Here is a 72,089-nt window from a genome sequence, read left to right as displayed (position 1 = left end):
GTTGAATTCTCCATGGAAATAATAGATGGTTCCTGATTAATAAGTAGAGAAATAGGTTCTGTAGGAAATAAGTTATTTCCTATCCAGCGGAAAGCCGAGTGTCTTTTATTTACTTGTGAAACTAGAGTCTAGCGTGTGAAGTTAATAATGATTCCCTTTCCGTCTTTTATTTCCTTTCCTTGTAATGTCTTTCCTGTCAAGAAATGCTCCCACTTTCGTTGATAAAATATTCAAAGGATACTTTTTTTCTTGAATAACTTCTTGATTTCGCTTTTGTGGAAAGTTAAAAACAAAAAATGATTTTTACTAAATGTGATTTTTTTAAACTACTCTACTAGGTTTTACTCTATTTTACTTATTTAATTTGTTATTTTTTGCACGTATATACAGCACTTTATATTTCAAGGAAAGCCGACCGGTCATGGTCAGGGAGCTGATCTCACTTCAGAAAGTTCTTGGGATCGAAACTTGGACAAAGCATGGAGGATCGTTCATTCCCTGTACTGTCTGTCCTGAAAGGTGTCCCTGAAAGAGTTGCCAACAACTCTGTCCTACTAATACCTGAATGACTGGTGTCAATCGGGTGGGCATTGGAAAGAAATGTTTTAACCCTCCTGGTGGTGCTAACTTGTAATAGTTTTACTCTTAAAAGGGCAGGCAAATTTACCAGAGATGTACCTCAAACGGCGAGAGTCAGACAAAGGGAATGCCTGCCGCCTTCTTTTTCCGTTTGTTGTTAATGAATTTCCAATATCTTCAAAAAAAATTTTAAATTTTCGAAAAATGTTTGTTATTGATTTTAATTTCAGTTTTGATAATTATCATATTCTAAAATTTATTTCAATGATATTTTATTAAAACTTTCATGATTTATATTTAGTTTAAATAAAGTATTTTAAGATTACACTAAATCTATTGGATGAATATCTAGATTCTTAGTAGAATCTAAGAGAACATAATGTAACCTGTCGTGCACTGAGAAACATGCAGTGTAAAAAAATCCAATTTTGACGTTGAAATAATACAAGAATTATATGAGAGAGAAGTTTTTTTTAAATTAAAACCCAATTGACTGATCATTGGGAACTTAATTGATGCATTTAATTGATTGGTACGCATATACACCATTTATGAGTTATTTTCCAGTCTGAAACCATCCATTTCGGTTTACTTTTTTAAACCGTCAGGTGGCACCTACAGATTCTTTAAACTGTAGAGCACAGAACTTTGTAAGTTTATTGTCATTCGATTTGCACAGTCCTAAGAATCCACATAACCGTAATAAGTTCACATCATGTTATTGCTGTATTTTTACGTTCATGTATATTGCTTGTTTTCAAATAAACCCATCAATTTTAAACCATCTCTATTCACAAAAATTATACAGAAAGAATTAAGTTAATTTTGAATGCCCTCACTTCTGCATATAAGTATAAGAAGTTTGTAGAAAATCATGTAAAAACGTAATGATTGAAATTTATTTTAAATAATAATTGGGACTTTTAGTGAGCATTCAGGTATTAGTTGTAGATATATTAATCTCATACTTGAAAAAAGCTCCACAAAAAAGCTTTTAAAAGAAAGACTCTTGATAATTATGCAAAAATGAAAATCATGTAAAACGATTCCTAAAAAAAGAAATCTATTAAATTTATTTTTAATAAACAAAAATCATAGTGAAGGACTAAAAAAAAAACAATGATATCTATTAATGCTAACCTCAGATTTAAGTTTCAGGCCAAAGGGATATCTCAAAGCAATTGCTTTTAGTGGTCACCTGCTTAAAATATATGGTATAATTATAATATGCTCCCATAATAATTTCGTTGTCTGAGATTGGTGCCAGTTTTAATTCCTTTCAAAGGAAATAGCGATTTTAAATACCCAGCAACTTTAATATTTATATTAATTTTACTCTAAATTACCAAACGAAAAAAATCCTTTATTAAAAATTATCAGAAGAAAAACCTTATCACAAAAAAAGAGTTTCCAGCTAGCCAAATACTTTTTGTGAAATAGTCCTTCGTTAAGTAGAATTTTTATAATAACTTAGTAAAGTTAATATTACAAAAACTCTAATTTAAGATAAATTTACCTACATTATTAACTATCATTAAATTGGCAAAAATTTCTGACCAAATTAATCTTATCGGCCTTTCCTCCAAAAATTTTAAAAAGAGTTGTGAATTAATTGAAACCTATAATCTAAAATCTGTGCAAGTTCTTACTCGGGCATCAACCTCAAAAAGCGAAATTATTATAGGAGTGAAGCTTGAATTTAACATAAAAACCGAAGTAGCATACGTTTTAAGCGGATGATCCGCCGGAAACATTTACCCTTGGACTGCAACTTAAATCTGAGGTTGGCATTCCTAGATATCATCGCGTTTTATTCCTTCTTCTTAACTTTTGTTCATTAAGAAAGATATTTGATCACTTTTTTTGATCGATTATACGGCAATAAACTGATTACTATGAATCTGTCGCAGTGGAGTCCCAATTCAAATATTTTCAGTTAAGGGGCAGTACGTAAAATACTTGAAAATATTTAGAGCTATTTTAGTGACATTGCGACTAATTAACTTATGCTCTAATAATAAAATTGCATGTGTTTGTCATTCCGATTAACCTAACTCGCATACTATATATATATATATATATATATATATATATATATATATATATATATATATATATATATATATATATATATATATATATATATATATATATATATATATATATATATATATATATTGAAAAAAGGTGTATAACATGATTTTAAAATGTTTAAATTACATTTCCATATAGTTGGAACATTGAATTAGACACTTTAATCCACATTAACGCATTTATATATTTTAAACGTGCAGAAAAACAATGTAAAGTTTCAAAAATTTTGTCAAAATTTTATTGAATTTTAAGGCAAACAAACATTTTAATATTTTTCTTTTAGTGAAAGCTAAATTTTGAAAGTATTATAAATAAAACTTAGTTTTGTTTTGCTTCAATACATAATTCGAAATTATGAGTATCAGTGATATTGATATTTAAATAATTAGCTAAAGAATAAAAGTGTACTTGTAATGACAATATAAAGCCTCTTAAAACTTGGATTTTATCTTATACACTGAATTCTATTATTAATTAAAACTTTTGTTACCCCCAGGATATCCTTATAAAGATCTTGACTTTTTTTAATTAAAACTTAATTATAATTGCCTCATTAAATGAAATTTCTACTTTTCTGCACAATGCTCTTAAGATTATTATACACTTTATTTTTAGTTTTGTTTAGGTAATTAATCTTTTAAATGTAAAAGTATAAAAAGAGATTGTCGAGGATTAAATAATTATGCATACGCTTGATTTTCTTGTGTTTCAATTTTTATTAAACTTTTTTAAAAAAAATTGATAAATAAAGCCCTTAAAAATTAAATCTGATAGTAAGGAATCAACTTTGAACTTTCTGAAATTTTTAATTGATAGACAGTAAAATAATTTAACATAATTCCATGATTTCAATAACTGGTATTCTTCATTTTTATTAATTATAATTAAAAATATAAAGGTAGGGGTAAGTAACTAATTCATTTTATTATAATTACTAATTGTTCATTTAATTTACTTCTAATGAAATATATAATAAGATATTTCATTTTGATTAATAAAATTGTTAATTTTTTATAGTGTTATCCAAAAGCTAGATTTTATTCCTGTTTATACTTATGTATACATTATATGTGCCTGCACACATAATTATGTTATACATTATTTTATTCTTAAAAAATTATTTTATTTCGAAATGGTCAAATCTTCTTGAACGTGTAGATTAAGGGTAATTGAGTTCAAATTTGAAAAAACAGGAAAATTGAGCATATGCTGTTTTCAAAATTAACACAACTGTGTCAAACTGTTTTGTCAATCCATACGTCGCAAAATGTTTCCAAAAAGTCTTTCAATTCGTTTTCTTATCTTGAAAAATTGTTTTTAAATGGAAAATTTTCTTTTTTAATTTACAGAGCTTTTCCTTTGTGCTATAAATTGTAAAATCTTGTTGTTTAGTTCGTTTATACAAACTTTTTCAACGATAAGATTCATAGAACTTATCTGAAACAATGCACTGACGTTTCAAATGTTTAGGATTATAAAAAATAATGTATTGTAGCGAGCTTCTTTATTTAACTAATGTTTAACATGTAGGATATGAAGCTGATTACGAATTTAAAATTTGACGTGACTGTTACATGAATATCTTAGAAATACACCAAAGAGCCATTACATTATGACCACCCTTGATCTATAACAATGGGCTTGCTCAGGTTTTCATGGTTTCTCGCCCAGGAACAATGGTTTCATGGGGCACATTAGGACCCATAATCCTCATAGAACAATCCCTGACGTCTGTAATCTACTTGAACATAGTTGCAAACCAGGTTCACCCACTCATGGCAGCAGTTTTTTCCTGCGGGGGATGTTTACCAACAGGACAATGCACCATGTCATAAGGGTCGAATCGTCATGGATTGGTTCCAGGAACTTTCCAGTGACTTTCAAGTCATGTCTTGGCCCCCAAATTCACCTGACCATAATCCAATCGAGCATTTGTGGTCCTACTTGGAAAACCAAATTCGTGCTGCAACGCTACCCCCTCGCAATGTGAGGGAATTGCAGGACCAGTTGGTGAGCGCTTGGTACCAGATACCTCAGACTAATATCAGCACCTTGTGGAATCAATGCCATGGCGGGTGCTAGCAGTTTTGAGGGCTAAAGGTGGTCCTACATGTTATTAGCAGGGTGGTCATAATGTAATGACTCTTCGGTGTATTATTGCAAAGATACAAGATGTGAAGTCTTTCAGAAATGTAAACGCACTGTTAAATCATTGAAGAAATTATATTTTATTGATTTGAAAACCAAATAAAACCCACTTTATGTTTTTAGAGAATGTTTTGGTAAAATAATAAAAAATCCTCAAAAGTATTTTAAAAATTTTATCTTTGAATTTAAGTACAGCAATGAATTCACTGTAGAAAAAAAATTTAGGATCTATTTACAGTAAAAAGTACTGACACTGTTCAGACGCTGCCTGTACTTCTCACCGTGAAATTCATTTTTTGAAAACATGTTATGGGGCAAAAAATATGATATACCGTAATTTTTTCAGTAATAATTACTCTATTAATCACTCTAAATAAATATTACCGTAAATACTGTGGTATAATATTTTACGGAATAAATTTATTTTACGATAAAATGGACTTCACTGATGACGCATCCAAATTGCCGGTATCACTATATACCGTAATTACATCCAGAATTCTTACAATATTCTAAGTAAGTTTTCAACTTTGTGTTTCTCGCAAATACCTTTTCTAAACATCCATTTTAAGCACATGAAACAGTCTTTTTAGCACTGTTTAAAGAAAAATCAGGTATAAAAATTCACTTGAAAATATATTGGTTTATTTGAACCGTAATTAAATTCTAGTTTAAACTAGAATTTATAAAGAATTATTCTAATATATTACTTTGATATAATAATAAATGCTACGAAAGTATTTTTAAATCATTATATCCAATTTGATGTTCAACAAATATGTGCTCTAAATTTGTTTCAATATTATGGGCTGTTAGTAAAAAATATACTTTTAAAGATAATAGCATAACTGAAAAAAAAATAAAGTTCACAATAGTTTCCTTTAATAGTTATATGATATATAATATAATGATAAACCTTTAAGAATTTTTGAATAGTTGTGTGTTCTTTCGTTTCTAAAATTCTTATAGCTTTACTTGGTAAGCTTATGAGTGCATTGAATAAATATTTTCTAAGAATATTCATTTTTGAATAGAAATTTAATCATACTTTCTGTTTACTCTTTAATATTAAGTTTCTTTGATGTATCGACCATTTCTCTTATCATATATCCTTCTTGTAAAGGCCGAAGCATTGAACGTGATGTAAAGTATGCTTCTTCAAACTTATGTTTCCAATATCTGATAACAAAATGAATCAAAATTTCTTAAAAGGAAATGTCTACAAATAAACGACGTCTTCTTTTCATCGGATAGAGTTTTGTTAAAATGTTTAAAGCTATCATAAATTCGAAGGTTTGACTGCATCTGTTTGATTACTTTTGACTAGTTTTGTGCTCTCCTGTGAATAAAACTTTCATATAGTTCAGAAATAGCACTGATAGTATTTAAAAAAAAAACATTTTAGTCACTAAAAATATAATATATTTTCTAAAATACTCTGAAAATATCATAGAAATGTTGAAATTTTTTAACTATTTTAGTTCTCTTACAATTTTTTACTAAAAAAATCACGAAAAAATGATTAACCTGATCAAATGTTAAATAACAGTAATTATTAAATAATATTTTAAGTTGGATTGCTAACTTTCATGCCATCAGGTGTATGTTTTTATGAGGTTTTGTGCTCCATATTTTAATACTTTCTCGGTTTAAACTTTAAGTTTATAAAATTTTACATTAATTTAGGATGAAATATAGAAAAAAGTCTATACTTATCATAGTTTTAATTATAAATCTCGTATTTGTAAGATGAATTCCATGAATACTTTTGCATTTAACCATAAACAGTACTTTTAAAGCTGGTTTGCTTCATTTTTAACAATACTTAGTTGGTTACTTACTATATTTACTTTTTAATTATTTTTTTTTTAAATTCTGAAGTAGTAATAATATAGTCCTTCATTTACGTAACACTAAACTGCACAGTGGCCTATTGACGAATTTTAGAAAACATTCCTGAGGATAATCCGAAGACGCATGATATCAAAATTGTGCAGCCCGTGAGCGAAGTAAATAAAAGTACCGTACCCAGTACCATGTGCTTATTACAAAATACGGCATATAAGCATTTGCCAACTTTTTTCAGAGGGGCATCGCACGTTGTGGTTGTAGTTTATTTACGTCGCACAAGAGTTGCACAGTGAGCTATCGGTGAGCCCTAGAATTTTTTTGAGGAAACTACGAAGACATGCCATCAAGCTTTTCACATTACATAACTAATTGCACATTGTGCGACGTAAAGGAAAGTACCGTACTCAGTTTCATGTGCTTATTACAAAATATGGCTTATAAGCATTTGCCCACTTGTAGAACAAATTAAAAATTTTAAGCAGGGTATCGTATGTTGTGGTTTTAATTTATTTACGCCACACAAGAATTGCACACTGAGCTATTGGTGATGTCTAGAAAAATTCTTGAGGAAAATACGAAGACATGCCATCAAAATTCTGATCATTTGCAGGTCCCGTAGTGGACTGATCGTTAAGACACGGTTCCCAGCAGATCACTGAAGTCAAGCATCACTGGCTGTGGTCAGTGTGCGGGTGGGTGAAAACTTGGATCAGTCTGCGTAGGGACCGAGGGTGTGCGGTATTGGTCCTCGTTAAACTGTGCTACCGTAAAGTGCTCGACTTCGCGCGCAGGTTGTCGGGCTACCGGAGCGGGGGTGCCATCCCCTCCACAGAGGATAAAAATTGTGATGGCATGTCTTCGGATCATCCTCCGGGGGGTTTCCCAGACCGTCGCCAATAGCCCATTGTGCAGCTCTAGTGCGACGTAAATTAACAACAACAACTGATCATTTGCAGAAAAAATGCCTTCACAGCTTTGGTAGCTAGAAGGCTTGCGTAACGAAGTCGAACACTTTACTACTTTAGAACAGTTTAACGAGGAAAGGACTAATCAAAATGGTCAGCCAATCGCTGACTGACAGCTATCAGTGATGCTTAACTTCTATGAACAACTGGGTAAAGTGTCTTTCGATCATTTTCCTGTGGAACATTCTAAATACATGCTAATTTATACGCAAGGTTATAAAATTCATCAAAATTATTATATTTTCTGCTGTCCCCAGAGTCAGATGAAAAGCATGAGGCTCAGAGGCACAGTTAAATTCTGAGAATATTGTTTGCTCTTTTAAAGAATAAATTGTTAAAATTATCTTGTTGAATTTGCTAATCTGTATCTTGATTAACAATATTTTTATAAAATTATAAGCACTATTTAAAAAGTTGTTTTCATTTTAATTTTTAAATAATATTTCGCTTATTGATCTAGAAAATACTTTCATCTAGAAAAATCTGAGTTTATTTTTTAACAAATCATAGAGATACTTTCGTTAATCTGAAAATTCTTAATGGCAACAAGTTTATACTGTCTGTAATTTTTTTTCTCTATTTTTGTTTGAAACTTTAACTGTCGAAACAGTTTTTAATCGTTGCAAGAACATAAATGCAAAGGTTATTACTTTCAAATTTTACATTATCTTAATATTTTATTCATACATTAGTGTATGATATAAAATCATAGCAAATCACACAAATTACAAAATTTAAAAGTCATAAGGTGTTTGACATTAACGCAGATAGCGAAATTTTAAAACTGCGCAATAACATTACAAACAACGTTAAAGTAACATTACATACAGAATTCAAACGATAGTTGTTTTTGTGCAACATGCTATTGGTGATGGTATTTATTTAATAAAAACACCTTTTTTTTAAGATAATTTTTCTTTCTTTCTTTCACTGTTTAGTTCATGATTTAGTCAATAAGCTTTTATTTTAGAAAAAAATAATAAATTTTTTTACTTATCATGTTGTCGTATATTAAGAATTTAAAGCATTGTTGTTTATACGAATTAAAAAAATTTTTATGTTGAACTGGGTATTTCTTTAAGAAAAGTTTTTAATGATTGGTATTTTTTTCTTTCAAACTATTTCAATGTTCAGAAACAATTAATATTTATATTTTCTAAAATGCGATTTTGCATTCATATTTTTATTTTTTATAAGCAAAAATAACGCATTAAATAAAATCTAATATTCCTACTGTGAGAAAGAACGTGAAAATTGATGTAGGATTAAGAGCCTTTATTTTCTTTTACAAAAATTAAATAAAATAAAAATAGGAAAATGAAAAAAATGCAACAAAAATTAAACAAAGGACTAAAAAAAACTATTCAATAAAATATCCATAGAATTTTTTTTTTAAATTTCCTGTCTTTGTTTTAAATAATTCAAACAAAATTAAAATTTTAAATTTTTTATGTATACAAACACAGCAGGAAGGAGTAGCCATACCTTTCACAACTGTTAATTTATCTCCAAGGTATCTTGGCAAATGTTGTAAATTCAGAAATGCATCATAGAAGTGTATTGTTGTAGGAATATGGACCATCACGAATTCCCATCATAGCATCTTAGAAATAAAATGTTAAAACAATCATGAACAACCATCCTCCCAATGTAGGGATTCGAACTGATTTATGATGGTCCATCAGAAAAAAGACCAAATTGATATAATCCCGAAAACTAACTAGAATTCCTATTAAACCTTCATGGAAATGTATAGTTGGAACCATCATGGACCATAACGGATCCTCATAAATTAATGGTCCATGAGAATCAAACTTCTCTTGACGGTTAACCATAATAGAATTAAAGTAGCATTTTCCATCATGGAATGATCGAAGCTTGTTGGCATATCAAAAACCATGTACGCATAATGGAAAATATTGGGTGATGGTGACCAGCACAAGATTTTGAACCATCATAAGTCACACTGAAACCAACATGAACCATCAAAAAGTTTTGATGGAGCCATCAAGAATTTTGACTTGGTTAGCAATACCAACATAAATCATCAACATTTTTTGAAGGTTCCACCAAGAATTTTGACTTGGGTGGCTTAAATTGCCACATACGTTGAAATTTTTTTTCTGTGCATGTATTCTTGGAAAGTTAAAATAGTTTATAATAAAAAAATATTAAAATATCTGTTTCAGAATATCTGGAATAATTATCCATTTTTATGAACAAAAATTTTCATTTTTGATTAAATAAATAATCCTAAAAAAACTAAAGTGCTTAGATGTTATTTTATTAAAACTTCATTTGATTCAAAAATATACAGGTTGGAAATAACATATTTAAATGGATCAAAAATGAGCGCCTATTTTCTAGACTTCCCCGACTTAAATGAGAAGAAATATATGTCTTGAAAAAAGGTACAGTGTTTGAATGTCAACTGTTATTTCTAACTTGTATATTTTTGAAGTAAATGGAATTTTATTTGTTTTTTTGCTTAACTTATTTTTTTAATAAGAGATCTTTTATACTTTTTTTTAAAATAAAGTCTATATTAATCAATTAACTTTTCTAGTGGTAAAAGTGATTTTCTAAACGTTGGAATTTTTTAAACATCAGTTATGCAAAAGGGAAATAATGGAATTGGAAGGCCAAAGAAATGATGAAACTTGTAGTTACCAAATGATTTATGTTTTTTTATTCTTCATAGATATTATTTAAAGCTTTTTTTTTTAAAGAAAAAAATTACCAAAATGAATATAAATATGCTCAAATATGCATAAAACTCAAATATTCCAAAGAAGCTCTAAGTTAAATTCAATAAAACAATTTAATTTTTCAATGGTAATAGGAAAATCATAGTTTAATAAATTTTTATATGAGTAAACAGTAAATATCTTACTTCACCTTAAAATTTCTAAAATATTTTTCAGCGCCCCGTTTAATTGAAAATAGAAGCATGGCCCTAAAAAATGTTTCTTTAATTATCATTTGAGGAGGAATAAAAAAGAATTTAAAAACAATAAAAGAAATTTTTAATCATAGAAGCATTTTATGCTTAATAAAAAAATTTATATACGTATAATTGTACTTATAGCGTATAATTGTATGCATAATTGTATTTATTTCACTTTAAATACTATTTCTTTTAAAATTTCAAAAGTGCACTTTATTACGTGAACTTTTAGTGCACTTAATTTTCATTAAAATATGCTATAAAGCTTTCCAATAATTTAAATTTACGATTATTTTTTAAAATGTAAAATAAAAAATACTAAGCAAATTATTTTTACGGCGTTGAAATATTCAATGATTATTTTTTCTCATTTTTTGTAGCAATCTTTTTTTATGAATTAATGAAATACAATCTTGATTAGACATGCATTTTAATAAATATTCATGTATATATTTTAGATGCGTATGAACATTTATACATAGCCCTTTATTATTATCTAAAAGATTAATGTATATGAATATTTAGAAAAAAAGATTTAATGAAAAACAAAATTTATCTCAAGTAGAGAAGAAATAGAATAATTTGCTTAAGCTGATTTACGACAATACTAGCTATATCTATCTTATCAAATTAGCCAACTTTAGTTAGATAGATAATTGAATTTTGAAAAGAGATTTCTTTCGTCATTTATATTTCTGAGAACTTTATCTCAATACATTCAAAAAATAAAATAATCTAATTAAGGAACATTAGAATATTTTTGATCGTTTCTATCATTGAATACAAGTTATTAACCAATATATTGATAGATAATTGTAAGTTTTTTTTATCATTTGGGAGAACTCGATTTAGGTTTAATTGCTTTTCAATTAAATGTATACATTGGTTATTCAGAAAATCATGAACAAGGAAGATAGAAACTAAAATAATTGAAAGAATTAATTTGCTTTATTTGTTTGAGCAACAAGTAAATATTAATAATTTATTTGTTTGAGTATATTTTGAAACATAATTTGTTTCCCTTTGCTATTTATGTTAGAAATTTTTACTGCTAGAATGCTCTCAGAAAGCAACAAAATTTCCAGTCACTGCTTGTAAAAATGAATGAACGCCCAAGAAGAGAGAGCTAACGTAATCATAGAAAAGATTCTACCAGCCAATGTAGAGGTAGGGCTAGACACGTGTCCTTTGTCATTGAGTGGAATCGAACATCTATGGAATTTAGGTCCGTAGCCTGAGGCTCTGACTACGATTAAAAATGATGCACAGTGCGTAAAAAATGATTAGACTACTCTAAATGATCGGATCTTCACGCTCTTGGTCTCGAAATTAATGGTTCCAGGAGGTGATCTCAAACATGCTAATTAATCTTATTCAAATATGCTAATTAATTGATCTCAAATATGCCTAAATTAAGTTAAGAAGCTTTATGTAATAATTGTATAAACGTCGGTGAACCCAACTAATTTTAATGAAAATGTTAAAATTACGGGATACTGAACTTTCTTCCTCAAAGAAGGGAGCTGACCGTACAGATAACAAACTCTCTGAACTTCACGAATTTTTTTTAGAGTATATGAGTTAAAGTTATTTATTTTTTTAGATAATAATATTATACATGTTCCGAAAACGATGTTAGCCTTGACATATGCTACGGAATTTAAACGAAATAAAAAACGTTTTATTAATATATCAACTGTATGATGTACTATATACGCTGTAAAAAATTCCGGATCAAATTATGATGCTAAGTACCAACACTTAGGGTCCGCCACCGTAAAATCCACTTTTACCATAAAATTTCATAGCGTAATTTTGACTGTGTAGATTAATTCATTGATTTTACGGTAATTATTATTTTAAAAAATACGGTACATCAGAATTTTTGTTCAGTAACACGGCACTAAAAAAAATTATTGTATGGTAAACTGAATGACGTTATTTTTTACCGTAATTTGATCCGGAATTTTTACCTTAATTTTACCGTAATTTTATCAATATATTTTTACCGTAATTTGATCCAGAATTTTTACCGTATTTTTATAAGCATTTTTTTTACCGTAATTTGATCCAGAATTTTTTAGAGTGCATTGATTTCACTACATGCAAACTATATGCATTTTCTACCATGTGTGCCTTACTGTATTAATACATTTTTAATATCAATGTTCTGTTATTTTTAGATAACTTTGAAAAATATTTTCCTTTCAACACGGGAGCTTTCATGACAAGATAATGGAACGTTTTCGAAGCTTTTTCGGTACTTCATGATAATAAGCAGACGTAATTATTCAGCTATTTGTCGTTCATATATTCTTTCGAGTTTGAGAAATATTTTCTCGGGGGCTTTTGTTCGTATCAAATTTTCACGTCTTTGCATCTAGCGTGAATGATGAATAATTTCTTACGCATTAAGTGTCTGTTTTCGTCAAACATTCAGAGAGATGCGAGAAATATCACGGTATTTCATCGCATATAATTCATCACATTTTCCTACTTCTCAAGATGAATCAACAGCTGGGACAACTTGTTGTAAGGCTTATTTTGGATAGGAACTAATTTTCGTCATATAAATTGGAAACATCGCAGAAATAAAATATGCGAGTATATTAACAAATATGGATAATATATAGCATTCGGAAAAATAAATTTAATTATATTTGATAGTATTTAGCATGCTTTGTATTACGTTTGCATAAGCAAAACAAGACTATTGTTCCAGTTAATAGTTGTATAGTTTAAAATCTAATCTACTTGTGTGTAAAAATAAGTAAAACTTAAAGACTTTATAAATAAGTTAAGCATTAGTAGTAAGTAGTAATAAATAAATTAGTAACAATTTCAAAAAGTCTGTCATCTTCATATTACATTCACATAAACAAAATAAGAAACATGCGTCTTTAAATATTTATACATTTTAAAAAATAAACTAATTTAATAATAAATAATAAGTAAAAATTATAAAATAATTCATAAATATGTAAATATTTGGAAGTAAATACATGGAGAAAATTTCTGGTAAAATTAGCGTGATCTACGATAACGACATTTCTGATTAAAAAAAAACAACATAATTCTGGTAAATAAAACCGGAATATGTATTCACACCATTCATTTGGATCTTTTTCTTTCACATGGTAACAGTTTGTCGAAAATTATATATTTTTTAAAATTATAGTTTTTATAGGCAGACATCTGGTAAAAATACAAAACTAAAAAGTAATTTTTTCCGAATAAAATGTTTTTATGCCAAGCTTTATGGTATCTTGATAAAGTTATCAAATAGTATCACAATTAAAAAAATTCATAACTTTTTATGAAACTAAATTAATTCTTAATTTTACAAAACCATTACCAAAGAGCTTGAGTATGGATAGCGAGCTTTTCGGTTTCCCATAGAGCTAGAAATACGGTAAATTTTACCAATGATAAAAGTCAGCATGCTTCGTATTATTTCCCTATGAACGAATTACGACGCCAATAATATTAATAGCAGTACATTCTCAAATCGTAATTAGTTCAGTTTTATAATAAATGAAAAGTACAACTTTTAATATGCTAAAAAAAATATATTTTGAAGTATGACTTTCGGATAACGTGATATCTTAATAATTAGTGTAAATCTTTATGTTCTATAACATATTTACTTAAACAAACTAGGACACTGATATTCTGAAAATAGCAGTACATTAATGCCGATATAGTATTCATAATTTTGATACTTCATATCAGCACGGATAACTATATTTCTTTTCAACACCTTCCAAACAGTTGTAGGTCTGTACGCAACAGAGTTACAGGATAAAAAATGATCAGCAGACATTTTTTAGAACACTAATTTTTTTATTATTATTTTTTGATCTGTTGCCATTCGCAACTCTCATAAAAGTAATATGAATAGTCATGTGACATATGATGTTCCTACAATACTCCCTCACCAGTAACTAAGTTACGATACTTGGCAAGTATGTCAAATTTGTCATATAATGATAATATAACAGCATATATACAGTTCAAAAATTATACTACATAGTGACTCATCATAATACGAAAACATATATACAAGATATTAATATAACATATATACAAATTATACCATTCTAGTTTCAATGCAATAAAAAATATATATATAAAATAAATGTATATGTATCTAATTAATACAGTTTTGTTCTAAAAAGCGAACAGGCTTTTTTATTTTTCTGCCAAATCTAGACATTTTAACATTTTGCTCGGAATTGGCTGCATTTTCTTGTAATTTATTTGATGTTAAACATTCGTTAGGTTTTGCAGCTTTTAGGTTTTCATCGTAATCTGGATTCTCATTTTCAGAATTCAGTAGATAAGCTGGTTTAAGCCTGTCTATTGAAATGCTTACGTTTTTTCCTTTATAACTAATTACAAAATACTTTTCTGACTTATCCATAACTTTATAGGGTCCTTGATAAGGAGACTCTAATGGCTTCCTAACTCTATCAATCCGCATAAAAACATGTGAACATGAACTTAAATCTTTGTGCACAAATACTTTGTTCCTTTTGAAATATTTTGACTCTAAAGGTTTTAATGTTTCCATTTGATTTTGAAGATTGCTAATAAAGTTTTCCGTGGATGTTGTCACTTTTGAGTTATCAAAAAATTCACCAGGAAGTTTAATGCATTTACCATAAACCATCTGAGATATTGAATAGTTGGTGTCATCGCGTAGAGCAGCTCTGAGACCAAGTAAGACAGTAGGAAGAGTTTCAGACCATTTAATAGAGTTGTGTGCCTTTATTGCAGTTTTCAATGTACGATGTTGACGCTCAATTTTGCCATTGCACTGAGGATGATATGCAGTTGTTCTGTTGATTTTTACTCCACATAAGTTGGTAAGAGATTTAAACGTTTCAGAATCAAACTGTGATCCTCTATCGGTAATTACTCTGTATGGCACTCCAAATCTAACTATCCAATTTTCATAGAAACATCTGGCGACTGTTTCAGCTTTGATATCAGGTATAGGAACTACTTCTATCCAGCTTGTAAAACGGTCAATACAAGTCAAACAGTATCTGTTTCCATTGGATGGGGGTAACGGTCCAATTAGGTCAATATGTATCTCGTTAAATCTTTCATCGGGTTGTCGATATTCTCCAAACTGGGATTTAGTATGTTTTGAAATTTTGTTTTTTTGGCAATCAATACAGGATTGTGCCCAAATTCGAACATCTTTTCGAATTCCAGGCCAAATAAATCTTGACGCTATCTGTTTGATAGTTGATCTGATTCCTGGATGAGATAAACCATGTATCAGTTTGAAAATAATCATTCTTGAATTTTTAGGTATATATGGTCTAATTTTATTAGCAGAGATATCACACCATAGAAATTTACCAGACTGTAGTGGTTGTTGTTTAAATTTTAAGGTTGTGTCTGATTGCATTAGTTGTTTTAATTCTTCATCACTACTTTGATCATCAGCAATTTTCTCATAATCTACACTAGTTACTTCTTGAATTCGGGATAACGCGTCTGCGACGATATTATTTTTGCCAATAATGTGTTGAAGGTTAGTCGAAAACTGGGATATGTACTGGAGATGTCTATTTTGTCTTGGAGATGCTTTTTCATTTTTTTGTTTGAAGGCAAAAACCAGTGGCTTATGGTCTGTAAATATAGTAAATTCTCGACCTTCTAATAGATGTTTGAAATGCTTTACAGAAAGATATATCCCTTATAATTCTCTGTCGTAGGTACTATATGATTTCTGTGCATCATTTAATTTTTTTCAATAGAAAGCTATCGGTTTCCAAGCACCGTTTTCGTATTGTTCCAATACAGATCCGATTGCGAAATCTGAAGCATCTGAGCAAAGGCATAGAGGTAATTCAAACTTCGGATATGTTAGCAAGGCTACATTGGATAAGTCTTGTTTGCATTTTTCAAACATGTTAATTGCTTGTTCAGTCCACATTATTTTTCTTTTGTCATTTTTATGAGCTCCTTTCAAATATTCGTGGAGAATTGCTTGTGTTTTAGCAGCGTCTTTGATGTATCGTCTATAATAGTTTATTAGACCAAGAAAGGTTCTCAGTTCACGTATGGTTTCTGGCAACTTGTAATTATGGATTGCTTCTACTTTTTGGGAAAGGGGCTTGGATCCTTCCGAACTGATTTCATATCCCAAAAACTCCAATTTCTCCACAGCAATGACTGACTTGGAGATATTGATTCTGAGGCCATATTTATCTAATTTATCAAAAAGTTGTTTTAAATGAGATTGATGCTCTTCTTTGTTTCGAGATGCCACTAATATATCGTCTAGATAAGGAAAAACGAAATCAAGTCCACACAGAACTTCATTTATGAAGCGTTGAAACGTTGAAGGTGCATTTCTGAGGCCGAAACTCATAACGTTGAATTCAAAGAGTCCGAAAGGGGTAATTATTGTGGTTTTTTGTTTGTCCTCTTCATTTATATGAAGTTGATAATAAGCTTTAAATAAATCGAATTTAGAAAATACTTTGGTGTCTTTTAAAATATGATGGAAATCTTCGATTCTTGGTATTGGATATCGGTCTGGTATTGTTTGGTCGTTTAGTCTTCTATAATCACCACATGGTCTGTAAGACCCATCCTTCTTTTTAACCATATGTAAGGGACTTGCCCAGGGCGATTTTGAAGGTCTAATAATCCCGTTGTCTAGCATGAATTGAAATTCTTCTTTGGCTATTTTCAATTTTTTTGGATCTAATTGTCGTGCCTTAGAAAACACAGGTTTTCCCGTTGTGGCGATAAAATGTCGAATTTCATGTTTAGCATCACTTAATCTTTTTTCTTTAATGTCAATTAATAAATTAAACTTATTAAGGAAATCGGCCCCTATTATTCCTTTATTAATTTTGGCGATAATAAATGGGAAATTAAATGAGCGGCGAAGTCCTAAATCAACAGTTAATATTTTGATTCCATAGGTTGTAATCTCGGATCCATTTGCTGCATATAGTTTAAAATCTTCTACTGTTTTATTTCGATGAGTTGCAGGTATTAGACTAACATCAGCTCCTGAATCAACTAAAAATCGTAATCCTGAATTTTTATCCTTTACAAATAATCTGAACTTGCGGCTTTCATTAACATCAGCAACAGTTGTAGCCGCTAATCCTGTTGCATCATGGAGTTTTCCGACTTTTCTCGCCAAGCACATGGTGAATAACATTTCTCAGGTCGGCAACGATTACCAAATTTAAAATGATAGTAACAATATTTACCTTTCCTATTGAATGCTTTTATTGAATGACTGCGACTTCGAGATGTATTTCGGTAATTATTTCTAAATTTAGATCTACTACGGTCATTTATTTGCAGTGAATCAATTTTCTGTTCTAATGCTGCTATTCGTGCAATTAAAGCATCATTGTTGGTAACATTTGGTGAAACCCCAGCTAAAAATAAACTGCAGTTTTTCTGCAGAACTACTGAAGTAATTTTGTAGTTTTTCTGGAGTTAACTGCAGATTTTCTGTAGTACAATCTTAATTGCAAAAGCACTCCAGTCATTTTGCAGCTAATGTGAAGTAATTTCTCAGTAATTTATTTCAAAAAAACTTTGAGCTATAGTCTACAAAATTACTGCAGTTTAAGTGAGGTCACTTTAAAATCATAAATTTCGAAAAAATTGAAACTTTAAATCCGTGGTTATTCTGCAGTAAATTTGAAGTAATAATGCAGTCCTTGTTTCAGAAGTATACTTTTTGATGAATCTGCAGAAAAACTGCAGTTACTTTGTATTGTTGTAAAATAGAAAGAGTTTGATGTTTTCAATTTTGTTTTCTTGGTTGGTATATCAACTTTTTATAATGTTTATGTCTTTTTTTTTCATTATAAATTAATTTCTCATAATTAGATAAATATTCTAAACATATATGTTGATAACGGAAATAACGTACACTATCTATGTTCATAAAAGGTAAAATTCATAAAATATATACTTGATTATTTATAATTCAGAAGCGTCAAAAACTTTTAAGTAAGATTTTGACACAATTTAATTGATTTAAAATAAGCCTAAAGTAATTAAATATAAAGGTATTTAAATATTTCTGTATTTTAGTAAATTTAATACTAATTTTATTTTTATTAATTTTTATTATATATTTCTTTTTGACTTAAGAAAACTATGTTTGCGCAAAGTTTATGGTAAAAGTAATATTAAAGTGAAGGCAAGCAGTTAATGTTAATTAGTTAATTTTTTTATTCGAATTCATACTAAGCTAGGATTGTTGCGGAACAAAAATTATACTTATTTTTTCTAATCGAAACAAATATTTAGTTTGGATTTTAAACAATTTGATATCAAAAGAGTTTACAAAATTGAATTTGAAAAGGGATAATTAATCCAGATTTTTTAGCTTCAAACATTTATTAGTTTCACTCTGTTTCAGAAATTTGTCTTAAATAAATTTAGGCAATTTAAAACAATATACTTTTTTTTATTGCTTGGAAATAAAGTTTTACAAATTAAAAAAAATAATTTTGTTTGAAAAAAAAATAACTCACAGTATTTTCAATTAAACCTAAATGAGCATAATACTTATAAAACTGATTACTTTAAAAATTCGTTTAGAGCTCCTTACTTTTAAAAATTAAACTTAAAAGAAAAATAACAAAACTTTAGGGGGGAAAAAAACTTAAATCTACATTGCTAGGAATTTTTCATAAAAAACACTCCTAACTAATCATTTAATTGTTATTTTACCGTATACAATAAAAACAATTAAATGACCATAAAATGATGATATTCAAACAGTTAACCATGAAAAAATTTATTAACTGTGTTTTCCCCTTATTTGATTTAACAAATAAAAACTTTTTCCTTGCCAACAAGACCCAGCTCATGAAACTATTTAATTTTTTGGTACCTCCTTGACACAGGGGTATAGCCGAGAGGGCTAATCGGTTAATCTCACACCTGACAGGAAGCGAGTTCGATTCCCAAGATACCTTGTGTCGACAGATTCACAACGGAAACTTTCATGAGTATTATACTACATGTATAGATTATTAAATTTAGAATAGTCCAATAATAAAAAAAAAATTCAATCGAAAATATTTTTTTTCAAAATGAATTTTTTTTTTAACAAAAACTATAGTATTTTCTATCACTCACGATAGATTGCACCACCATTTGTATATTAAAAGTAAAAATTTTGAAGTTGGTACAACTGCAAAATTACTGCAGTTTACAAACTGCAGTAATTTTGCAGTGTTTTGACTTCAAAAAGTCTGCAGTGCTATGGGCCAAATCACCACAGTCTTCAAACTGCAGTTTTTCTGTAGATTAACTGCAGTTTATTTTTAGCTGGGACAGCACATATTTCTTCCCCAGTTTTCATTTCGTGAATTTTATCCGCCATCGTAGACAGTTTATCTAAACTTTCTTCACTGACAAGCAGAATATTTCGTATAAAATTCGGCATTTTATCAAGCCATAAAGATTTTAACACTTTTTCTGAAAAATCGTCTGCTCCTAAATTTTTCATTTTTTGCAAAAGTTGGCTTGGCTTGTAATCTCCAAGTTCTAATCCTGTAACTAAGCGCTGAATTCTCTTGTTTTCGCTTTCCTTAAACGTATTTAAAAGTCTTCCTTTCGCCAAGGTATATTTGTTAGGCTTAGTGTCTTTAATAATGTCCCAAATATTTTCTACATACTTCGGTTCCAGTTGGGATATCAAATAATTAAATTTGGTTTCTTCAGTTGTGATCTTATTTATTTGAAACTGTGCTTCTACTTGGCAAAACCAAATGTCGGGTTTCTCTCTCCAAAAAGGTGGAATTTTAATGCTTACTTTATTAGCTTCGGCGTCCATGACGATCGTTGCTTCGATCTTTTCACTGTTTTTTGTAGCCATGTCAAAAATCCGGGTCACCAGTTGTACGCAACAGAGTTACAGGATAAAAAATGATCAGCAGACATTTTTTAGAACACTCATTTTTTTATTATTATTTTTTGATCTGTTGCCATTCGCAACTCTCATAAAAGTAATATGAATAGTCATGTGACATATGATGTTCCTACAGGTCTTCAACTATTCTTATGTTCGTGTGTGCCTAATTTTTAATGCGTTTCAGTTTTAAACCTGTTAAAACTACGATTTTAAACCAATATTAAAATTTACAGGGAATTGAAACAGAAGATTTTGCCACTGTTGTCTCATATCAAGCATATTACTGTCAAAGTGACCAAATTAAAAGTTTGTAAAAATGAGATAACATACCAGAACTGTTCAATTACCCGTACCACTTTGGGAAAAAAACTACAAGACCACATTTAAGTATTTTGACAGTATTTCAACGATAACGTCCCTTTCCCACCAAAAAAATTTAACATACATTTTAATGACGCTTATATTCCCAATTTTTGTCAATTATTGACTGGTGACTTTTGCATCATTTAGGTTTTCTTTCTCAAAAAAGTAACACTTTTTTAAGCGAATTAGGTAAATCTTATTTTTGGTCATTTATTGACCATTTATGATATTTCTGAGCATAGATATGATAAATGATTTTTTTTAAATAAGAATTGCAAAAAAGTATAAATGAAACATATTCAATGAAACAATCAAAATTTGAAATACTAAGGATCGAAACAATTTTCTTTATATAAGCGAGAAATAATAGAAGAGCTTGTGGCGTCAAAATAAATCAATAAAAATCAGTTTTTCGAGCTTTTTATAGCTTTCTGTTTTAAGATCTTCTTTCTGTTTATCTAAGGAGCAGGAAGCATTTCTCAAATGAAATTCAAAAGTTCTCTAGTTATGACACCCAGCTTCACCTGTGGGGGCTAACCTGTCAATCTCATGACCGATAGAATTGGGGTTTGAATCCTAGCATTGACACCACAATATTTACTCAATTCCTTTCAACAAATAGAACATTTCAAGTTTCCTGCACTAATTCTTCTTCCACGAACTTCCAAATTTTTGAACCTGGGATATTAGAATACTATATTAGAATACTATATATATATTAGGATATTTGCACATAGATGAACAATAGATTAAGATGGCTTGGCCATATCTGGAGAGGTCTAGAAAACAATGCAGTACGAATTGCCACCTTTAAACATCCTTCTGGATCTCGAGCCAGAAGAAGACCTCCAACTAGATGGCTGGATGACACTACTAAAGATTTCATAGTAATAAAGATTAACAACAGGAAAAAAGGAGCCATGGATAGGAGGCGTTGGAGGCTACGCGTGGTTGAGGTAGCCAAGGCCTGTAAGGGGCTGTCGTGCTGACGAAGAAGAGGAAGAAGACACATAGATGGAAGCACCATAAGGCTGATATGCTGTCTCTAATCTCTATCTTTGTCATTGTCTTGAAACCATGCTAGTTGTAATTCTTTAAAAAAAAAAGCTTAAAACTTTGTATTCATGGTTTTATAACCATACTAGTTGTTAGTGATTTTAAACCCACAAAGGCAAAATAATTGTTCTTTACCATAAACACTACGGTTATTTAGATGGGCAGACTGCTGCCATTTATTTTAATGGTAGTTCAAACAGTGTAAAAAATTTCGAAACGTATTACATTATAAAGTACAGGCACTTTAGGTTCATCATCCGTAAATTATTATGCCGTACGTTTTACAGTAATATTTATTTAATTTGAGTGATTCAGTGATTTTATGATAATTATTACTCTAAAAATTATTCTGTAGCAGATTTTTTGCTTCTTAACATATTCCGATAAAAATGGATTTTACCGTATATAGTACCAGTACCCTCAGTGTCCGTAATTTTTACCGTAATTTGGTCCTGAATTTTTTTACAATACACTCAGTCAAAAAAAAAACTAATTTTCAAAAACTTTAATTTACTGAAGTTATTTCAAAACTGATTTAAACCAAAACAAGTAATTAGTTTCCATACAAAATTATTTGTAATTCCTATGTATTTGTTTTGAGAATTAAATGAAATCATTTTATTATTTTAGCAAATGAAATTGTTCATAAAAACAGCATTGAACAAAGGAAAAACAGATATTAAAAAATATGATTTTTACCCTGCTATATAAATTTTAACAACTATTGTTTAACTTATAATTGTAAATTTCATTTCAAATGTAAATTGTAATTTTCATTTCATGCGTAAATTGATATTATCATTTCTTGTATAAAAAAAATAAATTTCATTTCTATCATTTCATGCGTAGCAATTGTGTCGAAACAATAAAATTTTTGGTCTACATTTTTTATCAATTAGATTTTTTTTAAATCTCTTATATTGCAAATTGCTTCAACTACTGCCTAGAACTATAGTTGAAAATGTAGGGTAGACATAAGCATGATTTATTATTATTTTCTTTGATTGTTTAACGCTTTCGACTCAGTGAGTGGCAATGCAATAATACAATAATAGAATTAAGATTATTTAAAAAAAACGCCTTTTTTATTATAAAATTGTGAAAACTAAATCAATAAACGGAATAAAAATTATATCCCATTTATTGATAATAAGCAAGTTGTAAATATATAAATATAAGTTATTTTATTAAATTGTCATAAGAAGTTATAATATAAGAAGTTATCTATATAGTACTCTTCATAAGCCTTCACATGAGATCACGACAATTTTATGACCCGTAAAATTCTGCCTAGAGATGATGGCAATAAGGAAAAACACACGGATAGATTACAGGATTTACACGAAGTAAGGGTAAAAATTCATCCATTCTTGAAAAATAAACCGGAAATATGGTCCTATCAAGTTGAAGTGCATTTTAAAATAAGTAGTATAACATCAGAAGTAACAAAGTTGAATTATCTCGTATCACGATTGGAACCAAAATACGTAGAAAATATCTGGGAATTAATTAGAAATGAAAGTAAAACAAAATATACAGACTCCAAAGATAGGCTTCTAAACCTATTTAAGGAAAGCGAAAATGTTAAAATGCTCAGATTAATTACCGAAATTGAACTTGGCGATATGAAACCAAGCTGGCTTGGAAGACAAGATAGATAGAACATGGCAAGTATTTAAAATTGAATTATTTTTATTGAATACCTTTTGATATGCAACCGCTATATTTTGTTTAGAACATTAATGATTAGACATGTTACCATAAAAGGTGATTGCTTGCATGTTAATGCATAAATAATGTAATTGTGATTGGTCTCATTATTCTTCATCAAGCACCTGGAACAGGAAATGCAGTTCATTTGAAAAACAGTCAGGTTAATTTTTTATTATATTTTTGGACGTTCGGAACAGCGCATGTTAAGTAAGTAACAGTTTTTACAACTATGCACAAATATTTTAAAGCATCTTTCTGCATTAAAATAATTATTTCCTTATTGTGATGCAGTATTGCAATTTTTTATAATAAAATTAATGATATCATATTTGTAATCATGTTTGAATTGTTTAAGAAACTTTTTGTGTGTGTGTGCGCTGGTTTGAAATAAATGAGATTAAAAAGATATTATTTAGAGTAAAATTATGTATGTAAATTGCAACTAAATTGTATTGTTATTAAATTGCATTGCAATTAAATTGTTTTTATTTAAAAAAAAGAATTCTTAGGCAAATAAAAATTTAATTGTGTTATCAAAACAAAAACTGGTGATTTTACAAATTAGTTAAGGCAAATTTAATATCAGTTTTTTTAAATGTCATTGTAATGTTTGGCAACTGTTTGGCGATCGTTTAGGCGCACTTGGCGCATTGTGTCACCCCTTCGGGGGCATGCTAGGAATCGAGGTAGAGGTATGTTTGTCTTGGTCGGGAGAGGGTCTCCCTTGGTTGTTTAAGAGCTGGATGCTCGAATATAAAAATAATGACTAGTTTCTTTTAATTTTTAATAAAGTTAAGTTTATTATTATGAAAATCTGGTGTGATTATTTGCATGGAATATAGTCATTACAACACGCTCTCGTTTCGAACACCAGAGATTTGCACCGATAGAAAAGCAATTTCGGAAGTAGAATCAGAAGTTAGTTGGAGAATTCTGATCAGAGTGAAAAATGTTCAAAAACGTACGAAAAGAAGATTTGGTGACAGTTTTGTCAGAGATAGGTGAAGAAGCCAGTTTGGAACTGAAATTAACGGAGCTGAAACATATGTTGCAAAATAGCAAGGAATACTTAGACGATCCGGACTTTGTTAAAGAAATACTAAATACTACAGTAGAAAACAGGAAGAGAGCTGAAGAGACAGAAAAAGCGAAATTAGAAGAAGAAAAAATTCGATTAGAACGAGAACACGAAATTGAGCTGGCGAAGATCCGAACGACACGAAGTATCGAAAGCAGAAGCCCTACCCCAGACGCTCAACACAGCCGTGGAGAAAGCGAAATTTCCCTGGATAAACTGATAAAAGGAGTAGAAACCTTGACGATTCCAGTACCGAAGAAAGCGGAAGCATGGAATATATTTTTCGACTCCATCGAAAGAGCATTTAAACATAAGAATGTTCCGGACGAATTCAAAGCAGAGATATTGTTGAAATTAATTGGGGATAAAGCTACAAATGTTCTTGTTTATATCAAGGGAGAAGATTTAAAGGACTATCAAAAAGTAAAAACACTGATTTTGAAGGAATATGAACCGACCCCCCAAACCTGTTTGGAAAATTTCAGAAGAGCAAAACGTTATTCAGGAGAAACACACATCCAATTCGCTTCACGAATGACCGCAACATGGGATTATTACTGTAAATTAAGAAATGCAGAAGATATTGATACACTTAAAGAACTAATTATATCCGACAAGATATTCCAAACTTTAGACGGAGAGACAGCGTCCCATATCACAATACGACAAGGAAATACATGGTTGAAGCCTCAGGAATTAGCTAGAGAGTGTGACATTTACTTTTCAGCGCGAAGAAAATCTTTTGATGAATACCGAAGTGAAGGAAAACGCCCGAGATTTGGAGACGCAACATATTCACCCGAAAAGTATGTTCCCCCTCAACTGAGAAAAGAATATCCGAGACAAGAAAACAATTTCGTCAGGCAAAGAGAATGCTACATTTGTGGAAGCTATCGACACATTGCGAGAGACTGTTCCGATAGAAAGAAAAAGAATGAAATGACGGGAAAGCGAAATGAAAGGGATCACACAAAAATTTCAAGAAATTCGAATAAAGTATCAAGCCGAGAAGAAGCGGTGGTAGCGAAAGTAGATTCATCTCATCTACGGAGTGACGTCAGAGAAACCATTATTAAACCCCTGCAGAAAGTTAATATTTTTATCAACTCCGAAGAAATCGAAGCAATCGTCGATTCTGGAACTCAGATTTCAATTCTACATTCGTCATTCATTCCGGATGTAAAGGAGAGAGATGGAGGGAAAATTTTGTTAACTTCTGCATTCGGACAACAGATTGAAGCAAAAGTTTGCCGTACGCCGATTTATTTAAGAAATGATGGAACTAACTTATTTAATTCAGTGGATACCTTTATTGCTGTGACGGATGAATTAAATGTGCCTTGTTTATTAACTCCCGAAATACATGAACTGTTGATCAACCCCCCAGAAAAGAACATGGATTCCAACATCGCAGAAGAAAGGCGTCAGAACGAAGAAGAAAAAATGTTCGTTTTGTTTACTGAAACAGAAAAAGAGAAACAAAATACGACAGAAGGGAGAAATGAAGAGGTGGAGGAGAGGGAGAAGGGCATTGCATCAGTTGCCCCTGGCAACCAGTCAAGCTTTGGGGAGTGGCTAGAGGATAATGCAACAGCCAATCCCATCGAGTCTACTGTATCGACAGCCAAACAGCTGTTCATAGAACAACAAACATGCCCGACTCTACACGAGCCTTGGAAGTTGTCGAAGGAAAAGAAGGGAAACTATTTTATTATGGACGGACTCTTGCATCATGAAGAAAAATTGTTTGGAGAAAAAATACGCCAATTAGTTCTCCCATTAAGTAGAAGACAGAAGGTACTTGATCTAGCTCACAACTCGGTATTTGGATGCCATATGGGCATGCGGAAGACAAAAGATAGAATAAGGTACTCCTTCTACTGGCCAGGAGTTTCTCAAGATGTGGAACACTTTTGCAAAACATGCAGCGAATGTCAATTAAGAAGCCCTGAGAAAAGGTCGGATAAAATTCCAATAACCCCAGTAGCAAGACCTGGACTGCCATTCGAAATAGCAAACGTCGATATTATTGGGCCCATTGATCCACCCTCTGCTAGGAAGCACAAATATATTTTATGTCTTATAGATCAACACTCAAGATGGCCGGAGGCCATTCCTCTGAAAAGCTTAAGTGCAAAAGCTACTTGCACAGCTCTCCTCGAAATATTCATGCGAACAGGAATCCCGCATACTATTGCAAGTGATAATGGTACAAATTTCGTGTCAAGACTGACTAAAGAATTTCAAGAAAGATTGGGTGCCCATCCTAGATTTTCAACCCCTGGATACAGTGCTTCCAATGAACTAGTTGAACGATGGAATAGGAGCTTACAGCAGATGCTACATCATGTGATAAGGAGTGACCCATCTAACTGGGATAAGCATATCCCATTCCTGTTATTTGCTTATCGGGAAATCCCCAACTGCACCACTGGAATATCACCTTTTCAATTAATGTATGGAAGACAGCCAAGAGGACCTTTGGCAGTGCTAAAATCATCATGGTCTGGTGAAATACCCATTCCTCCAAATTTGAGTGAATCAGCTGTCGAATACTTACAACAGTTGAAAATAAGAATGGAGCAAGCTGCAGAACAAGCTGAATTGATCGCAAGTGGAAAACAACAAAAATACACTGAATATTTCAATCGAAGATCTGTGCCAAAAAGTTTCAAGAATGGTGACCTAGTTTATTTACTTATACCGGACTCTAACAACAAGCTTTATGCTAGATGGAGTGGTCCTGGAGAAATAGTGAGTCTTATTCCTCCTCACTCGTATAAAGTAAGACTACCAGATGGAAAAATAAAACATGTTCATTCCAACAAAATAAGAAAATTTCAAGCTCGTGTCAACGCCGTTGGAGTGATATTCGAAAATGAAGAAGATTTTGGAGAAGTCATAACTCTACCAAGAAAAGATTTATCAACCCCTTTGGAGTATTTAAAAATTGAAGGAAATTTAGATCTAGAAAATTTGGATAAAACTCAGAAGAATAGTTTAATGACCCTCATCAACCAGCATCAAGCATTATTTACAGGAAAAGTAAAAATGGCTAAAGTGGAATCCCACAAGATCAGACTGATTCCAAATGTAGAAAGAAAGAAACCACATGTATATAGGATCCCAGAAGCGTTGAAGACAAGAGTTGATGCCGAAATAGAAGATTTGTTAAGTTCAGGACTAATAGAGGAGAGTGAAGCTGAGATAGCTCACCCAGTAGTTTGTGTAAACAAGAAAGATGGAAGCATTAGACTTTGTGTTGATTATAGAGCTCTGAATGCGGTTACCAAAGCTGACGATTTTCCGATGGAAGATGCAGTGGATCTAATGTACAATATAGGAAGAGCCAATGTAATAAGCACGCTTGATCTTCTCAAAGGTTATTACGCCGTTCCTATGGAGGAAGAAAGCAAAGAATTTACATCTTTCAAAACTCACCGTGGGCAGTATCAATTTAAAGTTCTCCCATTTGGATTGAAAAATGCCGCTGCCACTTTTCAGCGAGTTATGAACAAGTCACTAAAAGAGTTCAAGGAATTTTCAAGATCATATATTGACGATATTGCTATTTTCTCAAAAGACTTCGAAACCCATCTTCAAGATTTAGAAAAAGTCTTTACAAAATTAGAATTATTAGGATTTACCATCAACGTGAAGAAATGTTCTTTTGCGAAACCTCAAATCAAATATTTAGGACACGTGATTGGATCAGGAAAACACCAACCTGACCCGGAGAAAATAATAGCCATTCAAAAATTGGAATCGCCAAAGACGAAAACTCATCTTAAAAGCCTTCTAGGACTGACGAATTACTACAGGGAATACATCCCAAACTATGCAGACGTCGCATACCCCCTCACCGAACTCACGAGAAAAAAACAACCGGAGGTGCTTGAATGGAGAGAAACACATGAGTCTGCTTTCCAACGGCTGAAGGAGAAATTGGCGAAAACAACGGAATTGATTACCCCTACCCCCAACGAGCATTTCATCATCCACTCTGATGCTTCACAGGTGGGAGTAGGTGCCTGCTTGTCTCAACGGAAAGGCGACTCAGAAGTACCAGTGTGTTATGCCAGCCAAAAGCTTTCTAAATCTCAACAGAATTGGCCCACTATTGAGCGAGAGGCCTATGGAATAGTATGGGCATTGAAGAAATTCGAGCCTTGTATATTTGGCTCCCCAATCAAAATTGTGACCGACCACAACCCACTGGCATTCATCGTTAAAAATGCTCCCCAATCGTCTAAGCTCCAAAGGTGGGCGCTTGCCCTACAAAAATATAATTTAAGTATCGAGCACTGTCCGGGAAGAAATCTTAAAAACGCAGATGCCCTTTCCAGACTCTCAATCTCAGGTGATTAAAAATAAATAAACTGTCGAGGTCAATGCAGACTTGGTCAGTTAGTGTTAAAAGTTATTTCATGACTCTTATATTTTTTTTATTAGAGACTCTAAGTGTTTATATGCTTATATTGATATTTACTTGTGGATAAAATTAAAATAACAGATATTTTAGGTAAGTGCTTAATTAATTTGAAAACATATTTTAAAGTAAGATCTTTATAATTCAAAAAAAAAATGAATGATTTAGTGTTTGAAAAATAGTAAATTTCATTGTTTATATGCATAATTTTAAGATATGATTAAAATCCATGGAAATATAATTATTGAATTGTAATGTTTATACATGATCTTTAAGGTGTTATGGTTTAAAAATATTTTTTTTATTTTGGTTTGTAGTAATAATTGTTTAATTAATAATGTGTGTATTAAATATTATTAGTATTACTGTGTGTCAGTAGATTATAGTTAAAGTGGATAATTATTCTTGTATTAGATATTATTTTATAACTATTTTTGCTATAGAAAAAAAAGGTTATATAGGATTGAATTGTAGATACTAACGTTACAGTGTATAATTAATGATAACTGAGTTTATATATGAGTAGTTATAATATCTCATCTGTATTAGTGTTTATTATTCCTATTATGTTTTCATTGGAAATATTGCATAATCATGTTTTTCGTATGTATCATTCTGTATTATAATTTTTTTTTTGATCGCAAACAGTTGTTTTTTAATTTTCAGATTAACGATTAATTATTTGTAATATAATCATTATCTTAGGGGGGAAGGTGTAATGTTTGGCAACTGTTTGGCGATCGTTTAGGCGCACTTGGCGCATTGTGTCACCCCTTCGGGGGCATGCTAGGAATCGAGGTAGAGGTATGTTTGTCTTGGTCGGGAGAGGGTCTCCCTTGGTTGTTTAAGAGCTGGATGCTCGAATATAAAAATAATGACTAGTTTCTTTTAATTTTTAATAAAGTTAAGTTTATTATTATGAAAATCTGGTGTGATTATTTGCATGGAATATAGTCATTACAGTCATAAAAATCAATTAAAATTTAATTTTGCTTAAAAAACCAGAGAATTTCAAATTTTTAAATTTCAAATTCAATAACAAAGTTCATCATTAGTAGAAGGAAAATCTATACCACAATATTGCAAAATAACTATCATTTGCATCAAAGATAGTGCTTGAGGAAAAAATTTACAATTCAAATACTTCGCTTAGAATGGTCTAATATGCATAAGAAAACATTGTGTTAAATTGGATATCAGCAAATGACGTCATTGAAGGTAAATCGTGGCATTTGTCTATTCAGAAGCCAATCAGGTTTGACACAAACGGGCGACATCGGTTACAGCTATTAATTAAATCTGATTTAAAAACATATAGTTAGTCAGAATCACTTCACTTCTTTACGAGTAGTAAAAACTCAATTGTATTTATTCTATAGCACCATCTAACTAATTATGAAATAAATGAAAAATACATTTTCTAACTCATTTCTTTCTTAGCAAACCGCATACTATATCCTCAAACAGTTAAACTGTAAAAAAAAATCCGGTTATGTACTAGCATCCTGAGAGCAGTATCCTTAAAATTTATTTTATCGCAAAATCCATTTTTACCCTAAAATGTTATGCCGTATCTCTTAAAACAATGTTTATTTGGTTTATTTAATTATACTACTGGGCTGTACCTTCTGCTCGCTAACGCTCGCCAACCCCCGAAAATTGCTACGCAATCTTATAAGGTTTGCTTCGCAAACCAAGCTCGCTTCGCTCGCTACTAACTTAGGTACATTGCAAATACACAAAATTCTAAGAATTCAAAACAATCATTCAAATCCATATAACAACATTTGTTGTAAAAAAAATACATCTTTTTAGTAAATACTAAGTCATTAAAATAAATTTAAATTCAAATAAATGATATGTAATTCGTTAAACCTATTAGAAATGTGCTATAGTATAAAATCTTGAAGCGCAACAGCACGATTAAGACTCATTTTTCAATGAATAACTAATAACAATAATAAAACAAATAAATTCGTGAAATAAATCAAAAATCGTCAAATAAATTCGTAATATATAAATTCGTGAAAAAAGAGCTTTCGACAAAATACTAAAATATAGATCTATCGACAAAGACTACTCACTTCTGTCCAGGTTAAGGTTATTTCAGTTTCCGTTTTTAAAAGCGCTATATGTTGAGCCACCTCAACTAGATTTGGCATGTGACATTTTTAGCGGCAATCATTGGTCGATTTTCCATCGTTGACATTCGGGGAGTTGTAATGAGGCTTTTTTTGACGCCGTGTAAGAGAAATATATATAGAGATTGATTCGGTGATTGTACATTAAATAATACTATAAAGATTACGGTATATCAGCTATTTTATTCCGTAAAATAGATTTTACGGCGCATTGAACTTTACCGTACAATAAGTGTTAAGGCGAAAATAGATTTTAAGGTACTGGCTCCCAGACTTCCCGTACTTTATGCCGTAATTTGTTCCAGATTTTTTTTCAGTCTATGGGATACCCGTTATATGCAATTAATACGCAGTAAACAATGGAAATTGCAGTGAATGAAACTTTTTTAATGAACATTGTGAAGGGATATTTGTTTTTTAAAATATTAGCAGATGAAGAACACCTAGACGAAAAGCGCAAGTAGCAATATTTTAAAACTGTTCAGCATTACAAACAACGTTAAAGTAACATTACATACACAATTCAGACAATAGTTGTTTTTGTGCAACATGATATTGATGATGGTAATTATTTAATAAAAACACCTATCTTTTTTTAAGATTGTTTTTCTTTCTTTCTCGAACTGTTTTGTTTATGATTTATTCAATAAGCTTATATTTTAGAAAAAAAATAATACTTTTCTTACTTATCTTGTTGTCGTATATTAACATATTTAAGCATTGTTGTCCATACGAATTAAATTAATTTTTATGTTGAACTTGGTATTTTTTTATGAAAAATCTTTCAAAATCTTTTTCATAAGCAAAAATAACGCATTAAATAAAATCTAATATTCCTACTGTTAGAAAGAGCATGAAAATTTATGTAGGATTAAGAGCTTTTATTTTCCTTAACAAAAATTAAATAAAATAAAAATTCCACAAAAATTAAACAAAGGACTGAAAAACAAATATATTTCCTAAAATATCCATAAAATATTTTTTTTTCATTTCCTCTCTTTGTTTTGAATAATTTAATAAAAATTAAAACTTTTAATTTTTGAAAAAAATGCACTGAAGAAGGAACACAAGAAGCACAAGTTAAATTAATGATGTGAATATTAAAAAAAAACATCATAGGAATTTTGTAAATTATTATTTTTATTTCATATTTAGTTAATTAGGAAACTTAATTTAAAGTTTAAATAATCCATTAATCCGATTATAATTTTTTAAAACTTTCAATAAGAAGGCAAAATTAATTATGAATTTTTTTTGGTAAGTCGATGATGAAACGCAATATCATATTTTTAAAGTTAATTTGCATGTTAAAAAAAGTACCATTAATTTTATTTATCAAGGTCTTATCAGAATATTTAGTTACAACTTTCACTAAAACAAGATATTCTGGGCTCCTTTTTCGAAGAAAGATAAAAAAATTATCAAAATTATTGAACAATACTTTTTTTTTTAAAAAATATATTCTTTTTACAGTTAATACCTTTATTATTTTTGCTTTAATGTAAAATTTTTGAAATGATGAATAGGCTTAAATGTATTTTACGAGTTTAAAAGTTAAAAAAATCTCTGAAATAAGTCATTTATTGCCATTATATATCACAAGATTACTGCCATTATAAAAGTATTATACTTAACTAGTTTAAAGATACCAAAATTTTTGCTACAAGTAAAAATAACATCATGATTGAAATTATTGTGTGCATTATTTACACGGATCAAAACTGTAAACTATGTTAATTTTATTTTTTACCATTGTTTAATTGTTAATCAACAACACACATTAATAAAAGTTTTCGATTTACCTACATGGTTTTGTAACATCAAAACTCAGAAAATAAGTAAATTAGCAAATTAAAAGTTTTATTAAGTCTGGATTTAGCGCAGAGTATTTAAATGGAATTTAATCACTCTAAAGTTACACAAACATTTTTTCTCCATGTTTAACTTCACCAGTTTAAAATATAGTGTGAAATTAAAGTAGATGAAATACTCGCTGATATGAGGAGTTTAGTTTTAAGTCCCAGATATCTCTTGGTTTTAAGGATATTTTGCTTTATTTTCATTTATATTAGGTAATTTCTTTTCCATATAGATCTTAACTTTATTTGCATAGAAGAATAAAATGTTATGTGATATTTATATATTGTTAGGAGATTTATTTTTACACTTTCATTCAAATTTTGCTTGCTATTTTAATAATGATAAATATTTTACTGCATTTTCATTCAAAATTTAATATTATACTTAAAAGCCTGTTTAAAAAAAATCATGCGAATTAGGTAAGGTTAGAAACTTTACCTTTTTGATTTTGGAGAAATTTTCAGGATATGCAATTTTAGTCAAAAGCTATTTGACTCAAAAAAATTTTTTCGCAGAAAAATTTTTTCTCAATGTTTTGTGGGTCAAATTTGAAGGTTCAATAAAAGTTTAAGACACATCAACTTAACCATGGGCAATACTTTTTATGAAATAAATAAGCTCCGACACTGACCACTATTTTATGTTCTACTATTTTCAGTTTAACTATTAAGTCATAAATAATTCCAGTAGACCTTCGCATCGGCGGTCAAAAGTCATTCAAAAATCTCCCATATTTCTATTTTCTAAAATTTTAACCATCAAAATTTTAATTGAGACAAAAGGAAATCAAAAATGTATATATATCTGTAAATACATACTACTTTATATTCGGTGAGTAATGCATACATTTGTCGGGCAATTCATTCATTTGGAGTGTAATTCATACATTTGACAATGCGCATCTAAATAAGCGGAGCACCATGAATTTTTTTGATTTAATGATTGCATCTTCCCGTACTAGGACTTATTCTTAATGGTTCGAGGGGGTGACATGAAATATGTTAATTGGTGCAGAAGATATTTTAAGATAAGAAATATGACACGGAAACGTACTTTGTCTAAATAAAAATCCTTTTTTTTTTCGACGGATTCGGATTTCTGTCTTCCAAAATGTAGGGGGTAGGCCGGAATCTGATCCTAATAATTTGGTCAGGAAAGCGGTCCAAAGTTTTGACCACTTAATGTTCATTTTACATTTTCCGCTCGTCATATTTCGAGAGCTTTTCAAGCGAATTAAAAAATTTTTGCGCACAATTATAAAACTCATTTATACAATGGTAACTTCTTGTAAAAAATAAATTTTAAATACCATTTATTAATTTTTATTATTTTATTTTGCAATGGTAAAAAAAAGAATTTTAAAGTATAAATGTTTGTACATTATTTAAAGTACCTATCTTTATATGGCGAAATACAAAATATGAGTGAAATCGGTTGAATCAATCCTGAGAAATTTAATTTAAAAAAAAAATCGTGTATTTATTTTAAGTCGTATATTTTTTTCGCACTGCATGCCAAATAAATGTTGATTTTTTAGGTACAACTCATTAGTATGTATTTACAGATATACATAACTTTATGGTTCACTGTGTGTAGTTCACAAGCAAATTTTGGAGGTCAAAATCTGATAAAATGGCCATATTTTGAATATTTTCACCTTTGATCCCAAAATCAGCAGGAAGCATTCATGTCTTAAATTGAAAAAAGATTTTCAGATAACGATATTTAGTTTGGCAGTATATCTTAGAACTAATATTATACAGTTTCAAAATTCAAGAGTTTCATTTCTATTTTATTGAAGCAGTATAACCTTTTTTAAAGAAGTGTTAAATTCAATTATGCTTTCCAAACGAACATGTAACAAAGATGTGCACCCTGTTAGAAATATGCAATAATATCTAAAAGTGAATAAGCAATGAATTAGAATTAAATTTGATAACTATTTGCATTATATTTCACATCGATTCATTATAGCATTTTCCCTCAAATCCACAAGTTCTAGAAATTTGATTTCAGAATGAAAGCGTAATTTCATTTTATTGTATATTTTAAGCATATTAGTTTAACATGTGTTAGAAGCTTTAGAACTGTCATTATTTCATCAGAATAGCGTGGAGTTTCAAGAGGATTAATAATAATGCTACTTTGTTTTATAAAAGAAAAATTAACAGTTGTGAGCTTGAAATATTAATACATTCTTATTTTTTTTAAAATTAAAGTAACTTTCTTCACTTTTTGGAGTAATTCTACCACTACGGTTATTAAACATAAATTTACTAGTATATAATTCGTGATAACTCATTATAATTTGAGGTACTTTTAGACAGTCAAAGGATGGCGTTGTTGATTACAGCTCGTCCCACAATTTCTAAAATTGTTTTAGAAGAATACTTATGAAAAAAAGTTATTGTTTTATGAAAAGTATTTTTATTTAAATTATTCAATATATTAAAGTAATTTAAACTTGCATGAACGCATTTGATTACAACGTAGATGATGTGATCATTAATATTTATTTGGGTCACCGTAACAATTTTAAATGTTAAATTAAATAGCTTCTATATAAAAATAATTGCATAAAATACAAATTTGTAAAGAAAGCGACAGTATATCACGGTAAAGCAAAATTTCATGGTTGATTCAAAATATAACTAAATCTAACACATTTTTATGAAAAAGTATTTATTCACTTATACTTTTTACTTTAATCTTCTATAACATTCTGTCGAAGTTTCATATATTATTGAAATGTATTTTATAAGGAAAAATATTTTTTTTCCAAAGAAACAAGGACGGTTTGCATTTCTTCCACAGAAAATTTATTTCTCAATTTAAATTATTTTGTTTTATCTATTTATTTATTTGATCATTAGTTTCTACATAAAATTAAATACATAAAATATAAGTTTGTTAAGACAGCAACAGAACATAACGAAATAGCGAAAATTCTTATCCAATTTAAAACATAATTATGTACAACACATTTCATTAAAAAGTATTTCTTCACTCAAAACTTAAATTCAATTCTGTTCTATAACTTTCTTTCCAAATCTTATACGTTATAAAAGTAAATACTTTTTTTAACGAAATTATTCAAAGAAGTAGAAACTGTTTTTATTTCTTCTATAGACTATTAATTCTCAATTAATTTATTTTCCCAGAATGTAATTTACAGAAATTTAAATTGATGAAGTTGGACGATTACGGTTTATTTAGCTTTTCTGTAATTTACTTAGCTTTTTTTTAAAAGTTTGCAGTGCAGTTTAAGAAAGATGTAATAGAATTGTCTGAGCAACATAACCTTTTACTCTTTAGCTACACTAAAGTGGTTTGTTTTTACGTTTATACATAAATCGCATTTATGTATAAATTTAAAAGAGCATAACGGGCCTTTTGCCGGCATGCTTTTTCCCCAGGATTACCTACATTCATAGTTGTTTTAAGTGTCATTGCCTGATATTTCATATACTTATATTTTTTCGAATCAAAAATATGGGAATAATGTTCAATTTCAACTTCATTTTTGTTTAAATTTGTGATTGCACATGCATAAATTTCGGAGATCAAGAGTCATTTTCCGAGATGCAGCCTAGCCATTAACTGGCAGCTTTTTGGCTCCAAATTGTTCGCAAAACAGTACTAAAATAATTTTGCGCATTAGTACTCAGTGCTCCTTAATCATTGGAAAGCAAAATAGAAAAAATATCTATGAGATATTTTTATTTACTCAAGCTCAATATTCAGCAATTGAAAATACTTCAATAAATCTTATTTTTCATAACGTTTTGCTTTATTAAAAAATTTTCATTCTTTTAATGGATATCATGAGCATACACTTTCTGAATTTAAATAGCTATTTTAGGAATAAAAAAAAAATAAATGGAATTACGTAATGTACTCTAGTCCCTCGATCTTGAATTCTAGTATTCTACACTCTTATAAATACTCTTACTCAATACTTACTTTGGATGATTCAATAATCCTTAAGCCGTATTTTTATTACTTTGATAATCATGTTGTCACTAAATCACGTGATTTGTGACGAATCGCGAACTCTCATATATATATGACGAAAATGTTTCCTCATCGTAGTGCAGGCTGGGAGATTGTTTGCTAGAAGGAAAACTAGAATAAAGACTAGAAAATCGGAAATAAAACTGTGAATTAAGTCAACCGGAATTATGATGGTTAAAGTATTGACCTCGCAACAGACACATCTTGGGTTTGAATCCGGCGATGGGTATAATTTACTTCTCTATTCTATCTGTTTTTGTACGACTCATATGGTGCCACGTTATAGTAACTATTTATGATGTCTTTTATATTTATTTATTTTTGTAAATTTTTTTTTGGAAAAAATAGAATGAAGAGACATTTTTTTTTAATTTTGATCAAATTTGTTGGAGAAGTGACGATAGTTACTTCGTCATTTGGCGAAATTTTTACTCGGAGCACACACAAGGAAACGCTTTTGTCAAAAACGAAAAAAAATTCGTGTTATTTGAGTCTCTCTTTTTTTTACAATGTAGTTTCCCCAAGCACTTTTTCATTGTGCGATTGATAAATAATATAAATCTTATAATGAAGGTGAATGATTATTTTATTTTGGCATTTCATCAACGAATTTTAGTATTTTATGTTGAAACTCTTCGTACAATTTGCTTTTTATTTTATAGACCAAATTGAACAGCCGATCCAATTCTAAATTTACAACTTTCATTGTTTAACTCCATAGACTTGTAATTTTGAACCCTACTGAGAAGACAAAGCAATTCCTGTATCAAGCAATTGGAAAACACTAGCCATGGTGAAGGACTTTTTCTGGAGCTAACCAGAATTTGCGTTGCATAGAGTGGAAAACCGTAAAACTTCTCACGGTTATTCCGATGGCAAGGGAATTCAAACCCATGATCCGTCTAACAATGAGGCTATTTTTACGTCAGCTCTGGGATGGGGCGAGCCGGGAGCAGAATTCTTATCAACCAGCCACCGCTGGTATTAGAGCACTTGGAATGCGAACTCTCTATTCCCTGATCCACCGAGACACATTTTTGCTTCTAAAACGTATATTACATGTTATATACTTACTGAGTACAAATTTAAGCAGGAAAATCAGCAAAAGGAGTGTAGAGCAAACGCCACAGTTTAGATCAGTAACAGTAATTATTAACTTAAATTACTCTAAATATTGCAAAAATAAACTCAGTTTCTAAAAAAAAAATAATGCACTTAACAGTTGAGCATTGAGTAAAAATAATTACGTTTTACAAATATATATGCGATAAATTTTTTTTCTAAGTAAAAAAAAAACGAGTAGGGAAATTTCAAAATGAAATCAATAAATGACAAAATTAATAAATAAAATTAACAATAGCATTAATAAATGAATTTAAATTAATATTAAAAATGATAAAAGAATACAATTAATAACAAAATACGAAATTTTAACCAAAAATTAAATGAAAAAATAGCATTAAATTAAATAACTATTAAAAATAATAAAGAAAAAGATAATTTTCCAGTAATAGCCAAAATGTTAATTTCCTTCCATTTAAAATAACTTATTTCTTTTAATAAATTTGGATGGTTACCTTAATCAAGCATTGGGTAGTATTTCGAAATCTAAATTCTATCTATAATTACCATTATAACGATTTTGAAAAGCTGAAAGAGGGGCTCTCGATCAAAACTTATTTTATTTCCCCGCATTCGTAATCTTCGATTACTTTAAGAAATAAAATTTTATAGCTAAATTAAAAACATCACATTTACCATTTGAATTCAAAATGGGCAATAAAATGACTCACATGAAACAGACCTAGAATTTTACGACAATTTTATGCCGCGATTTAAATTTATGGCACTTGTCCTACTCAGACCGAAATCTTCAAAACTTTCCATATTTCCAATGGATGTAGCTTTATTTTATGTTGACGATTAGAAAGTATGACTTTAATATCGAAACAAAGAAATGATTTAGTTTATGCAAGTTTCCCATAAATGTTTGATTATCTAAGAGACGGTAGGAAACTGTAACTGTGATTTGTGAGAGAAATATTTTGTCCGAAGATATAATAAACTACCTCGTCGAAAGTGACTTTAGTCATGATTGTTTAACAAAGTAAATTGCTATTCAAATCATATGAGAATTTTTATTGCTCATAAAATGAGATAATAATTTTACACTTCTTAGAATAAAAACTCATTGTTCAAATTTACAGGAGAGCAAACTTAATATTTATACAAAATGAAACATTTGTTGAAACATCAACTAAAAGCATGTAATGAAATAAGTTTATAGTACTCATATAATGCATTTTCTAGAGTAAATGTTTAATTTTATAGAGAATTATTGAATTTTTTATAGTTCTTAAATTTTTAAGTTATTGAACTTTTGTAGAATATTACAATCATAAATAAAATTCACTGATTTTGGATTACGATCTTGACTCTTAATCTAGAACTAAAAAAGTATGCTTTGTTTTGGTTTAATTATTTAATTATTATTCCAAATTTATTTTAAAATACTTTCTAATTTCTATTTTTGCCTTTTAATCTTATACCAATTTAGATTTCGTTCAATTTGTATTGTGTTTTAAATTGTTGCTAAGTTTTCGACTCTTTTCTTTTTAAATATTAATCGATAGTTTAAAGACATAGGCGTTTTAATAATTCCTCATGTGATTTCACAAAATCTAATAGGAAAACATAAAATAAATTTTTAAAAATATTGAGTTGAACTTTAAAAGTTAAAAAGATTATGTACTTAAAGTTTTGAAACTAAATTGTTTCAATAATGACTTCTTTTATAATATAAGGTTTCTAAAAAAACTTATTTACATAATTCTAAGCATACTAAAAGAAATGTATTAAGACATACAAATTATATCGTAAGGAATTAAAAATTGAAAATTTCAGTTATTATTTACTCTAAAATGTAATGACTTTAAAAAAATATTTTTTAGGGATAGAGCAGTTGCTCCATTACTGAGATACCAGATATAATTCGTAAAATGAAAGCTTTTCGTGAAATTGTAGTGATATTAAAAAGCTTGCAAGATTAAATTTTTACCAAACTGTTACGTAAATGTGACATTGCAATTTTTTCTTAAGACAATTTACGCCGACTAATTATTATATGAAATAGATATCATCTGAATAGTTTATTATATGAATTTTTTCTATAAAATATGAATTATTCTATGAAAAAGAATAAAAAAGAAATAGTTTTACTACTCAATGTCAAACTATTTTGTGATTGCTGAAACTGCACACAAATATTTAATGCTTTTAAAAACGTAATTTTATATAAACTGCTTTGAATGTTTTAAAATGTTTCGAAACGCTTACTACAGAGAACGATGGTTTTAAATGTCCATTGCATATAAAATATTATTTATCAATAATTAACCAATGTTTCTAGAAGACATGACATTTTTTATATTTTTGACAGAAAATTCAAAAATCAACTTCAGCTTCCAAATAGGCTGAGGGAGGAGAGTAAAAAGAATTTTAAAATAAATTCCAGTAAAACAAAATGGTAGAATTACTAATACTTAACTGTCGTAAAAATGCAAGATATAAAAGAACGTAGATAAATATGCGTGTTTTGCGAAAAGACCAGACCTGTTAAAGATGATAAATTGGATATAAACAGCAAAGAGTATACAAAACTAAAATCTAAAAATCGATTAGCTGTTTGACATCAGAAACATTAAGCTTTAGCTGACGTCACGGTTATAGTTAGTATAAAATGTCAACTTAGGCAAGAAAGTTTGCTGATTTATTTTTTTGTTTAGCATATATTGGAAAACCGAAACAGTCTGGCTTTGTATGCTTTCTTCCTTAAATAAACTGTTAAAAATATTGGTCAATGTAAAACGAAAAGAACTTTGTATATGTTTTAGACTAAAATACTAACTTGTGATTTTTGTAAAATCTGAATAAACGATGCGTTTCTTTAGATATAATGTTTACGGAATCTAAATCTAAGGAAAAAAAAAGGCTATATGAAAGATATATTAATTTACAAAACTTAAAGAAATTACCAAATGAATTTTTTTTTTTACTTTTAAAAAGCTGCTTATAGTTCCCACTTTAAAAATAAAAAATAAATGAAAATGTACTTTTTCTCAATTAGTTTACATATATCAGCATCTGAATGACGAGTTTGGCACGTTTGGGAGGTAAAGACAGACCTGAGAGCTGTGACCACTTATCTAAACAATTTTGTTGGGTCCCGCAGTGAACTGATCGTTAAGACATGGCTCCCAGCAGATCACCGAAGTCAAGCGTCACTGGCTGCGGTCAGTGTGCGGATGGGTGACCACTTGGATCAGTTTGCGTAGAGACCGCGGGTGTGTGGTATGGGTAAGCGTTAAACTGTTCTACCGTAAAGTTTTCGACTTCACGTGCAGGTCGTAGGGCTACCGAAGCGGGGGTGCCATCTCCTCTGCAGAGGATCAAAATTGTGATGGCATGTCCTCGGATCATCCTCAGGGATCATCCTCACTCGGATCATCCTCACTCGGATCATCCTCACTACAACAACAACAACAATTTTGTTGGTCACAAAATTGTGTAACCTTAAACTCAATGATCCCCAAACCCATAGTGGGCTACTATTTTGATGTTTTTTTAGTTTAAAATTTTAAAATGTGGTACATAACATAAACATGCATGATAATTTGTATGCTTACATGGGGAAAAGATCCTGCTAAAATTACTGCACATTATAGTAATGACATTTTTGAACACTGTAACCAACTCGCAGAAAGCAATAAATAGTTAAATAAATAAGTATCATTTTGAATTTTAGATATTTTAATTAGATTAGAATATTTTGTCTTGATATAAATTTCTTACTATCATAAATTATAATTAAAAATTGAGCCTTATTGTATGATATAATTTTTACATATAATATAGAAACTGTGCATCTTTCATCAAAACATTAAAAGGCAATTAAAAGTACAGATATTTTTGCACTTAAGAAATTATTAACAGTAAAAGAAAGAAAATAATTCTTCTATTCCTGAATATTTTTCATATGAGTTCATTATAATGATCTTTCAAGTATGTCATGCTGTTTATTTTTATTTAATTATAATAAATCACTTCTGCAGAAAACTGAATTTCCTATTTTCCTTTTATTTCTCAAAAGATTAATTACAACTTACACGTTACATCGGATATAGTTGGAATGTGTGATAAAAAAGACAAATTATAGTAAACAAATTTCACGACAAAATAAAGAAAGAAAAAACGAGACAAATTCCAAAAGATGACACAACCAGGTGCTGTTGTAAGTCGAGACTAATTGGATCTTTTTTTGGTTACTTTCTCAGTAATTTTTCTTATCTTTATTCATAATAATGATTTCATGCTGAATAATAAGAAAGATTTCCCGAAGAACTTTTTTAAAATTATTATGTTTGCAGAAAGAGAATGAACAGCAACATAAATTCTTAAAATGGATTTTTATGTTTCAAGATTAAAGAAGAAAAAATATTTTAGACTTGCAAATTCTATGATTTTTTTCTCGTATTTAAGTACACTGTCGGAAATTCTGGTTCAAATTACGGTAAAAAGTACCGACACTCAGGGTACCGGTACTTCTTACCATAAAATGCATTTTTACCCGATCATGTTACGGAACAAAAGACCTGATATTGAGTTGTATAGCACAACCCCTGATATTGATTAACCTGATATTGAGCAAACAGCATAACCTTGCTATCAAATTACAATTAAAAAAACTCACCTGACTTAGTCATTCCCTTAGCCACCCAGAGTTAGTGTAGAGTAACTTGCAAATTTAAAATGAAATTTGAAAAACTCGAGAAAATAACAGGAAAAAATTTCATAGGAAAATTAATTATTATTATTTCCTTCATTTTTTACCTATTTTTTCCTAATTGATTAGAGTTAAATATTAATAAAAATTGAACTTTTACTGGTGTTCCACTTAATGGTACGGTTTATTAATCTAAACCAAATACACTCGAACTCATTCACATCCAAATTTTTGTTTTTTTTACCGTGTTGCACCTTGTGACTAAATTTCAGTTGTACCTTAGCATGTCCCAAGGTACAACATGTAAAAATGTTTTTGAGTTAATGCATTGAAGAGTTTTACTGTTTAATTCAGGAATGTTATGTTGAAGTATTAATTATTGAAAGTAAATTAAGAGTGTTTGGCATTAGGGGAACCGGAATGGTTGTTTCGGCACATTAAATATTTGTTAATCTTAAAAACCAATTCATTTTTTTTCGAACTATTTCAATTCATTTTCGATCCAGCATTGAAAGGTTATGTATGTAAGCTATTTTTTTTTCGAGAACTATGCCTCTCAGCAAAAAATGCAAAACGCCAGGAAGGATCGGCCTTTCAACTTTATAATATGCCTTAAAAGATATGCTCTAGGGAAACCTAATGCAAAGGAAGCTGAACGAAAATATGGTTTGAACAACTCAACTGTAAGTCAACACTATACAACATATTTAACATGAGAATTAAATGAAGATAAACCTCGATTTGTCTATCAAAGTGAAAAAAAATGCTGCAAAAAGTATTTATAAATGATGAAGAACTTAAGCTAGTTAGGTACTTAAAACAAGCAACTTCCCTGTATTATGGTCTAAGAATAACCAAATACCAAATAGTTAACAACCAAATGGTAAAATCCATTTACTAAGAGGAAGGGTTACTTCTGAATCCGCCGGAGAGCTCTATTTATGAGACTAGGGAATGCAATTCTAGCCTAAGCTTAGGTAAACCAGAGTCTACGAGTCTTGTTAGAGCTACAAGCTTTAACAAAGTAAACACGAACAACTAATTTTGTTAATAATTTACAGGTTGAAATGCAAAGACATAAATTTAAACCCAACGACGTTTGCAATGCAGATGAAACTGGTAATTCAACCGTTCCTGAGCCGCCTAAAATTATTTGTACTAAAGGAATAAACCAGGCGTTGTTGCTTCGGTGGAAAAATGACTTAACAATGATATCATGCAACAATGCTATCGATTCGATAAGAGTGTTCCACAAATGCTGATATTTCCTCTTGTCAATTTTCAATAACACACTCTTATTGGACAAGGCTAAAGAGTGAATACAAGGGCTAGCTCACTTCTTTAAGGCGACTCGTGCCTCTCCGAGCTTCTGATTTCAGTCAGTGACGACACGGTGGTGCTTCAGCTTAGAGTAAGGAGTGAACCAGCCATTCTCTATATTCTCTTTAGTCGTTCTTATTGGAGCGTACAACTGTGCAATTGGTGGTGCAAATCCAAGTGTCTACTAATTTCTTAAGTTTCTGAAACATTTTATCGAGCATGTGATACAAACAAAAGACAAACCTATCTTTCTTTTGTTAGAAAATCACTTGACTCTTCGATTTAGTAAGCTATTGACAATTAGATTTAATCGATTGACTATTTAGCTTTAGTAAAAGACAATGGCGTGGTGATGTTGACCTTCCGCCCCACACCTCCCTCAAACAACAGCCGTTGGTCCGGACTGTATTTGGTCCATATAAAGGGTACTACAACAGCGTCATAAATGGCTGGATGGAATCCTAGTTTAATCCTGATAGACAAATCCTGGAAGACCTATCCAGATATATGATGTCGCTGGATCGATTGGTAATGCATACAAAGCAGCATTCCCTAAAAAACATATTGAAATGTGATTTAAGATAACAGAAATATTTCCTTTTAAAAGAAATATATTTACTGAAGGCAAGTTTTTGTCGTCGTAACAGATTGAGAATTGATCCGAAACAGTACTACTGTTGCAGATAGTGAGAGTCAAGAACTAGCAATTGAAAATATGGTTGATTTACCTACTCTCACCCGCTATATAAATACCAGTATAGTTCAGCCTTCACCGAGTAGCAGATCTCATCAACACCAAAACTATCCCCAGAAATCGTGACTCCTGAAATTCGCCCATTTCTCAAAACTGTGACTAGAAGGAAGACTGCAAGGGGAAGGCAGACTTTAAGAGAAAAGAAAGTGAAACGAGGCGTTCTACTGTATTCTGGTACAAGACAACTGTATTGTGGTACAAAAAATCTCAAAAGAAACCCCAGAAAGAAAACCAAAACCCAAGTTATAGAGACCTCCAGTCCTTAGGATGAGCAAATGACTTTTTTGTCTGACGAAGATAATGATATTACCATGCAAGCATTGATGAAAGGAGTGTTGGAAGAAGAAATGGACATATCCCTTCATTATGATTTTAAATGTCGCGGAATTGAGGAGGACGATTAGGTTTCAGTTAAACTTGCTTGTAAGAAGATCTTATGTCACAGAACTTGCTGGTATTACGTCGCAAAAACAAAACAAAACTTAACAAATATTTGACATTGTGTATTAAATCAAATACCTTGTTAAAACGGAAACGGACACTTTCCTTTGAGGAAATGAAACTTCACGTGAAATACAGGAAGAAGTAATATGTAAATTGCTTTCACCCTGTTGTTGTTGTTCATTTATGTCGCACTAGAGCTGCACAATGGGCTATTGGCGACGGTCTAGGAAACATCCCTGAGGATGATCTGAAAACATGCCATCACAATTTTGATCCTCTGCAGAGGGGACGGCACCCCCGCTTCGGTAGCCCGACGATCTGCACGCGAAGTCGAGCACTTTATGGTAGAACAGTTTAACGAGGACCAATACAACGCACCTTTGGTCCATACGCAGGCTGATCCAAGTGGTCAACCACCCGCACACTGGCCGTAGCCAGTGATGCTTGACTTCGGTGATCTGCTGGGAACCGTGTCTTAACGATCAGTTCACTGCGGGACCTTTCACCCTGAGCAACGCGATCTTCAGTGCGTTAGTCACTCAAGTTCAGTGCGTGCAATCACGCAAGTTCCCTGTGAATTTCAGTGCTTATATGACATATCATATATCTGCCCATAAGTCAATATCATCAAATATTTCAGTGCATATATCTACCCATGGACTAATCTATAGGTAAAAAAAGCTTTATTTTTATTTTTTCTATAATATTTTGTTATGTTTATTCATTTATTAAGATTTATTTGCTCTATTTTGTTTATTTTTCATTTCGTACAAAACCCTGTAGGTACAACAAGGTGTTGTTCCTTGTGATACTTTAAAAGGGTGAAAAAACAACTTATTACTAACTTATAAAACAGCATATTTTTAATTTTAAAGCTTTCATAGATATTTTAAAAGGTAAGCAATAAAACAGTACTTACAAATCTACTATAATCTTCACCCAAGTAAAAGTAAAAATAGTTGCTGTTAAACTATCTCCAGTTACAACGCCTTCCCTTACCGTAGTTTCTACAGTAATAATAACCACAAAACCACTGAATATCTCTAATTAATTAAATATTACTCTAAAATTTAAGTAATAATATTTTACGGATAAAATTTAATGGTAAAAATAGATTACCCAATGTGTCGGTTTTTTATACCGTCATTTGATTCAGAATTTTTTACAATGTATTTCTAAATTGAAAACAGCATCATATACATTATGTTATATTTTTATATTCAGTTCAATATTAAAAGAATGGCAGTATAAAAAAGTGACCGCCAAAAATTCTTTATCATAAAAAGTTGCTGATCAAATTACGGTAAAAGTATCAACCATCAGGGGAACTATACTTATTACAGTAAAATTTTACGGAACAAAAATCTGATATACTGTAATTTTTGAGTAGTCATTTTTACTATGAAATCACTGTTTTACTGTAATTAAATAAACATTACTGTAAATATTATTTATTAATCTAGTATTACTGTAAATAAATATTGCTACAATGTGAAATTTTACGGTGGATTTTACGAATGCTGTACTCAAGGTGACAATATTTTTACCATAATTCGATTTGGCATTTCTTAAAGTCTAATCTAATTTTTAGTTTATTAAGTTCTTAATAGTTAGAAACTCTAAACTTAAATATGCTAATTAATTATTGCTTACGTTATTTTAAGTTACGGAACCTTACACAGTAAAATAGAAATATTTTTACTGTATTGACCTAAATTTTTTTATCCTAATTCATATTCTTGATCTTCAAAATGTGAGAATTTGTATTGTTTATCCATCATCTGGAAAATACGGCAGGATTAGTTTAGGCAACAGAGTGTTCGAGAGATTGAACCCCTCAATGCCAATCTTAATTTTTGCTTACCTCACCTTATTTTAGAAGTCAATGGAGCAAAATCTCAAAAGACTGTAGCACATAATTATTAAACAGTATGCTTATCCATACCTAATTTCATGTAAAGAATAATTATTTAGGATCATATATTGTGTTATTTCCTTAATTTTTATTATTTATTACTTTCTATTATTAATTATTTTCAATTATTTACTATTTTTTTATTATTTCCTCATTAATATTGTGCTAACAGGTCTCAATTTACGTAGTTTTAAATGAGAGCAATCCAATGTTTGAAGACGATTGTTTGATTTGTTCTTGATAATTTTTACGCATTAAACAGTAGACAGAATAAAAAAAGCACAATAAACAATTTGCACTCCGAATAAATTTTGACCAAATGATCAGACTTATCCAAAAACTGGACAATTTTCAATAAAATTGCTGTATTAGTTTTAAGTACCCATATTTTTATTAGTTATTATGAATTACTGAGTTACACCATCTCTTAAAAAATCCACTCAGTATAATTTGTTATAATTATAAATTTCATTATTTTTCATGAAATATTGTTATACTAATACTTAAAAAATACAAAATATTTTATTCAGTGACTAGGTTGATACAAAAAGAGCCGTGTCACCAATTTTTAAAACTTCATTCAAGTATTATTTTAAATTAAAAAAATATATTATTTTATTATAAATATAACTATTAAGCTAAATAAAAAAATTTAAAATAGTTTATTCAAACATTAGATTATTAAAGAAAAGCTATGCATTAAGTAGAACAATAATAATACATACATGTATACATAAAAATATATATAAATATATCTATCTGTCTCTCTCTCTCTCTCTCTCTCTCTCTGTATATATATATATATATATATATATATATATATATATATATATATATATATATATATATATATATATATATATATATATATATATATATATATATATATATAGATAGATAGATAGATAGATAGACAGATAGATAGATATGGATATAGATATAGATATATATGAGGGGTGATTCTCCCGAAATACGAATATTGACAGTGTTTTGCTCCAAGATCAAATACTATACTACTAAGCGAACTTTTTTTTAAAAAAAAATCTATAAATAGCAATGCTGTTAGCATTTTAAAATGACTTTGCATTACCATTGACTATTTTGAATAAAATATTGAATTGAATTTCAAAATGCCATTTTCCTGGTATGTCATAAACTATATTTCCAATAATAGAAAAAAATTTAACTTCAAAACTTCCCAAAAATTTTTCAATACCTAATTCTGTTTATCTCAACCGTTGCAAGGATTTCTAGAATATATGCAGTGGATATTACTTCCAAAAACTTGGTTTAAATTTTTTTTTCTGTCAATAATTTGCTTCCCACATTTAAATCAGTCGTTTTCCTGGCCATTTTTTTTTGTAATTTATAACCAAAATAGATAGTACCAGCAATCAATATCTTAAGTTAAAAGATTGATTAGAATACCATCCTTTCAGAACATGTCTCATTTCAGGAATAAAGAACCAACTTTCTGGTTCAAAATCTATTTCAAAAAATTTTACTATGTGAATACGTTCTTGTCATTTTCCTGTCTTCTTAAAATCATTAATAACATAAACTACATAGATTTACCTGAGTTATTTCAAGAAATCCTGTTGTTTTTTGTTTGAAGTATACGTCTTAGGCCAAAATGCTAAATTAAAGTTAAATGCTATAAAATGTCATTATCCTGGCTGTCATTTCCCTGGCTTATGAATGCCAGTCACTAGAAAATTTTTCAAAGAGTGACAGCAAATATTAACCAAATTCCCAGTTTATGTATGATTTTAATGTGCTTGTATGTAATCAAAGTTATTTATTTGTTTAATGATTGATTATTATACACAATCTTATTCTGTATATATGAGCAACAAAAGCATTTTGGATTCTTCTGCAGTGGATAAAAGAATTATTTTAAACAATTCATGGTCCATCTAACTCAAAGGCTTTAGGTTCTTTTTCTTCAAACCACAAATAGTTAAAACATAAAAGATAAGCTAAGAACATCACTGTACAATTTAATTCTGACATCAAACTATACTTGGGTGTTTAAATTAAAGAATGTTATAAGATTGTAAAATAAAATGATTTTAAATAGTTTGAATTTAAATAACACAATGAGAAATTTTCCGATGTAAATTATTATATAATTAATTTTACTAGGATATTTTAGAACATGGAGTTTAAAAACAATCAAGGAAAAATAAACTGAGAATTAAAAACGAGAAGTCGAACAAATATCTATAAACTACACTGCTGCCTGTAAGATATTAATAAATGTAACTAAATAAATATATATAAAAAATTTAGGTTATATGTATGTATGTATATATATACTTTTTTAAATATTTTTAACGTAAAATTGTGTCTGAATACTAAGTACCTACATAAAAATGTAAGGCAATCTTGCAATATTTATTCCGAACTTCAGCTAAGGAATCTCTTTTATTAAAATATTTAAAAAGTTTTATAAAAAATGAAAATTAAATACGTATTTAAAATTTAAAATGAGGCTGGAATTACAATGGTGAATGAGCAAAATGATTATCTTTGAATTTTATTTCGTTAGTCCCTATCAGAAAACATCGAAACAAATTTGTGTTAATACAATAAATGAAAAAAAGACTTATAATTTTAATTTAATGATATTTTTTTCATCGATAAACAGAAATGATTGCGTTGTAATGTTTGAGAAACGTAATCGGAGCAAGCAGAGATCTCCTGATATTTAATAAGTTTATCATGCTTAATTTAATCTGAGACAGTGTTCAGTAACAAATGTAAGATTTCAGCTAGAAATTCGGCGTAATGACTAATCATTCATTTCACTCTTGAGTTGTTCTTTTTTACGCTCAGATAAATATAATACAGAATAATATAAAATAAATTCTGAGCTCAGTGAAAGGTTCAAACCAATTAATCGGTGTCTAAAAATGTTTTGAAATGACAAGCTGGCTCATGTAAACATGAATATATATTTCTTCATTATTCACTTATATTTAATGTAAATTCATCTCCTTAAAGTACTGGTGTAGTTAGTACAATTCTAAAGTAGTTTGTAGTCACTACATTAAAAAAAAGTAGTTGTTGTTTTAGTTAACTATAATGTAGGTTTTACGACTATAATGTAACTATAATGTAAACTTTTGTGATTTTTACCTTATAAAATGTTATTTTTAACATTTCTATAAAACTTAGCTTAAATTTATCGGCAAGTCATTAAAAACTGCATTTTTATACAGAATTATCTAATTAGTAAATTAAAATATATTAAGTAGGACTACCACTGATTGTAACAATCAAATACACTTTATAAATTACAATTCATATACTATTTGTGAGTAAATAATATGAGTGAAATTCGACAGAAAAGCAAATTACTTTTCTATAAATGCACAGTGCCTTTTAAAGACAATTTCTGTTGCCTAAAGTATCCACTATTCCTGCAATAAATACAATAAAGGACTCTCCCTTAACTCTAATTGGTTTTTGTAAGAATGTGGCAAGAGTAAAATTGCATCAAAAGACTTTATCTAGGATTAATGTAAAATTGGATTCTTTCAGTGTGCTTAATTCTTTTACAAAGAATTTCTTAGAAGGAAAAGAATTAAAAAGAAGAATCAAACAGTGTCGAAGATCTTAGTGTATAATTTCTTTTAATTTAAAAAGAAATTATTTTTTACTTGTCATGATAATCTTTAAAAACAAAAATTCTAACATATAATACTAGCGTTTACTCAACACTGTAACAAAAATTCAGATGAAATGACAGCAAGAAAAAATAAGTCGAGGGACAATAATCGTCACATGCCTTAATTTTTACAGTAATAATTATCTTAATTTTTACAAATCATTGAATCATTCTAATTAAATAATAATTACGGTATAATATTTTACGGTAAAAATGAATTTTAGGGATGATGAACCTGAAGGGTCGGTTTTTATACCATAAATTTATAAGGAATTCTTTACAGTGTATATTGTTATTCTTCTCTGTGAAAATTTAAATAATTTCCATCTCCGTAATATTTGTGTTACGGCTTTATTTGGAAATTCATATAGTTTGCTAGACTACTATTTGCTAGAAAGCTTAATTGCTCATTACCTCAGATGCCAACGTGTGATATATAATTGATATAATGTGATATATACGTGTGAAAACCCACTGAAATATAATTCTTTTTTTCAATTTCTTAAGAAAGTTTCAAGTTTGTTGATTTCAAATATGATCTCAGTTTCAAAACAATGGTTTTTCCGTTACTGCTTTCATGACTGATATTGAACCTACTAAAATAACCACTTTCGAGGATATATTTGTTATTATTTTAAAGTTCTCTGGTGCTATATAAATTGCGTTGATCCTTGTAGCAAAATTAGGCATATGGAGCACATTGAGAAAAGAGTTTACTATTAACTCCAGATTCAGATAAGTCTTGAATCTTTGATCCGTCCGTATAAACATGGAGTTATTTGTCTTCCGCAAATATCATCCATAATGCAAAACAATTGAATTTACAAATCTTTCTCAAATTCTCTTTTGATATACATAGTGTTTCGTAAGCACTATAATTAAAATACACTCATGGACAAAAAAATTAGTGCTCCAAGAAGGAGTCGTCAAAATGAAACGAAATTAAGTAATGACTACTTTGATATAAATAAATGATTAGATAATCAAAGAAAAACGATAATCTTTGATTTTCTAATCATTTACTTATACCAAAGTAACCATTACGTATGTAAAATTTCGTTTAATTTTGACGACTCCTTCTTGGTGCCCTAATTTTTTTGTCCATGAGTGTATATTCTTAGAATCTTTTTTAAAAAATATTGTAAAACATTTACATACATTTTAAGTCATAAATTAATATGCCATCATAGAAGCTGTCTGCCAAATCAATAAAGAAGAAGGTGTGGTAACAATTAATTTCACCCGTTTTATTGACTGTTGAAACTTGAAAGTTTTTCTAAATTATCCTCTAGGAACTTACATTTGTACTCTGTGGCAATGAAATTCGTTCTGAGGTTTTAAATACCTTCTTTAGTTGTATTTCGTTAAAATTTAAAAGTAATCTCATTTTTTTTTTATTTCTGCTTAAATATTGATTTTGGATATTTTAAATGTTTTGATACTGATGATGACTGATAAAATCAAAATATATGGTACTGAAACCATTCGTTTGGCAATATATTTGTTCATAATTTACCGGTTTCCAGATAATTCTGATTTTCAAAATTATAGTTCGTGCTACCATCACATATTTAGCAAAAACGAAACGGAAAAGTAAATGTAACCAAATAAATGACTTTTTGAGCAAGCTCTAAGGTATCATGATCAATTTTTCAAAATCCCTATATTTGCAAAATTTAATCACATATTAAATATTTCGTTCACAATATTTTATTCTTTATTTTTTTAAATTATAACCAAAGAGCTTCTGTAAGATTCAACGAGCTTTTTTGAGGTTTCCATAAGAAGCACAGTAAATTTTACCATATTCTTACAGTTTTGTCCATATTTTTCTCTCAATAAGGAAAACGTTTTCTGCAGGTAATATGAATAAGATATAAAAAAACATTTTTTTTTCTTTATAAATTATTTCCGACAAAATATAATTTAATTAGTAAAGTCATTAAAGGTTAATCATCTGTCACTTTATGATGTTATTGAAATTAAACTGAAATATAAATGATTTGTCTTGTTTTTAATTATGAGAGGATTATGAATTAGAGTCAACTCATTAATCTAACTTTTTGCCAAAAAAAAATTTACAAATAAATCAGATGGTGAATTTATTTATTCAACTTCTTACTGTAAAACAATTTGCAAAATGAATGATTGAAACTATGGTCAACTCATCTATTCAGCTTTTAACTAAAAAACAAAACCTAAAAAAAATAATTCTCAATATACATCAGACGGTGTACTCATTTATTCAGCTTTTTTCTAATAAGCGATTCCCAAAATGAATCGGATGCTGTACTGATTTCTGCAACTTTTTACCATTAAAACAGATTCCAAAATGAATCAAATGATGTACTCATTAATTCAACTTCTTAATAAAAAACAATCTTCAAAATGAGTCAAATGGTGTACTTATTTATTCAACTTCTTACTAACAAACAATTTCCAAACTGAATTAGTTGATATACTCATTCATTCAAGCATTTGCTAAAAAACAATTCCCGAAATGAATTAGATGGTCTATTCATTTAAACTCCCCTCTACATTTTTACTGGTGGTCTACATCACAATCACCATGACAACAACTAAAAGAAAGGGGCGCGCGCATCATCATGAAAACCCACCTGTGCGAAATCTATAATCTCTTTTCACATACCTCTAACTTATCACTGTTTGACTAGAAGGCATAACTGAACATAAACACACCTGTTGGAAAACTTCTTTGCATTTTCCACTAAACGTTCTCTTTTTTATATCTTCTTCAAAATGCTTTAAAATTGTGTGACTTTAGAGTTTAGTTAGACTTAGAATTTTGTTTTTGTTCTATAAGTCTCAAACGGTTTCTTAGTTATCAAAATTTGTTGTCATTAGCTATAAAATAAACTTTAAGAAAGTTGAGTTATTTATGCACAATAAAATCCGACAAAAAAGTTTATTTTTTTAGGGTTTATGTACATTCTGGATCATTTTCAAGTTTTTTTTTATTTTAACTGAGCAGCTGCAGTTTCAAACTATTAATCTACAAAATAACCTTTGTTAGATGTGCACTAAGGATAAATTATAAATTGCATAGTTTATACAATATATTTGGAAGAAAAAAAACTTTTAACCCTATTCGCAAAGTTGGCTACCGCGGAGAACGCGACTGCGGCTTTAAAGTCGCTCTTGACAAAGATAAAATCTTTGTCAGTGGCCGATTATGTGTCGGATTATGAAACTCTTTTATCAAAATATGTTCCACAGGGTTATTGGGGAACAGGAGAACATATTCCAGAATCAACAAGCAGCCAATGGTAAGTTTTTTTAAAAAAAATATTTTTTTCAAATTCATTGTTATAATTTCTGTTTATCGTCATAACACCATTATTTAAAAGAAACTCTTTTAAATAATGGCGTTATCCATATTAAAAAGTCTTATACAAAATATCAATACATCCTTAACAGATGCAGTCGTGATACTGACAGACCTGTTTCGGTCTAATAACCTAAGGTAAAAGTGCTATGTAGACCAAAGGTCATACGTAGACCGAAAGGGTGATGAAAGGGCCTGGTCAAATTGTAACCTGAAATAAAGGGGCGGTGCTAATTTTGTTTTAGTAAAAAGGGACACTTTTAGTTCTTTTCTTAACAGAGGGTGCAACTATGAATTTTCTCTTTAAACTGAAACTCTATTATTATAAAAAATTTTGTTACAAAAATCATTGTTACTTTTGCTCAAACTTAAGTGCATGTTCATGAAAGTGATTACACAATATCATTTATGATAACTTTATTGTAAATATTCGATATCAAAATGCTTAAGTCTAGAATAGATGCCCATAGTTTAGTTTTAAAAAAAATTGAGATGAAAGTACTAAGGAGAGAGATACAAAATGTCAATATTTGGAATATATTTAAAACAAATATTTAGAAAAAACTGTTTGAAATTAAACTAACAAATGGTCTTTTCTCTTTAACGTCTCTTAATGCCATCCAATACAGTAAAAAAGTGAAGTTAAAATATGAAAAATACCTCATTTAATACAATTAAGCGTGAAAAACTTACAATACTCTAGTAAGGAATCAATTTCATCTTGGTAAAAAAGCAAAAAGAATCAAATAAACAAAATCGTATGCATATATTTAATCAATAACTTAAAAAAAAAGTTACTACTTATTTGGCAAATGTTTTGAAAGTTTGTACATGTTTCATAAAACCGTTGCAAGCACCTCATACGTGTCACTCAGTCATTGTTTTCAGTTATGGTATTGTATTCATCACTTGTGGCATTGTATTGTATTCAATTCTCACTTATATTTATTAAATTCAAATTCTGAGTAAATAGAAACGGATAATTTGTACAGCTTTTTCAAGTAGGTTTTATCGATCTATTGGATAATATATTAGGTCTGTAAAATCAGAATGTAATATGCAGGGTTCTTAGGGGTCATCAGAAATTAAAAAAACAGTGGTTTCACTATTATAACAAAAAAGCTAAACGTTTCTTTTCATTAGCTTTCTTTATAAGATTAACGAAAACCATTAAAGAACCCAAAGATATCCTAATTAGATTTATTTATTTGAAGATATTAAGCGTGGGGGGGAACTAACTGAATGAAATACATATTATTTTCAAACTTTTCAATTTCTAAATTTGTTTAGGACACTATGATCCTAGATATGTGAATGCGTATTAATGAAAACTGGCCATCTCTCTTCTATTTTATGTGCATATCTCTCCAATGGCTGATAATGATAGATAAACCTCAAATTTCTAACGTCAATCTTCATTAATATTCTCCTGAGTTTTAATTAGGAATATATGTTGGTATACATATGTGCTTGAAGCATCCAGCTAGGTGATAAAATATAACCTTCGCGTTAGAAAATTACAGAATATTTCATTCTCGAATAATATTTTAACCCCTATATGAAATAAACATTTATATTTTGCATACTCTTTGCTGGCACGAAAGGTATTGCTTTATCCAAATTGATAAAACAGTTAAACTGCTTCTTGCAAAACTGCACCTGCTGCAATAAATTAAAAAATAGCAGAGATATTTAAACTAGTTATCTCTCCTTTATGCCCATGATATGAAGGCTTATCCTATATCATTCGAATATTATTACAACTAGAGCTTTGTTAGTTGTTTGTATCTTTTGTTGACTTTGAACGGTAATGACCCATTAAAAATGTGTACAACATAAGGGTTTTCATCAAAAATTGCGATATACAAAATTATGAAACCTGAATACGTAAGTAGAATTTTTTTAAATGAATAGAATTAAATGGTTAGGAGATACTTCGGTAATTCCCACAACATTTAATTGATGAATTAATATATTTATTAGAATAATGAAGGGAAGCAAAATGCATTTAAAGCAGACGAAATGACGGTAACAGAACTGATTTTTTTAAAAATATTATTTTGAATGAACTTAGTTTACTTGACCTCATATTATGTGTATGCTTCTTTAAATAGCACATATGAGGGGGGGGGAAGATTAATAATTATAAAATAAAAACTAATCTATAAAAATATCGCAGAATATTGTGATTTATATTATAATATTTCTCCCTTTAAATAGATTCAAATGCAACATCTCTTAACGTTTAGACTAAAAGCTCAGACAATTTCACCCACATGTTTTGATGAATAATCTTACGATCTATGATGTATTCCTAGTTTCCTCAATATGTGAATTTATAATGGTAAATTTAATAATATAAATATATGTAACATAAAAAGCATGAATTGATCTTTTTATATTATTCCTTTCCTGTAAATCCTTGTCTTTTATTTAATTATTCTAATCGAAACAATTTCTCACACTTTTAAATTCACATCCAGTCCTTAAATCTGTTTTTGGCTCAACTATGCATTAATTAAAACTAAGATATTTTTCCCTTTGCTCTTTACGGGAATCGCGTGACCTATTTGATAAACCAATTACAATTAGTAAGATTTCCCTTATTTCCTAAAACGAAGCATTTTACGGATTTAATTTGCAAGATTTTTCTAACATATATCGAAGAACACAACATTCCATGACCATTTTTATAGCTGTTCTCTGTCTAATAATTAATAAATAAATATTGTGCCCTCCTTCCCTGCCTAAGACTTTAACCCTTCCACTTGGCAAACGACGTTATATATATATATATATATATATATATATATATATATATATATATATATATATATATATATATATATATATATATATATATATATATATATATATATATATATATATATATATATATATATATATATATATATATATATATATATATATATATATATATATATATATATACGTATACATATAAATGAAATATACAAACGACAAGTGAACACAATAAAATAACTTAAATTAAATTAAATTAATTTGTACTGAATTTTTCTAATGAATTGTGAGAATATAGTATACGTTTCTAATAATCCTATGAATGAAAAACAAAAATATGTTCAATGTATATTGGACATGTTTTACAATTACGTTAAAAATTTAATTCTATAGGGTGAGAAATGACAAAGGCTAAAAAGGACAAAAATTAAACTTTTATAATTTCTACATATTCACACAATAGCTATAATAATATTAATGATAGAATAAAATTAATTCATTCAAAATATTTTAATATAAAATCATTTAATAATTTTTATTTTTAAAAAAAGAGAAGAAAAAAATCTCTGTAAGGTAAATTGAATAAAGGCAAAGGGCATAAATGTTATACACTTAGCCATGAGACGGGCACGAGACACGATTAGGTGAATAATTGTTTGTTTATCATTATTTATCTTGTATTAAAAGCTAAATAAAAAATTTATTGTTGTGCTGTTGAATAATTTTTAATTTAATTAAGTAGTGGATAGAAATAAATCTTACATGTTTAGCTTTAAAAAAATATATCCCAATAATGCTTGAATTCATTAAAATTTAAACCGGTACAATTAGGTGAATTTTATTATTTTTCATTATAAGTAGACATGTATTATTATTAAATTCTAAATTGTAAGCATAGGTTTTATTCATTTAATTTTTTTGTAAAACAATTATATCTCTTGTTATACTAAAGAAAAATTATGATTAAAACTCTCAGAATATGGTTAAGTCTACCGTGTTTCTGTCTCTATAGGAACACCCGAAGGCCCAGCATTTTTTTCCGAAGAGCTTTTGTAACGATTTTGGTAAAATTAACAATGAAATATGGTTTTATAATTTGTCGTAAAATTTGGTAATTTTATCATGATAGCTTAGAGTATAGTATGAAACCCATTTATGCAGTTAAATTTATTTTTCAGTTTTTCATTTTTTACTAAATGAGTGGTAATTTTGAAAACCGGAATTCTCAGTAACCTTTTTTATATGAAAAACTACCAAATAAATGGTTTAAGCACGGTATATTTTGGGCCTATTAACCAGAATTGTGTTTTTACTTAGCAATTTTATTTTCCTGTATGTATTATAATTTTACATTAAAGCAACATAAAACTCCAAATGCAATATTGCATCTATGAAAAATTAGAATATTAGAATGTGATTTACAATTAAGAATAAGAACGTAAACACAGTAAAATTTGAATGAAAATGCTGAGCCATAGTTTTTTTAGAAATCCATTTTTACGAGTGAGAACGCAACCGACGAATCAGAAACCGACGAATGTTTCGTCTTTGCAATGTGTCGAACTAAAGCATTTAACATACACATACAGATACTTCAGGTTCAAAAAGGTTCAAAATACATACATATTTCTTTACTTATATACACATACAACAGGTTCAAAATGTCTAAATTAAAAATAGGCTTAAATAATATATAACCAAATTATTCCATTTTGCAAATCTTTTCATAGAACATTCCAGACTATAGGACATGTAGCTGCATCTTCAATAAAATTTTAAACAGAACATACAATATCAATTTTTTTCAGCTTTCTCAAATCATTTTCTTCTTGGATATATTCGTGGTTTTAAGCCATCCTAATATTGAAAGATTAAACAAAACAGAAAAATTAAAAATGTTTAGACTTTTTTTAAACATAAAATAAATGGAACTGGAATTAAAGGAGAATTCTTTAAATGAATTGCAAAATTAATTTATTGTAATAAAAAGAAGTTATTTCAAAAATAATTGTCTAAAAATAATTATTATTTTAAAACTTAATCTGGCTTGCTTCATTAATTCCAGTTTAATTAAAGACTTCTTTTAGTTACATCCGACTTATATTTCCAATAAAATTATTTTTGTTCTTAACGTCTGAAATTTTTTTTAAAACTTTATTTTTCTAAGAGATTTCAGTTAACTTTAATTAAACGGTTAGTAAAAATAATTTAGTAGTTTTATTTTAGGATAATGTTAATTGCTTTAACATTTAAATGCGTGGAATTGAATAAAAATTTAAATCATGTTTTAGAGGAAAAAAAGCAAAACAAGATTACCAAATTTCTATTTTTTTTAATAATAATATAAACAATATATATGATTGTGATTTTTTTCAAATACATAGTTTCTTAGTTTTTAACTAATACTCTGATTTTGGAAAAACACTTCGAAAGTTCGGTGAAATTAGGATTAATTATGTGTTTAGCTAATTTGGAAATATTTTTCGCTCTAATTACACTCTTTTGTATTTAATGTTTTATTGTACCTTAATGAGGTTAAGGAGAGGATATATAATTGTAAACAACAAATTAAAATAGTGGCCAGAGCTACATGGGGTCTCGAGCCACATGGGGTCTCAAGCCACATGTATTAAAAAAATATATCTCCAGGCCAGTGAATGAATCATTTTATGCGCTGCAATGTCTGTTACAAAAATAATGTAAAATTCAATGATAAATTAAAGATGCTGCAAATATTATCTTAATTGCTTTACGCAACAAAGCTTACTCAGCAACCAGAACTCAGGCACTCCAGATACTGCCTGGCGTAATCCCTATAAAGTATAAAGGAAATCACTATAAAATGGTTGAAATGGAGCAGGAGACTTGATGATATTAATCGCATCTTACCACAATACTGGAATTATCGTATCGACACAGAGAACCCAGCCTCAAGACACCCCGCTAATCTTAAAGCTGTATCCTGGAGATCAGCAGATCCTGGAGAAGGCACAGGTATCGAGATCTTCACTGATGGTTCGAAAATGGAGACTGATCATAAAAAGAAAGAATGTAAGACAGGATTTGCATACAATGTTAAGCAAAATTGCATTACTACCTTTTCATCCTCCATGTGAGTCTCAGATACCTGTAGCATCTCCACTGCTGAGCTTTTGGCTATCCAACATGCTCTACTTTGGTTGCACGACCATCCAATCCATACTGCCACTCTTTGTACGAATTCGTTCTCCTCACTCCATGCCCTGGCGGATCCAACTGTAAAATAGAAAAATATTGAAGATACGAAAGAATTGATTACAGAAAATTATACCTAATGTTGGATCAAGGCACACGTGGGACGCCAGGGCAACGAGGAGATGGACCAGGCAACCACAGGGTTCAGCCTAATTGATCTTTTAATATTGAAGTGGTCCCCATCACAGGTCAAATTGGAACTACACAGTCTTAAGAATCCTACGACTACTAAACAGCAGGCCGATTTCTACCTAAACCAATTTTAACGGGCCATGGTGTGTCTGATGAAAACCAACAAATTTTATTAATAAATCTAAAAATGCCAATTGTTGAGAACAACATAGTGTTATACATTTAATTAAATACTGCAATAAATTCCAAGATCTCCGTGGCCAAAATTTTGATAACATATATACAGAGCATCAAATCTTTGCTGATATGTCTTTCAGAAATATTACTAAAAGAATTATTAAAACTACACTGGAAGACATGCTGGCCCAACTCGATACCAACTAAATTGGCATAGTCCCTCACGGCCTCCTACTTGTACTTTTAGTTTCTTCTTATTACTCTACTTTTACTTTTTGTGTTTACAATTTTATTTAAATACTTTTTAATCTATATACTTATAAGCGTTTTCACTTGGTGTCTTTCATACTTACCTTTACTGGTTTTTATCTTTTAATTTTATTATTTTAATTATCTTATTATCTAGCCTTGAACTGGTTATTTTACCTCGTTTAACTTTTACGCTTTGTGGTTTGGCTTCTTAACTGTTTTCAGTCTTTTATCTATTTTCAGGGTATTTTTGGTCCCTGATCAGATATTTTTACTCACTATTATTGACTTAACTCTTTTTTTAATTTAACAATATTTTTTTAAATATTGTATGCTCTTATTGAGCTGATTTTACGCGTTTCAGACATTAAGTGTCTTGTGATCACCTTCATTCCTCTTCACTTCTTGTGACTCCCCTTCACTAATTTTGAATTTTACTATATCGTTGAATTTTACTATATCGCCTTATAAATCGTTCCGATCTATCTTATAACTAATCATGCTTTTTAGATTTTATGATTTTCATTACCATGGTTTATTTTAAGCTCATTTCTGCCTCTGCCTAAGGGTTTGCTAGATTTTGTTGAGAGCAAATCAGACTGAAAGTCACGTAGAACAAACTGAAAACTTAACTTTTATTTTACATAAAAGAATATAAAAACAATAAGATGTTGCCAGCACAGGAAACTCAAACTATCTAACTAATCTCGAACTCAAACCTCAACATCCTCCCCACCCTGGTCGACCTCGAGGGGGATGACCAGAGCTACCGGACGGGTTATATTGTGACCATTAGGATCTTATTTTTCCATCTCGTCCTTCATGCAAGTTCACCACTCTAGCTTTCTTCCACATGTGACGTGGTCGGACATCTTCTTGTAGAAGTACAATATCGCCAATTCGGATGTTAATGATATTGTCCTGATTACGAACTTGATGAAATGACCGCAATTGAAGCAAATATTCCTTAGACCATTTTTTCCAAAAGCAGTCGAGTAAGTCCTGCTGCTGCTTGTAGATTTTTCTTAGCTTTGTGTTGTTATTTGGGCTGGATGGAATGGCCGTTAGTTTTCGTCCTGTCAAGAAATGGCTTGGTGTTAAGGCTGTGGAGCTGTCATCTTTTCCATCTTCGTATACCAAAGGTCGGCTGTTCAGAGCGGCTTCTATTCCAATGAGGGCCGTGGACAGACCTTCCTCGTCAAGAAGTGCTCGTCCGAGTACCTTTCGTAAACATCGCTTGACAACTCCTATTAGGCGTTCCCACCAGCCTCCCCACCAAGCCGCTCGTGGGGCGATAAATTTCCAAGTTATGCCATTTTGGACATAATATTGCTGAGTTTTAGCTGATGACAGAACTTGCCATAGCAGAATCAAGTCCTTATTTGCTGCATGAAAAGTGGTAGCATTGTCTGTATAGATTGTGCGTGGGAGTCCTCTGCGGCCAACAAAACGTTGTAGTGCCAAAAGAAATTTGTCTGTGGTAAGATCCGACACAAGTTCAATGTGTAATGCACGTGTTGTTGCACAAGTAAATAGTGTTATGTAGGCTGTGTCTCTTGATTTCAAACATCGAATATTCACGGGTCCAGCAAAATCAATTCCTGTGGTAGTAAATGGAGCAGAAGGTACAACTCTTTCAGGAGGTAAAGGAGCTTCGATTTGTTTTCCGTATTTCGCTTTGGACAGCTTGCAAGGTAGGCATTTGTGAATAACTTGCTTTATAGCTTGACGTCCTCTTAAAATCCAGAAGGTTGAACGTAACTCGGACAGGATTATACGCACACCTAAATGGTGAAGTCGTATGTGGGTATGCTGGATCAAAAGGTGGACAAAATAGTGTTTACCATCGAGCAATAAAGGGTGTCGAGTGTCAGATGAAATGTTTGAAAATTGCAGCCTTCCCCCAAGGCGTAAATAATTATCTTCGAGAAAGGGATTGAAACAGGAAATGTTGGATTTTTTCGGCAGGGGACGTTCAGCTTTTAAGGCATTTATTTCAGCTGAGAAACATTGATTCTGTACAGTTTGTATCCAATACTTTTTAGCTTTCTCTATTTCATTACAATTCAGTTCATGAGCTATGCGTTGCTGAGTTTTACAGTTGTATACAAAACGTAGAATCCAGGCAGTCACACGAAGAAGTTTCGTGTAAGAACTATAACGAGATATATCTATGATGGGTTCTGTAGTTGCAACGTAGGAGGATTGAAATTTGGTTCTTCGTGATTCAGTTTCAACTAAAGGTTGTGTATGTGTAGATAAAACTTTGATAGGCCAAGTTTCTGGATCATGTTTTAGCCATTTCGGGCCGTGCCACCAAGATTCTAAAATCGATAACTGTGATGGAAAGGTACCACGAGTAAGATGATCCGCAGGGTTATCTGTACCGGGACAGTGGCGCCATTGTGCTGAAGTAGTGTTTTGAAGAATTTATGTTGTTCTGTTGCAGACAAATGTTTTCCACTGATTAGGATTTCCCTTTATCCAACTTAAAGCTACAGTAGAATCGCTCCATAGTATGGCAGTGTGGGAATTCATGTTCGTTTCCCTGCAAAAGTATCGGAGTAGGCGAGCTCCTAGTAGTGCAGCTAACAATTCAAGTCTCGGAAGGGTGACCCTTTTGATTGGGGCTAGTTTATTTCGACTGCAAATGAGATGGATCTCTGTAGAAATATCATCTGCGTGACGAGCGTACAAGCAAGCACCATATGCACGTTCCGAAGCGTCGCAAAACACATGTATGATAACGTCGGAATTTTCGGAAAAGCCAATCCATCTTGGGATGCATATTTCATTCAGATAGTGTAATTCATTTATCCACTTGTGCCACTGCTGTGCTACAGATGGAGGTAATAGTTCATCCCACTGAATACCACTAAGCCATGTATCTTGAAACAATATCTTCACAACTACTGTAACTGGAGCAAACAAGCCTAGAGGATCGTAAAACTTTGACATCAACTTCAGTAGTAAGCGTTTTGTAACTGGTTCTTTACATGCTTGAACAATTTTTGTCTGCACATCAATTTGAAAAACATCACTGGTAGTATCCCATTTAACACCCAAGACTTGCGTGATATCCTTAAACGAGACGTTTTCTTGTTTCCACATATCTTTCAAAGTCTTAGAATTTGTAGTCCATTTGTCTAATGGTAGGCTAATAAGTGATGTAAGTTGCTGCAGTTTTTGGTAAAGAATCAGAGCTTCAGTATCCGTAGATGTTCCCGTTACAAAATCATCCATATAGGTGTTATTCTCAATGTGTCTAGTTGCTGTAGGATATGCTTGTTTGTGTTTTGTAGCCAATTCGCGAAGAGAAACTGCTAATAAAAATGGACTAGAGACGAGTCCAAATGGAAGACGTGTGAATCGATAGGTTACAATTTTATCTTCAGTGCAGAGTTTCCCATCAGGAGTATATGTAGTATTGTACCAAATAAATCGTGTTGCATCTCTGTCTTCTTCTGCTAGAATCAGCTGCAGGAATGCTTGTCGCCCATCACTAGTGATTGCTATTTTAGAAAGTCGAAATCTCAACAATGTGGCTAAGATATCGGGAAGAAGATTTGGTCCTACTTCAAGAACGTCGTTCAAAGATGGGTGACCTGGAGAATGTGAAGATGCATCAAAAACTATACGCCACTTAGTTTCTCCATTTGTGATTTTCTTTACAGCGTGATGGGGCAAGTAAAATAAACGTTCTTCATTATGTGTTTCTGAGACAACTTCAACGTGTTTTTTATCAATGTAATCTTGCATGTGCTCAATATATTTTACTTTGAATTCTGAATTTGCATGCATTTTCCTTGTTAAAGATTTAAATCGTTGAATTGCGACTTCATAATTGTTCGACGAAATTTGACCTTCTGGTTTCCAAGGCAATTTTACAATTCTTCTACCATCGATGATTTCAAAAGATTGATGAAAGTTCGTTAAGAGTTCAGAGTTGTGAGGACTTATTTTTTCTTGTGTTGGTTGTATGCCAATGCTCTCTAAGTTCCAGAAATTTCGTACCACATTATCTAATTCCTGAGTTGAAGTATCCACATCAACATTATGAACCGTTGAAATGAAGGAAACTGTTGCGTGTGATCGAGTTCCACTAAGTACCCAACCAAAACTTGATGGGACCAAGGCCAGAGAATCCGACAACCTGACTGGCGCTTCAGAATTCATAACAATCCAGTAGTAATCTGCACCGATTAAAATCTCAATTGGTAAGTTCGACAATGAATAATCTGGATCAGCAAGTTTCATTCGCTTGTTTTTAGCAAAGAGTGAAACATCCGTTGATGAAGGTAGGTGTGAGGCATATTTGTTGGAGCTTTCAAATGCAGTAACATCAACGTTAGATTTGTCCCAGATACTTGATAACTGAAATTTGACTTGTCTTCGCATGTAGCCAACATTAGCTGGGGATTCAAAGGCTTGAATGTCCAAATGTCTGGTTGAAATTACTGGAAGTTTTAAAGCATCCACAAGATTAGAAGAAACGAAACTAGATTGACTTCCACCATCCAAAAGACAACGTGTCAGTTTTGTAATGCCAGTGGGCCCAGTTATGAAAACTCGTGCAGTTTGCAAATGAACGAAATTGGAAGGCGATACATCAATTTTGTTTGTAGATGTAGCCACAGGCTGCTCATTGGTTAGAGATTTGCATATTGATGTATGGTGTTTTCTCTTGCATTTGGCACAGCGAAATTTTTCTCTTCGGGGGCAATTGTTTTTGGTATGTCCTCGGTTAGTGCACAAAAAACATCTATTACTAGTCTTCAATTTCTGTATGCGCACGTCTATGTCCGTTACAACATTGCACTGTTGAGGCCAATGTCCGACAGTTTCACAGAAAGGACAAAAGGGTGACATTATTTTAATTATCATTTAAAAAATTATGTATTTCATCGTCTGCCAAGGTTAATTCTTTAACTTTATCTTGTAAACGTTCAATGTTGTATTCCTTTTCAGTTTGTGTACTAGCAGCATCGTTCAATTTCGTCGTTAGTTTCGTAATGGCGGTACGTAGCGTTGTTCGTTTGCGTTTAAATATGACAAGTTTTTCACTACCGGTAGCCATTCCAATTGAGATTTTTGACGAAAGTAATTATAAAAGGTTCAGTATGACTTACCGAGTTATTTCGGCACCAAATGCTAGATTTTGTTGAGAGCAAATCAGACTGAAAGTCACGTAGAACAAACTGAAAACTTAACTTTTATTTTACATAAAAGAATATAAAAACAATAAGATGTTGCCAGCACAGGAAACTCAAACTATCTAACTAATCTCGAACTCTAACCTCAACAGGGTTCATCCTATGGGAACTTACATGTAATCTTGAAGTTACGAATTTAACTATTCCGATGTAATTTTATAATTTTGATAATAATATTTCCATTGATACCGTTTAAAAGTTATAAGGGCATTTTGACTTGGATCATATAATCTCTTTCATACACACAAGATCCCCTCTTGGTAGTTTTGAACTTTTGAACTTTTTTTACCATTGTGATGTTGCCATTGAATTATCTATCTCTTTTGAATTTTAATAAATAAAAAAATAATTAAAGTTTTCAATTCGCTTTAAAATATTTCGAGATACGGCGGAATACGTAGCAAGTAACTTTAACATGAAGAGGTCCAAAATTTGGACCGCTCTCTTGACCATATATCCCAGATTGCAACTTCCTCTGCTTTTTTTTTTGGAGGTCAGAAATTCAAATCCGTCGAAAAAAAGGTATGTTTACTTCGGGAGTACGTTTCTGTGTCTGATTTCGTTACTAAAACTATCTTCTGCACTAATTAATCATCATATTTGACGTCACTCCCTCAAACCATTAAGAATGAGTCCTAGAACGTGAAGATTCGATCATTAAATCAAATGTTGTTAAGGGTGGTTAGTTTTTTATTTTGCCTACTGTACATTAAGGAATATTTTATTTAACTTTCTGTACAAGATAAGACTGATAAGCAAAGAAAAAGTTCCTTCACCCAATCTTGTTATTCTCTAAAAGTATTATCAGATTATTTAAAGGCAGAATCCCTATATCCGTCTTATGGCTAAGCGTTTCCTACCAAAAGCAGTACGTGATTCTGCTGGAGATGTTGCAAATGTTTATCTTAAATTAATCCGTTACTTTTTTAAGAAAAGAAGTAACATATAAGTATATTAACTTATCATAAGTATATTAACTTATCACTTGCAAATGTGTATAATGGTTGATTTAAACACCATTGGGACCTGTCTTACACCATTGGGAAAATATACAATGTAGGATGCATTTATAAACTAGTTTTGTATTTGTCGTCCTAAAAAGAAAAGAAAAAGTGGGGTAGCCCTAAATTTATTTAAAAATTCTTATGAAATAAGAGAGTAAGTAACAGTTACAAAATAAAAAAATATATATTTTTCAGAAAAAGAATACTTAATATTTAAGTGACATAGAGCAAATCTTTGGAGCTTCAAGCTCGACTGACGCTATCCTATACTTGTTGATGCAAGATGGCGTTTCATAAAAATAGCCTTGATAAAATTTTTAAATTTATTCTTACTTCCTTCTTTGAAAAGATTTTCTCTTCAAATTTATGCTGATGAAAAACTAAGGGTGACCTGTTCTAGTCACCCTTATTTTACATTTTTAGAATCCTTGTCAAAAATGAATTTTGAAACAAGAATGCACGGTGCCACAAATAATATTTCAGGTGGAAAAAACAAAGACACGGTATCGAAATTTAATGAGTCACAAAGAGTAATGAATGACGAAAGAAGATCAAAACCTGTTTGACTGCTAAAGGAAACAGATGCGTTGAACAGATGCTCTACATTCATCAATATATATTCAAAAGAGTTCAATAATGTTTTATATGTCTATTTTTTGCGCACTGTTAATTTAGCAAAATCTTACTTTTTCTACCAATTCATAATCGAATTCGTCATATTTTTATTAAAAATAAATTTCATAAATGATATTTTTCAATATGAATGGTATTTAATAAGTTTCTATTCCTCTTGCAATAAATAATTAATCATTTTTATACCATTCGTTAAGTACTTACTCGCATTTACATTTTGAAAGGAATGCCTGATGCAAAATTTTTCTAACATTTTTCTAACAGTCAATGAAGAAAGCAAATAATATTTAAAATGAAAACAATTTCAAGTGTGCATTTTGAACTTTAAATTAGTAATTAATCTCTTTCATTGAAAGGAATGAATAATTATATTCGTAAAGCATTCAGAACAATTTTCTCACGGAACTTTTAATTAAGCTTTATTATACAAGAAGATAATTTTACCATTCAATAATTTTCACTCTTAAAACGGAAATTTTCAAAACATGAATTGAATAGTTTATTTTTATAATCTTAAAATTTAGATTTGAAATATTTTAGATTACGAATAAGCCTAATGAAGATAGTTTTAAAGCTTATTGATATTTTCTTTGTGTTTTAAATTTATTACTAAAAGGTTTAACGATAATATCTACGTAAACATCTTTTTTAACTCTTATTTTTAGAAACCTTTTCGAAAAATTTAAAATTGTTTTTTAATGTTTTTTAATTTACTTTATGTAACACGAAATATATATATGCATATATATATACATACATATATATATATATATATATATATATATATATATATATATATATATATATATATATATATATATATATATATATATATATATATATATATATATATATATATATATATATATATATATATATATATATATATATATATATATATATAATATATATATATATATATAAATATATATATATATATATATATATAATAGATATATAAGTTCATAACGAAGAATAAAACAAAGAAAAATAATAGACATATGAAAAAGGGGGGGGGAATAGTAAGTTATTGTTTTTCTTAACTTTCTTCGTGTTTTCTTGTATTTATATATATATATATATATATATATATATATATATATATATATATATATATATATATATATATATATATATATATATATATATATATATATATATATATATATATATATATATATATATATATATTAAGATCAAAATGAAGATAAAACAAAGAAAAATTATAGTCATATGAAAAAGGGGGGGGAATAATAATTTAAAAAAATAACAAACAACTGACTAAAAAAAAAATGAAATTTTATTTCAAAAAACCGGAGAAAAAAGGATATAATCTTTTCATCAGCCCACACGATTATATCCGCGAAAAAGAGAGCTTTCTGATATTGTATCAATATAGCCAAAGCAAAATATATTTATACAATAGAATGAGGAGCACTGAAATAAAATTATTTACATTAAAAAATTATTTACATAAAAATTATTATTAAATACAATTGAACACAATAAGTAAAAATAACACGTGAAAACAGAAAATAAAATAAAAGAAAAAGAAAAAACTGTATAAAACATAAACTATAAAGCGAGAAGCGAAATCAGATGAACTTGTTGTATTTTTTGTGCAAAATTTTTTTTGAGTGCTCCTCCCACTATTGTATCAATATATTTTGCTTTGGCTATATTGATACAATATCAGAAAGCACTCTTTTTCGCGATATAATCGTGTGGGATAATGAAAAGATTATATCCTTTTTTTCCGGTTTTTTTAAATAAAATTTCATCCTCTTTTCCTTCTTTTTTTTCCTTGTTTTTAATCAGCTGTTTGTTATTTTTTTTAATTATAGTTTTCCCCCCCCCCTTTTCATATGTCTATAATTTTTCCTTGTTTTATCTTCATTTTGAACTTATCTAATGAGGTTTACTTGCAGTTTATGCGCAATAAATGAAGCTCATTGTTTTTCTTAACTTTCTTCGTGTTTTCTTGTATTTATTTATTTTGTTATATATATATATGTATTCGAAAAGTTGTTTCTTGTTTCGTATCTTGTTTTCTCTTTCGCTTTCACCTTCCTTTCAAAAGCAGGAAGTGGGAAGTTTTATCGAAAGCCTATCAAAGATTTATTATATTCATAAAAGCAGCTGTTTATAAATATTGTTTCTCTTTATTGTATACGTGAGTGTGAAAAAAGATTGCCTAAGATATAATAATAAATTTCATTCTTTTTTCTTATAAAAACCAAAATATAGCAACATCACTTGGATGTATTCAGTCATAATTTCAAGTTTCTCTTAATTATTTAAGGTGAATCAAATTCAATTCCAGCTACATTTTGAAACCGTATTTTATATATTCAATCATTTTATTTGTCCACTGCTTCAGCCCACAAAATAAAATAAAGAATTTGGAATTATGATCCATGAAAGTGAAATTATTGTATTTAAGATATAACCAAATAAAAGTATGGCCTTTACAAATGGCGGATTTAAAACTGCAGCATTCATTTCTGCATGCAATTGTAAATATATACTTTATGTTGATTTCTGATGGAATCAAAACTGCAATTTTCATTACAATTCGATTTTTGTTTCAAAATTCTTCTAACATCATATAGTGATGTGATGTAGAAAATGAAATTTGTAAATTCCTTCTGGATATAAAACAGCATTAACTTAAAATAATGCATATTATATAAACCTAATGCAACAACATATTAACATATTTTATGTATTACATACAATCTATACATATTGCATATAACCGTATAAATATATTACTCGAACTATAATGTCAAAAAATTTTATTATATCTTATTTCTTTTTTAAGAAATAAAAACATTCAAGTTACAATATATATTACACGAGTTACAATATATATTACACTCGTGTAATATATATTACACGAGTTACAATATATATTACATTTTGGTTATCCTTCTGGCAAATACCAAACATTTCATATCCTAAAGCTTATATAAGTTTACGATTATATAGAACATTCATTGTACATTATTGTTTTTTGTATTTTTTAATTTTAATATTTTTGGATGTACTTGTTTTGTTTATTGCCATATTCTCATGTTTTTTTTTTCTCATACCTTTATTGTAAACATTTCAGAGTTATTTTCTTTAAAACGCATGACTTTTTGATGTCAAATATTTTCCATTTATTTATTTCTCACTAACATCCATGTTTATAATTAATATTATTATTTTGTGATCTTATTATCATTTTGTATACTACAGTATTATATACAAATGCTTTGATTATTGATGATATCTGATTTTATTTATTGTTCCTTAATTTTCTGATTGTTTTATAACCCTGTGGCTATTATTTATACTGTCAATTCAAACTCTTCGCAATCCACGCATTACTTTTACAGTTAAACCTTTGAAGCGCAAATAATAATTTTAGGGGAAGATAAATAAATAGTATTATGTTAATTTAATTATACAGAAACATCTATATATAAGATCTTATATATTAATGCTTATGATATTATTTATTAATTGTTTGACCTTAAACTTCATTGCAAAATATAATACACATTTTAAATTTGTTTCTTATGTATCAAAATCAAAGATTAGTATTATTTTAATTGAAATGGTACATTTGGTAAAATGTTTGCTTATTAATGTTCTTGGTTCAATATATCGTCAGTTGGGTCTATTATTTCTAATATCTAAAGGGGATATAATAGATTTTGCAAAAGCTTCAATTGCATATTCAATATCTGTGTTAAGCATACATTGAACTGCTTATTGATATTCTGCAAGTGCAGATAGTTATGCATAATTGGAAGCTATATTTGACTGTTTATTGATGGTGTATTTATTAAGGAATTAATAACTGATCAGTTGATGGATAGAAAAAGAGTATATGGTTTAAATTATTGACAGTTTATTATCCCTTTTAAATGATTTTAGAAGAGGAACTTGTTTTTATAATTTTTAATTTTGCAAAAAAAGCTATTACTTTCAATTGTGCGTATTAAATCGGAAATTTCCAACAAGGCATCTAGGTTGTTTTAAATCTTACACCTAAAGAAAAGTAGGGGAGAGGGGGGACAATTGTAAAATTTTTTACTTAACAACTTTTAACTAACAAAAAATCCAATGCATTATTAGTATTAATTGACACACGAGCAAAGTAGACTATTCTCTACTGGAAAAAAATAAATAACTTATTTTAAATGCTATCATAATAGTTATTAACAATTTTTGACAGTCGTGCACTTGTTACAATTATCCCCACTTACGGGGTCAATTGTAACAGTTCATAAATTC

General features: G+C 29.8%; 2 protein-coding genes across 2 annotated transcripts; one reads left to right on the top strand and one right to left on the bottom strand.

Moving 5' to 3' along the window:
• Positions 1-24,590: 24,590 nt before the first annotated feature.
• Positions 24,591-60,276, top strand: LOC147809406 (uncharacterized). The gene is made up of 4 exons (XM_087162795.1): positions 24,591-27,496; positions 27,554-29,079; positions 54,236-54,338; positions 60,021-60,276. The coding sequence occupies exons 1-4, from the start codon at positions 24,591-24,593 to the stop codon at positions 60,274-60,276; spliced, it is 4,791 nt and encodes a 1,596-aa protein (XP_087018921.1).
• A 40-nt stretch (positions 60,277-60,316) lies between these two features.
• LOC147809405 (uncharacterized) lies at positions 60,317-66,029 on the bottom strand. Its single transcript, XM_087162794.1, has 6 exons — positions 65,883-66,029; positions 64,816-65,590; positions 63,442-64,704; positions 61,926-63,360; positions 61,319-61,373; positions 60,317-60,415 (listed from the first exon to the last, which is right to left on the bottom strand). Exons 1-6 carry the CDS (start codon positions 66,027-66,029, stop codon positions 60,317-60,319), a joined length of 3,774 nt encoding a protein of 1,257 aa, XP_087018920.1.
• Positions 66,030-72,089: the final 6,060 nt, after the last annotated feature.

The sequence above is a fragment of the Parasteatoda tepidariorum genome, chromosome 5 (genome assembly GCF_982258835.1).
Source record: "Parasteatoda tepidariorum strain Cologne lab strain chromosome 5, Ptep-v5.0, whole genome shotgun sequence".
In the NCBI taxonomy this organism is placed as follows: domain Eukaryota; kingdom Metazoa; phylum Arthropoda; class Arachnida; order Araneae; family Theridiidae; genus Parasteatoda; species Parasteatoda tepidariorum.
The sequence above is the reverse complement of the archived record's forward strand: the minus strand, read 5'-3'. Positions and strand labels throughout refer to the sequence as shown.

Excerpts from the sequence above, each read along its gene's own strand:
- LOC147809406 (XM_087162795.1), top strand. The coding sequence starts at position 24,591 with ATGTTCAAAAACGTACGAAAAGAAGATTTGGTGACAGTTTTGTCAGAG. Across the intron at positions 29,080-54,235 it reads TTCCAGACTCTCAATCTCAG|TGGCCGATTATGTGTCGGAT; the intron begins GTGATTAAAAAT and ends AATCTTTGTCAG. Across the intron at positions 54,339-60,020 it reads GAATCAACAAGCAGCCAATG|GAGACTTGATGATATTAATC; the intron begins GTAAGTTTTTTT and ends GAAATGGAGCAG.
- LOC147809405 (XM_087162794.1), bottom strand. The coding sequence starts at position 66,029 with ATGGCTACCGGTAGTGAAAAACTTGTCATATTTAAACGCAAACGAACA. Across the intron at positions 65,591-65,882 it reads TTGAACGTTTACAAGATAAA|CCTGTGGCTACATCTACAAA; the intron begins GTTAAAGAATTA and ends ACCAATGAGCAG. Across the intron at positions 64,705-64,815 it reads ATTGCCTTGGAAACCAGAAG|ATTACATTGATAAAAAACAC; the intron begins GTCAAATTTCGT and ends AGCACATGCAAG.